The sequence below is a fragment of the Myzus persicae genome, unplaced genomic scaffold, assembly GCF_001856785.1.
Source record: "Myzus persicae strain clone G006 unplaced genomic scaffold, MPER_G0061.0, whole genome shotgun sequence".
Classification (NCBI taxonomy): domain Eukaryota; kingdom Metazoa; phylum Arthropoda; class Insecta; order Hemiptera; family Aphididae; genus Myzus; species Myzus persicae.
The window spans coordinates 771,313-824,799 of NW_019104089.1; the positions used below are offsets into that span (position 1 = coordinate 771,313).

A 53,487-nucleotide genomic window follows, 5' to 3' on the forward strand; every position below is an offset into this window, starting at 1 on the left:
GTGGACAAGGTTTTTCTTCTTGTTAGTGTATATCGGAAGCCTGTGTCAAACTACAAGATGCGCCTGTTAAAAAAAAAAAAAAAAATGTTGTGCAAGGCTATAATTCTCAACCATTTAAAAATAAATAATAAAGTTTAAGAAAATGTACAATTTAATTTTCATATTTCATTGTTAAAGATTATATAAGATTATATCATATAATGCAAATCGTACAAGTAACCAAAAATACTTGTATATAATAGTAATAATATTACACAAATGAATTTTAACATTTTTGACCCCTTCATGAAAAGGCAGAAAAATTGTGAATATATAGTGTAGTAAAACGTTATTTTCACTAAATGAATACTTTTCATGAAGTGGATGTCCACTTAATGAAATGATCGATTTCACTAAGTGGATAATGCGACATAATATACATTATATATAATATTATTACCGATATATTACAATATACTGTACCGAGCATCACAGCCCACAGAGGCACGTCTATAAAATATGCGGCAATAGGTGTATATATACATGAAAACAACGTTTTGTTGAAAAAAAAGTTATTTGAATCATTTTTATTTAATCACAATCACACATTCAATATTATAGGCATACAAAAAAAATCACAATAATTAGAATTATGTTAGTGATGTTTCACGACAAAACACTTTAGTACATTGCCATCTTAGCCCAACCGATTGAATATATTAATCATAAACAAATTAGGTAATAACTAAGTTATCATAAAATCTTAACAGACTCTCTTCATTTTAAGACGAAACACTGCAAATTTCTTAACGTTAATGTACCTTAAACTATTTATATAAATTCACCTCAACGGTATACACTAAAATTAAATTAAAACAATACAGTTTTGTAGATCAACAAATACAACTAGGAGTATTCAATGTATCGTAATCGTGTGCGTTTCTTATATACGTTTATGGGATCTCTCTATAATATTATCGTCAGTGTTCTAATAAACGAACATTTGTTTCAATATTTTGAGGTCGGTAAAAGAGAGTATAAGGGCCGAGCAACATTTCTTAACTACATGAGAATTTGTATGCATAAATTATATATTTTGTTATACATTTATATAATTTTATCATTACAATTATACAAATACAATATAAAAATAATATAACGGCATATTGCTAACGTCGCATAAACTTTATGACCATACTCAATACTTCAATGGGAAATCGATAAATAAAAGATTTAAGAGAATAATATAAAACGAAAGGAAAAAATACAAATGAAAAATAATGTATAAAATGATAATAATTAAATTGCTCGGCTTCTAGCTAAACCTCTTCAAAATATTAAAACCCGAAGATTTTTCTTTTGAGGAGAGAGGCAAGTTACCGGACAATATACACACATCAATATGTAATAATAATAAAATAATATTAATAATAATAATAATATAATAATATTAATAATAATAATAATAAAAATAATAATAATAATAATAATAATAATAATAATAATAATGATAATAATAATAATGATGATTTAATATACAAATCATAAACCATTATAATATTACATTATGCACACGGAAGATAATAAAAAATAGTGTTTATAAATGCAGAGCGATACCACGTCAACAATTACATTATGGAAGATTATTGTTATTTAATATATTTTTAATTTACGTTCGTGCAATTTTGAAATTTAAACCGTTAAGTGTTGTACGTATAGTTCTTTTCGAGAGAATAAAATATTTACGAATATTATATAGTATAACACATATTATGTATAAGGAACTTTTCTGTGATAAATAAGTCTATAACAAAAGATATGTTATATAGGGGGAGGGGAGAAACAATTGTGATAAATTCATAAAATAGAGAATATTATTATATTCATTCGTTTCGTGATTCTGGAAATAAAAAGAACTTGATCGACTAGCGTCTCTACACAATATGTCCTTTTCGTTTGTAATATAGCTTATCATTTCACACCACCAACACCGTGCTAAATGTGAATACGTCAACATTTTTTTTCCATACGTACACATTTCACACAACCGTGGTAAACGTGTTTTTGGTTAAACCTCATTGTCAGACCGATTTATGTATAGCATTATAAATATTATATTATTTGTGCATAATATCTTAATAAATAAAATGGAAGGGACAGGAGGGGGTCACAAACATAATATACATTCAGGATGAATATGCCAAACGTTATAAATACATGGGTTTGAGGTAATATTATTTTCACTTTTTATATTTTTACGTATGCATATCGAATAATTTACATTGTATAGAGGGGTGAGAGAGGGGAGGAATTGTAGGATGTACGTATATCTTAATGCGCGTAAGACAAAGGGTTGTTATAAACCGACTGATGTGTTTGTGAGTGTCTGTTTACACAGCGTAAGTGTAAAAATGTATACAATCTGTTTATGGTAAACGGCTGATACGAGTTAAGAGAAAAAAAAGAGAAGAAGAGCATGATGGGGACCCTGGGAAGAAATTCAGAATTTATGGGGGCGATGAGGCGGGGGTGTTGGGGGTGTGGGTGGGCGGGTGGAGACCTAATGTAGGCCGAGAAATTCCGTAATACTATTTTGAATCCACTGTGAAAACGCCTGTCGCTTGGCCGACGCTCCCGTTTTCTCTAGGCCCAACGCGCAATCGGCCAAATAATCTTCGTTGCGCACGCAGAAGTAGCTCTTGATCGGACTGCGGCACATCGGGCACGTCTCCAGCTTGCCGAAGCACGATGCGCATATGCACGTGTGGCGGCACGGCAACAGGGCTCTGGACAGCGGGTAGTATTGGCACACGACGCACAATTGTTCCTGGCCGGTGTTCAAGCTGCCGCCGCTGTTGTCCAGAACGACAGCCCTCTGTGTCGAGTCGTCGCTGCAGGCATCGTCTTGGTAACTGAGAGCGTTGCCGGTGGCCAAATAAAGTTGCTGTGGGGACAAAAAAAAACCACACACACGTGTTACATGATGATACTATGACAACATTATATGACACCAAAATTACGAGTATAACATACCTAGTACCTATATTATTATGTTAATATTTAAAGGAATTACAATCTAGTTTCTATGGGGAAAATAATAGAATAATTAATGTAGGTAACGTGTTGTAACTAGAATATGCCGAACATTTCGGCCAGGTTGACACTGATCGGTCGTAAGGTTATTGTCGTCTATATAGTTGAATTTATATAGTACAGGGACCTATGCATAAAATTGCAAAATGTTATGTAACTTGCGTATATATTATAGTTATACCATGCACAGTAGTCGTATATACTGTATTAGTATCGATTTTTTTTTCTTTTTTTTTTTTATTATTTAAGAAAATTTACTATCTATATACAATTTATATAATAAGTAAATATGATGAGTACAATATTACAGGACATGAAAAGTTACCTCCCCCCTAAATATCGATTTATTAAATTTTTTCTGCGACTTTTGGTCTGGATATTAAATCAACCACTGAACAAGTAAGAATTGATCAACAATAACACTATCATTAATATTAATATATTTTTATATGTATAGTTAACTGTTTATACTGTAAACATGGTATACAAACAAGTATACACATCGGAAATGTAATAACTTTTTCCTTTACACGTTTCTAAAATTAAGTTATTTTATGTATAACATAATTGAACAATTATTTTTCTTTTGAAAATTGCTTTTCATTACCACACAAACACGACACAATAACGCACAATATGGCATGATACCGGACAAATACATTAGAATATCTCGTAGCCAATGCCGCACACAAAAATAGCACTATACCACACAAATTCATTTAATTGAGTAGCTTATATATTGTAAGTATGGTGTTACATTTAATTTACTACAAAATACGATTATAAATTAATAGAGATTTTTTTGTTAAAATTAGTTGAAAAAAAGTTATGATTAAATAGAGAAGAATTTTTATTCTTTTTAAACATGTATTACTTACATATATAGAGATTTGACGTAAACAATTGAAATTCGTCTATTAGGCATGCAATATTGGCGTTTTATGCTGTGGTATGTTATTGGTAAGCCGATTGTAAACATGTGTAAATAATAGATAGAAAAATTAATTTTTTCAGTACATTAATTTAACCGATAATTCGATAAATTTGAATATTTGATATACATCAGCTATCGGTATAGGTAGGTAATATCAAAATCTGTGCACGGTATTGGCCAATGCGTTTTTCAATAACGTATGTAGTGGTGGATGACGCCCCTTAAAATATGTAACTCACTGTGTAATCTAAATAATTAGCGAATCAAATGATAAGAAACGCTGGTTTACAGACAACTCATAGTTTATATTAATCATACTGAATGGTAAATAGTCCGTCGTGGAGTGGCGCACACTGAATGAATACTGCCATAGTGCCATTGCAGGATGATGACGAGAATAATGTGAAATATTATGGAGTGTCAATCCGGCCAACAAGTTTATTAACTATATAGTAACCACGGAGTAAGATACAATGAACTGGTAACGACATTTTTTAGTGGACCTTAAACTGTGTGAAAAAAATAAGTGCCGATGCTCTTGAATAAAATTACATCTAATTAATTAATTAGATGATAATATTATACGCTAAATGGTAGATAACGCACTGCTCCAGTGTATACTATCCACAGTTACTACGTAACTTATACACAGTGGCGTCATTTTGCGCTGTTCTGTGGCTCACAAACTGCATTAGGATGAAAATACAGTAGACGCCGCTTATAAGACTCACGGATATAAGGTTCAGTCGCTTATTAGACTCAAAATCGTCTGGAACGGACCGGACGTATCAAACTACATTAAAAAAAAATCGGGTATAAGACTCAACGCTTCGGTTATAAGACTCAAATTTCGTGAAATAAATAGTAGAAAATAAACTTTTTTGGTTATAATTTAGAAATAGATTGGTATTGAAAAATTAAATAATATTCGTGTTGATTAATCCTAGTTTCTGTTGTACCTTATAACGTATAATAATTTTTATCGCAGATAAAAGTTCACATTTATCGCAACGATTATCGTTATTATAGTGAGGTATCTGATTATCTGGCGGCTGCACAGTTATCGCAATTACGGGTACATAAATACACATACGTATATGCCATACGTAACCTTTATAATTTTTTATTAAAATATAATTTTTATAATATTTTTATATGTAATATTTACCTATTATAATTTTAGTTTTTTTATCAGGATTATTAAATTTATTCAATAATAAAGTATGCAATATGTAATATGTGTTAAAGTATTAAAATCAAAGCAAAATATGTAGTAAAATAAAATTTATAAATACGTAATTAATTTTTTTTCCACTTCGCCTATAAGATTCATTCGGTTATAAGACTCACTTTGTGCTGGTCCCAAAGTGAGTCTTATAAGCGGCGTCTACTGTACCTTTAATCATTAATTTTATGTAGGTACCAGTTACGACCACATTGCTAGATAAATACTTGTTTTGTTTTACACGTAGATATGCGGTTGTTTCTATCTTGTTGCATCTATTTAATAAGGGACATCATTTAATTAACTAGGCGATACAAATGCATTGCGCCTCGCTGATCCGAAAAATAGTGCAAACCACTGATACATATACAGTGTACGCGTTTTAGCGCGGTGTGTATGTAATATAATTATGTTAAAAGGTTTCAATATTTTTACCTATTAGGCACTATAACAACTAACCTTTAATGATGACAATTGTCCGTTCGCTTGTTTCAGGTATTGCGCCAAAATGTTCGTAGGCAACGTGCACACGTTATCCCGGATATGTACTACATTCACCAATGCCACCTACGGACCCACAACAAATAATTACACATACCGATTTATGAATATTATCCTGCCTATATTTTGTAATGTATACATCGAGAATAGTGAGCACCTCCTGCAGGTGTACTGCTGCAGGTTATGTTACATTTTATTGCAGCCACATGTATAATAACAGTGGAGTCTCGATAACTCGAATTTCAAGAAGAATAAAAATATTATCGACTTATATATTTTTCAAGTTTTATACCTAGGTATTTCAAATATATTTTTAAAATATTTCAAGGACGAGAAAAAAATTCGAGTTATCGAGACTGGAATTTAATAAATAGGTACGAATCAGAAGAAAAAATATAAATTGTATAATATGGACTTACCGTCTCGTCTGGATGTAAAGTGGAATTTTCGGGAATATCACGTATAAGGAATATAACCAAAGGGTAACAATGTCGAGGGGGTGTTCCCAAATCCAATTTTCCTTCTGGCATAAACATCTGAATGGTTTTTTCGGTATGGCTTGTTTCGCTAAACGTTAAATGGTTAAGGATATCTTCAACTAATTTAATTTCAGCTGACAAAAATAATAGATATTTTATTTATATAATTGAAAAGCCGCTTAATCTATCAAATATGTCAGTATTTATATAGATAAATATTGGCGTTAATCAAAGGATACTGCAAAGTTAATCCACAATGTTGGTAATGTCCACGGAGTAATGAATCATCCTTGACAGCTGTCTGAAATGAGCTCCATGCCTTCCATAGGAAATGATGAAGTTCCCGAATAGAAACGCCCCAAAATGCTTGCAATGTATATGGTACTTGGCTTGAGATCGTGCATCGAAGATCTATAAAAAAAAATTAAATAAGGCGATTAAGAAAAGTTATGTATTTAAAACTGTATACATTATAATAGCTATAATTATAAATGATACTTGATTAATGATTATTATTCAAAACGTTTGGTAAATATTTTGGTACACAATTAATTAATGTTTTAAAAGATACCCTTAAGATAACATAATATATACATATATATATATATATATAGGTGTATGTGCACAGATAATTTTTAAAAATTATTCTCACCCGTCATCAGTATTTAATCATATATTAGGTAGGTATACCATCTATTGATGCAATACTAGCTTCACGACAATGGTCTCAAGGGCATGTTTGTTGGGACTATTATTAATGGCATGCACAATACAATAACCTCGAACTAATATATTAACTAGAGTAAGAACACACAAATTTGAATATAAACTCAGCATTTCATATTTTTTTAAATTAAAAAAAAAACTACCTAAGTCAAATAGTAACCTTTAAAATAAAATAATCGTAACATTATTTTACGTTTTTTCTATACACATTTTTTAAGTTTACGGATAAATTGAGGAAATTAATTTGTTTGATATTTTAATATATGTTTATGCATAACCTTCATTAACATTAAAATATGTTTAATAAATATAAACAACAATAGATCCAATCAATATTTATCACAAAAATCGAATAATTTAATTGATAAATTATTTGCATTTACGGAACACAATATATTCATTTATATATATACACAATTTCAAACCAAATGCTAAACAAATCGAGGATCATATTAAAGTATTTAACTAATATTTTTATTCAAATATAATTATGACAACAACAACAAAAACAAATGGGTGGATTATTTTTAAGATGTATATCTTCCAACAATAATTTTACAACAATAGAAGATGAACGTACAATTTATTTGGCAATTTATAGGTGTATAATGTTAAAGTACAAGGTAGGCATACTAAATACTTAGTAATAAAACTATAAAAGTTAGTCTAATGTTGATGTCGTACGATCGACCATTTAAAATTAACATCTGGTTGAGTATTATAATAACGACGATGCCAAGAATAACAACTTAAATAGCGATTATAATTTAACAAAAATAATTTATCACATCGGATATAGGATCTTAAAATCGATTACATTTTATTCTTGTTGAAAGGTTTGGACTTGAGTTCGGCACTCGTCCAGTTGTATTTTTACTACCGGAATACCATTAGGCAAGATCAACGAACGAAAAACATGTCACACTATTATTATTATTGGTGTTCACACTGTCTTCATAATATTATATGATACGTTCTTCTGAGAAATTTGATATTATTGAATGTTTTGGACGATTTCTTCGTAGGCTGAGATTTATAAGTACGATTATTAACTTATTTGATTCATAATAATGGGGACATAAAGTATACATATATATTATCAAATTAATACTATTTAACACATTTCATGCCACCCACGAGGTTATATATAGCATTGTTTGTATTTTGACAAGTGTTTGAACCACAGCCAAAACTTATTGATGAATATTTCTAAAAAACTTCTCTAAACGCATTAAACAGAAATGTCTAATGGATTTTATACAATGCAACCTGTGAAAACTGGGAGTGTACATGTAAGTGTGTGTCAATCAAATAACTTATTTTTGAAAGCAGAAAGACAGGCTGCAAGTTTAAAGTTTCAGTGTATAGTTAGAAAATGTTTAATGCATATTTTATCAATTTAGGTGTAAAATTGTTTTACTATGTTCTTATTATTTCTTGGAAAAAGAATCTGTAAATCTAATACACAATTAATGTATATTAAATTATTGTAATTTTATAAATTTAAAAGAATACGGCTTTTGAAAAAAGTTATTTAAATTTATATTAATATATTAAACTATTATTGCACATAAAATGCAATATTATAGGATTCGGGACTTAATGCACTTACTTTTTTATTTATTGAACAATTATTATGAATAAAAATGTAAGATTTAATACAAAATAATAAATTTAAATAAATAAATGTATCTATTATAAATAATTAGGATTTGCGACTTATTGCACTAGAAATGTTCAAAGTATGCCATTCAAATAACAAAAACTGCACTAAATTATGCAGTTTAGCTACTACGAAAATAAAGGTAACTGCAAATTATATATAAAAATAATATGGCATAAGCATTAATATATTTTAGCAATAATTATTAAAAAATGCTTGCTTTTAGCAAATATGTTTTTAAGTTCGTTAAAATATAACAATATATGCAGGCATATACTAAGCTAAAGTTTGTGTTTAATAATAAATTATAGAAAAATTCTGTTTAACAAAATGTACTTTTGAGATAGATTGCATTAAGCTCTGTGAAAATTTTCAACTTTTTGAAAAATTGGCTCGTATGTGATATTTAGAATTTTCCGGGTATTTTCATTAACACATTTCATTGTTACATTACCTACTCAGATATTTGAATAATGCCTTGAATTTAAATTCATAAATTCAATATTAAAAAAAAGCAATCGTTGTTCCTTATATAAACATTTAACGTACCTATAATAAATGAAATAAAATTGGCTACATTATATAGAAAATTATAACATAGCGGCTTTTTAAAAATCCTAATAAATAATGTAACGAAACATAATATAGAATGTAATTATTTTTAATTTATATCAAACCAAAGGTTAGTGGGTTTTATAGTAAGATATTACAAAGTGACAGCGTACATATTGACTGTTAAGAATATTGATTGTTTTTTTTAACATTTTATCCAAATGACATTTATTAAGGATGAATCGATCACCCAACATTATGTTGCTGAAGTTTATTCAGTTTTTAACAACATTTTTAAAGTACATTTTTTTTTCAAAGATCTCAATGATTATTTAAATTTATTTTCAAAATATGACGATTATTTTTTGTAAAAATAAGTAACGTCTGGCCAAAAAATTTCAAGCCTCAAGGTCACTATGAGTTTTAAGCAAGTGTATTATTTGTATAACTTGTTCATTAATATTCTTTATTATTTTACCCGGAAAAACAAATCTTTCGAGGTTATAATACTTACATAAATTACATAACGAAACTATTTTATCAAAATACTTATATTTGCTGCAACGTATTTAGAATACATTTTAGTGAATATAAAATAAATTAGAAAGCATGCACTCCCAAGTCTCAATATAAAAAAAATACACGATTGAATGATTTTTTATTTTCAAAACTAAAATTTGGAAATATTAGTTGCGTAATTTTGCAAATCTACATCGACAAACCCAAATATTTATAAATAACTAAAGATACTTATTTTGAGCAATATTATTTTAATTTTTATAATCACACATACTTAAACTTGCCGTAGTAAGAGATTGGCGTAGCCTTTTATTTAATTATTTTTAAAAATTCTCACAATATACTTTCTTTCACAAATTAATTGGCTGATACTAAAAAAACATGTCAATAAGCATTTAATTAATGTGTCTTTTAGGCAATTATTTTTCAAAGTAGGTAACTAGATAAGTAACAGTAATAGTTAAAATGAATCAAAACTAATTTAGAGTTTCTGTAGTTATTTTATCCAAGGAAAGGTATTATTTTCAAATTTAATTACCTTTATGATGATGTAAAAGTTGAATACAAATACAAATAAACAAATTCGATATAAGTAGGTGGTGGTAACTAGATAGTGGGAGGTTGATAAATTATCAAAAAAATTCTTTTCAAGAACTCAAATCCTCAGACATCAAAAATCACCAGACTAAACAAAACTGAAATTATATCTATACCTATTTTGTTTAATTCCTAAAGTATACCTAAAAGTAATAATTTTGTTTTCTCTAGATCACTTAAACTTGGTATAAAGTAATTGCAATTATTATGCCACCATCGAGTGCAGAGATATTCAAGAAAGATTCTCAAAAAAAAAAATCCTCCAAGAAACTGGATAGTAATTATAAAATTATCAGAAAGTTGCAATTCTATATAGAAAAAGATACATATTTAGAATATGTCCCAAAATGACAAGTGTAACTGCATGTTAAGTAACTTGAATAACTACTTTTAACTGATATAAAATAAAACGAAAATCTAAAATAAATAATATTTTTTTTTTAAATACACGAGATACAATATTATTCATATTGTTAGAGTAGTTTTTGTTTTTCAAAAGCGAGTGAACGGGGTGTAAATACATTAAAAACTATACATCTATATATTCTATATACTGTATCTGAATAAAAAAATTAATTTTTCAACTATGAAAGCTAAAAACGATATGAAGAGTATAATTATAATGTAGATAGATATCTTGTTTAAAGTATTATAAGTGTTTCAAGTACTTTCAATTAATAAAGTACCTACCTAAAAAATATTACATTAATTTATTCGGGCTTATTTACTATTCATCTTGAAGATATTGTCGAACTGAAACTTTTCTTTAATTTTGTTTAAATAACATTATTAAGAATATAATGTTTATCATAATCATTTTAAAACTTCCCAAAATATCAGGGTTATATTAAAATTATACATCTATAAAGTTAAAATTAAAATTCTTCGACTTCATCGTATTATTATGTAATTTACGTATGATCGGATCTCGTGAGAAATTATTTTTGAAGGAAAAAGTATAAAACTGTGCACAATTTCCGCTTGTCATTAATCAATCTACGTCCGAGACTTGTAAGATTTGTCCAAAGACTCAAGTTTTATCACAGTAATGATTAATGGGAATGTTCAAGACATTTACAAACTATTCATACGTAAATTGTAGATTAGAATCTTTAGAATAATAAAATAAATATATAAAATATCATACGGTAAATTCTGCTATAGTTTTTCATTAAACTACTAGTGCTGAGGTCTAAAATATAAGTATATTACAATATAAGATATACCATTAAGTGTAACATTCTACAAATAAGAATAATGAATTTATACTTCAATTTTCGATTTTATGATTATTTAGGTATTCGTTCTAAATAAATACCAAATTTAATGTTTTAGTAAAATGTACCAAGAAAAAATTCCAAATATACACGTTTAATTAAAAATATTCCTCACCAAAGAAACGAGACGAAATACATTTTTATTCCATAATTTTTAATCCATTTTAAAAAGAGTCGGTCTACCTCAAACCTTGGTCTTGAGGCTTAAGTTACAACTACGATATTGTTCATCACATTATAACACATATATTTTACTTATTACCCACCTAAAATAATACGATCACGCGTAATTTGATAGGGTTTTACTTGGGTTTTCATGAGACTAAAAATAACAAGTTTCACAAACCACATTCATCGCGAATGTGTGATCCAACCAGTCGTATACAAAACTGTTTCTTTCTTTAATAGTTTAATGTGAAGCAAAGGGTCAACATAAAGGAACTTACAGAAATAGGTATATAACACATTTCGAAAGAATATATATAATTTTTTTAATTTATAGAATACCACATTCTACAGCCGTTACATTCTACGGCGGCATATAAGTACAGGAAAAGTACAGTTATTTCATAATATTAGAATAATAATTGTCATGATGACACAACAGAATATACATAAGGACTTGAGGTTAACAATTAAAATAACATAAACAGACTGCTTCTGTAATATGATTTCACACGACACACATACCGATGGTCAAAGGTAAATTAAAAATATAATTCCATTTTCCGGAAGTGTATAAAAATGTTTTCTGAGATCTGGTTTTGAAGAAAGTAAACATTCTTCAAAAGGCTTTAAGTCAACAGCCAAACATTTTTTTAAAGGTCGATTAAAATCAAGTTAAAAAAACTAAATAAGAATATTTTTACATATTATGGACCATAAAAGTTTTAAATTGAAATATACTAAAATAGGGTTAATGTTGTTTTCTAAAATTAAATGTTATTTAATTATATCGACTCTTTGAAATAGGATTATCATTTATAGAATAATATCTTTTTAATGGGTGATGGCTAACCTAACCTGGAATTTCCAGTCTTGCCAAGTTTTAACTTTAAAAGTTAAAACAAAAATTGATTTGCTTAATACATTATCATTAAGTACAAATTATGACTTAATAATACATTTTCAATATAGAGTGTCTCGGCACAAAAATTACAACTGGATTGGACGCCTTAAAACAAAAACTATGTCCGTATTCACTATTTGACATAAGTTACATACATTTTGAACTTTGGTAACACAAAATTAATTAATATTAATTTAGTGCAAATATTCTAGTTCATAAACAGATGAATTCTAAGCCAATATCTGCATATAAGATATTTTTTTCATATACTAATAATATTATTGTGAAAATCTAAAATATATCGTACGGAATTTTTTAGCTTAACAACTATTGTCAATTTGAAAACACGAAATATCCTTTGTTCTAATTGTTAAAAATAAACTATAGTACCTAGGTACCTACTATTTAAATACATCAACTAATCAAATCGTTTGACGTCAATATTTTGTACATACAACACCAACCAACTCACAATAATCTGATTAGACCGCTAAAACCGGTTGAAAAAACCAAATATTCAAGTTTAAATCTTGGTCTCAAAACGAAAAAGTATATTATACACGCCTTCAATCCATTACCACTTTGGATGCATCGTGTACATTTATATTTTCTTTGTTACTTGCAATGAATTACAAGGATGCTAAATTGGTTTACCACTACTAGTTTGCAGTTATCGGTTTCGACAGCTATTTTTAAGGACATTTTTGGTTGTCACAAAAAAATGAAACACTTTCATTGTATTGTACAAGCGAGGTCATTACAAGACGTTTTTCCGTGTCAAATTGTTCTAATGTGTTGGAGGAATTAGGTATCATATTTTTAATTGAACAACTATTTTTACATTTTCCCCCTCACTTTTGATGGTGTGGCTACAAACAACTTTTAATGAAACAAATAAAAGACTGAATAAAATGAATGGGTGTAAGCACTATTCGAACTCAACTTGAAACCAGTGACTATCTATTTTTTTATTGAACTTTAAAAACATTGCACTTAACAAAATGTAGATACTGGAGCAGAGGTCAATATTTTATCCTAAAAGCGGACAGCAATTTTCTAAAAAATGGCTGAGCTTAGTCAATTTTTATTTATTTATTTAATTCGTGAAAAATTAAATAAATTAAACAAAATTATATTCATTTTAAATCATTGGGTTTCAATTTCCAATCAATTGATAAATTAGCTACTTATATGAACTTATACGTGATATAATTTTTTTGTCTAAAAGTGTTTTATGAAAAATACTATGCTGACCGTATCCTAGCCCAGTCCGTCCTTGTTCAGGGTCTAAAAATATCATTTTTAAAGTAACTGTAACTAAAAACATTCATAAAAAAATAAAGTAATAATCTAATAAATTGGCAAAGACATTTTTTTCCAAATATTTTAATTAACATATAATATAAATCGAGTTTACGAATGGGATTTGGCCAAAATTATAATCATTATTTATTTTAATCAAATTTCAAAGCGTAAACAACATTGAGTTTATTTTTGAGAACGAATATACAGTATTCATAAATAAACGAAAAATAAGTACTTAATAGGGATGACGTATACAAATATTTCATAAATAACTATAATGTTTTACCTAGTTGTTTTTACGTACATTAAAAAAAAATTATAATCTATGTAAATATATTCCAAAAACGATGCTCCGTGAAAAAATTTATTTTTCGAATAAAACATAATGTAAATGGATTGTAAAAGGAGCAAAATAATCAAGAACCAATGTCCAATCCAAAGATTTATTCTGTATAATGAAAATAATAATAATCATGAGCTCGGATTGTGAAGTTTTTATTTTGCACGATTAAACGTAGTAGGTAATAATATATTTCGTACGTAGTACGCCAATATAGGTAAATTATTTTACACGTGTAAATAAATAAATATGAATATAATAATAATATAATATAGTAATGTAATAATAATATGTATATTGTATACCCATTGCCCCGTCGGAAAACCCATTCTTATTGGTAATATAGTCTCATTTACGCACGGTATTCACAATCGTTTCGAAATAGCTGTGGGTGAAGCGACACCGTCGATATTATAATATTAATAGAACACACACACAATGCCTTGAGTCTAATGGAAAAGCCACACATGATCCTTCGTTGAACTGTACATACATGCTTGTGTATGAATTATACATGAGTGGGGGGACACACACGTGTACTTTGCGGTGGAAAGTAATCTACATAGCCCAACCTATATTACATTTTAGGCAGGTACATAGAACGTAACACAATTTATTTGAAACATAAATTGACGAAAATGTATAATATTATATTATACCATTATAATACGTATACGAATATATCGTGCACACGTTCGAGTAGGGAAATTCACGAAGGTTCTATTCGGCCTCCGACTATAAATTAGAAGAAGACGAGCGGAGGGATGTTAACATGTCAGCACGCACAGACATAATAACATGTATTTATACTTGGTAAAGACATATGCGTGATCCAAGCCCAAGAAATATAAAATATATAACAAAGCAAATAATTGTGAACTGGTTTTTAGTCTTGGCACATGCAAAACTTAATTTTTACAAATTATTAAAATACATTAGTACGAATCCGAAAATCACTAAAATATAGGTACAATACCTAGGTACTTAAAGTTATTATTTTTTTCAAATGTTGCACGGTTTTGCATTTTTTAATTTAGGGGGAAGCTGAACTTCATAATCTTAGCTTTAACACTTTATTGTCTCATGACATATTATAAATATATAATGCATAAATATATAATATATTATGCTCACAGGTACTATATAAGTACATGATATTATTGTTTATTTCATGCCGCTTAAAAACCTTGAAAGAGAACCATACTGTAAAGCGTAAGTAATTATAACCTGGGACGTGTCGTCATGATGTAACCTTCAGAGTCATCGTGCCGACCCCACCTACTCGGCTTACAAAAGTCCGTCGTCTTATGGCCAAGTCGATAACATATTAACGAGTACGTTATTATGATTGAAGCGGGTTAACAAATAATCAGAAAATTACATTTTTTAAAGAACCTGTATTATAAATTACATAATTTGAATATAATTCGTTGAATTAATAATAAATATTTTAATTATTAACTCTATTTTCAAATTTTTAAAAACCAACCCACTGTTAAAATACCATAGTATCATATAATTATAATACTTAAATAATAAAAGGAATCTATATAAATATTCAACCTCGTATTTAAATCATTTTACAATTAAACATTAAAATGAAAAACACATTTTAACAGCTATTTTAATACGTATGATAATTGATAGAAAAATTAATTAAAATAAATAGATGATAATATCAATAATACAATTATTGAACCAATTATAATTATATGAATGTAACTAATCAAAGATTTTTCTAAAAAAAAATTAATATACACATCACACATTACTCCATATATTTTGTATATGTACGCGTATGATAGACAAGCATAAATAGGCCTTACCGAACAGAGAACTATTTTAAAACCTATACTTACAATATTGTGTACTCGTCTGACGCCCTTCAAATTTCGAGTGTTGACTCTTTATTAGAATTGTTCCGATGAGTGAATGTCGCGCACACAATGACCGTTAATAATTTCAATGTCAAATAATTTCCATAAAAAAATGCACCTACTAACTTCATTTTAAAAATCTCGTCAATAATAAGAAGATTGTGGTGGGCAGATTTTCTAATTTATGCAAATTACTAATCACTTTAAATATAACTAGGTATACTATTTTTATAAACTTGAAAATATTCAGACTATTATAAAATGTATTTGATATTTATTTTTCCGATGCTATTGAAAGGTTTGATGAAAAAAATAAATATTTTATCTATCAGTGTATTGAATTAGTCTTTAAAATCGTTTCACTGTGCATACTAAGGCAAACACAATTTTAATATTTTCTTAAAAAATATTAAGCATTAGCAAATATTACCTCTCTAAGGTACAATTTTTGCAAAATCAATAGAAAGCAGTGGTACACCGTTACATTCAGAAGTGAATTTCAGGTCCCGAGCACTTCCCATTTGAAGAATTGTACTTTGTTAAAAAAATAATTACCAACCTAGGAAATGTATAATAATTTATGTTATGATATTTAAAAGTATTTAAATTAAAAAAATGTATAGGAGTACGTTTTTGATTGAAAAATCACCCTTCTCTTCCCCACCAGAAAAGTCTTTGTTGTTCAACTGATCTTGGGTTTTTATAAAATTGTTTGTGTATTGTATTTACCCCAAAAAGTGTTCATAAACAAACTAAATAAAATACGCTGAAAGAGGCATATATCAATAATATGCAATTTTCTCATAATTAAGGCTCTAATATAAGTACAATACGTTTCAACAATGGATAAAGCAATACAAAGTATACAAAATATTACGTTTAAAGGACAAAAAACTTCCAACTCTTAAAATAATTATATATACATCCATGGATGCAGTCTCACCGTTATTTATAATCTCAATAATTAATTAGTCTAATAAATTATATAAAATCAATAAAAAAAAACATAAATTATAGTCATAATACAGTAATTTAGTATAAATAAAGGAAAAATCATTGATTTTAATTTAATCGTATTTTGACCTAAAGAAAAAAAAAAGTTGTCGATGACTCATTATTAAACACTATCTATATAATTATTTACAATGTTTAGGTGTGAAGAACAATAAATTATTTTAAATTATTTCCGGACTATAAAACATGATATTTTTAAGTGATAAGATATTTATTATTTACACACATATATTATAGCGTTTATACCAACGAATTTTCACACATACTTAACAATGTTTTATACTTACTGATCATTTTAACTACAAACAAAATAAAATACCGAGTTTACTTGCAGGAAATCAATTATTGTGTTTTTATTTCATGGATTTGTTTAGGTTTTTAAATTTTAACAGAATGTTTTCACGGCAATGGAACGTATAAATATAAAATATTGAAGAAACATTTTTCAATTTCAGTATAAGCATGAAAATGGTATATGATAGATCTTTAATGCACATTTATTTATCTGTCAAGAAAACAATAGGCATTGAATAGATTCGTGTAAAAAGCTATTTTAAGTAGGTGGGTACATTCTAAATATATTTTAGATTCTGACCAAAATATCAAGCGATTTTTATTATAATTTTTTTAAATTATTAATTTTGATTATTTATTTAAGCATTCTTGGCTGACTCACCGTCTCCGCTCAGAATCATTTTTTATGTGCAATGATTTATAATTGAATTGAATTTTAAAACATCCATTACAATAACATAATAGACAACTACTACACAGCAGAGTGATACCCACTTATCCACCTTTTATACATTTGCTTTTACGTTTTTAATTTATATAAAGTACCTAAAATTTGTATACTTAACAGATGTAAAAAAGATAAACCAATATCTAAATAGATCATATTTCTCTTTTTTCTATGTATAATATACATATACTTAAATTGAAATGGCAAAAATCATATACTGAATATTGTAAAATAGCTTAGGATATTTCAATTAAAATATGGTATTGGTTAAGCTTACACCGCTATATTAAGTGGTGCAAGAGGGGGAGCTAATAGGCTGAAACCCTCCTCCATTACCCGTATAATTACTATATATTTTTTTTAATTTATCAAGTTTCAACTGAATAATCAACTAGTGTCTAGTAAATACGGATGTAAATTCATCTACGTTTTAACGGATTAGCTAAGCCTACATAAATAAAAGTGGGTACTGCTTGGCTGTACAGTATAGGTGTTATATGGATGTGTTCAATTTAAATTTAATGATGCATATTATATATAACTGCATATGAAAATCTGAGTGAAGACGTGTCAGCCTAGAATATTTTATTATACCTTAATATTGCGTTTAAGTTTTACTAGTGATAAAAATAGGTAGGTATAGAATTCATTTTTGCAATAAACATTTTATTTCCATACCTATTTTCCTAAAATAATGAGTGATTTTTTTGGCTATGTGTGAACTATATGAGGGACCTGTAATAAATGTTCTAGTCTTAGCAATACAAATTGAATATTTTGTAAATTTTTAACTACAAATTAACTGTGACTTTGTCAAAATTTGAACTTTAAATGCTATTAAAAAATAATTGTTAATATGTTTCGTTAGTATTTTTAAATACTTGCATTAAAAACTTACGAAGAACAGGGACCAACCTTGTATTAAATTTGTAAGCTTTTTAACCAAACGAATAATTTTTAATTAACTAAAGTCAATCGCAAAGACAAATATAAAGGAAGACCAAGATTACTAGACGATTGTTTTAATTATATTATGTCAACATTTTTATTTTTTTAACGATTATTTTGGAAAGTACCTACTGAGAATTTTCAATTTCAATCTCCAAAATGAATTAACTGGGTAGATCCAATTTTCTACAGAAACCCTCTATCAAAGTTGATGATCAGAGCTTTATTTCTACAAGAAAGTTTAGAAGTTGAAGTTGAAAAATCATTTAAAATACCTCTCATAAACGTCTCTAATTATTAGACATGACAAAATAAAAATAAAATTGTAATTATTAATTTTCAAGAACCCCTGCCCTCATTAAATCTTGAGTACGCTACTGGCTATATTAATATTTTTATGTATAATATATTTATGATTAACAATAAACATTTCATAAACATGAAATATATAAATGTCATTGTTATTTATTTTTATATACATAATTGTAATATTATAATATACCTCGATTGAAATAAACCAGATTAATTATATAACGTATTGACGATAAATTATCTTACAAGTTCAGCGATAAATACATCGATTGCTCCACTCAAAAACTGAGGCGTAAAATAATTTTATTGTAAACCTTATTAGAAGTGTCCTTTAATATATTCAAGGATATAAAGCAATTCAGCCGTTAGCTGTTGTTGATTTTTTGAACATTTGAATATGCATTTAATCACTTTGAATAAAATTATTGTTGCAATGAATTTTGCTTACTTCCGTTCAAACTATGTCTCTGATTTGTTTTATTGCTAAAACCTACGTTAGTAAGATGTTATTAAATATTGCTTTCTTGCTTTATTTTTTCATATATTTTATATTCCTTTGCATTAATTTATATTTTATACATTTAAATTGTCTATTACCTCTCTTCATTGTATTGGTCTTCATAAATTGATTATGTAAATTCACATGATTCATTTAAAAGTATTATTATTGAATATATTATTCTTCAATTCTTAGATTTTGATTATATGATATATTTTAAGAAGCTTAGTGATAATTATTATTTATTACTTTATAATAAAATTGCATACCAGTTGAATATTTTAAATTTATAATTATCCATCTATACTCCATAATTAATATTTACAGCAATCAATAAAAGTTAATTGAATAGTTTTAATAATTTTGTTTGATAATTATTTAGACCATAACATTTAAATATAGATAGGTATTTAATTTCCTTCACTAATTGTATATAATTGTCTTTAACTAATACGTCATATTAGTAAGTGCTGGGTACGTCGTACGTGACCCAATAACTAACATATTATAAATATAAAATAAATGGATTGTAAATACAACAAAAAAAAAAAATGTATAATAATAGGTAGGTAGGTAGGTACTTTATTTTACGTTTCCACAAATACAATCATAAATATTCAAATGTAGAAGAAATATTAAATAAGAATGGTTAAAATAGTCCTTTTTAAAATGTTTAATATAATATAATTAATAATGTTATTTGTTTTTTATTTTATTACTGATGGTTCATTGTTTGTTTCAATAATATGTTATATTTATGATTGTTATTATTAAGTGATAATGAATTGTACACAACTACACAAGTAGGTATATTTAAGTATGTACATTTTACGTATAGGTGATCTTGAAATTATTCTCACGCTCAATTCCTTTGTTAGCAAATATAATAATAGTGATAAAAAATATGATAAGTATTAAGTACATTATCTGGATCTATAAGCCAATACAATGCCATAGGGCATAAACTATAACCAATTGTGTACTACAATAATATGCAACAGTCGGTGTTACAATGTATAAAATAATAATAGTAATAATTATTTATTTAATTTATTATTGGAAGAAAACTCCATCATACATTATAACTATGGATACAAGAGATTTAAAATTATAAAATATAATTTTTTTCTCTATAATAATTGAACTTCTTTAAATTACTTATCACAACTTACAAAAAAATCATTTATTGGTCGTATTACTAGCTGACTTTAAAACATTTATAAACAAGTAGGCGTGCACTATGTTGCCTCCTAAACTTTTTTTAGGACAGCAGTGGCCGCCAAATATTGAATTATATACCGCAGTAAATGTTACTTCCTTAATTATATTTACACACATTTTATACAATGTAAATAATAATTTAAAACAATTGTAGTATATTTTTTTGGAAAACGTTTCTACAGCCTACTCCCATCATCGACATTTTGGAATTTTATGAGGGCTTTCCTCTCAATAATTAACATGGAAGCTCTTCTCCCCTCCTCCCACAAAAACAATAAAAATTCAAATTTCACATATTTTGTTACATGACAGTAATTAGAATGTAATTATAATAAATTTGCGTGAGCTATTTCGAAAACGTGCAGTCAAACTTTTCTGTATAAATAGGACTATTAAGGAACGGGCCAGATTAATCTCATGCCCTGAAACCATAGTTCTGAGCATGCCTATGCGATAAAGTATGATAATATTTTTTTTATGTATGATTTTATATAAAATACATAATATTTAGCTCACGTATCGATTATGGACAGTTTAAACAATAATTGTAGTATTATTTATTATTTTTTCTTTTTTTTGAGTATAAATTTAAAAAAAAATAATTGTGTGCTTTATTATAACTTGAATGGGATTACCTTTTCACCTGATATTTAAAGGATAAACATCTCAAAAAGTTATTTTGTACCTATAGACTAAGTTATGATTTTCAAAAATAAAATTATTGTACTATATACGATTATGTCTGATGCGCGTTTTCCGTAACACATTCACGCGTATAGTTAAAAATGTAGTAAATTCTTAATTAAAATGATGTTTCATTAGATCGTATAGATTTAGAGAAGGGTCAATGTTTAAAGGTAAATAATCTATATAACTACTTCGTAATATTATATTGAAACAAGTTGCGGTTTTGTTAATAAACCGTGGATTTATGTTATATTGTTATTGGTCACCAATAGTGACTATAATTACTTTTTTGTAACTATTTTTACACATTTTGAATTTTAAATTCTCATTTCAGAAATATCCAAAATGAAAACAATGACTTCTATTGTTTTAATTGTATTACAGGATTATTTGGATTAATATTAAATGCGCGTAGTGCCTTCCTGGATAATTTGTTCATATTTTGTCAATGCCCACTCAGCAGCGAGTGAACTTAACATTAAAATTTCTTAAAGTGATTCATTAAATAAATTACGTGTATTAATTATTTGTGTACAAGTGTGGTCATTGCTTCGAAGTAGCGAATGAAGGTCGGTTGAGAACCAATTATTAAAATTTTTATTGATTTATAGTTTTTCATTAATTATTACTTCCCCTCCCCTCTTAAATGTTTAAAAAAAAAATGTTGAACACAACCATGTAAATTTATCTTGACATTGTTAATTTTATAAAGTATTAGATAATTTCCACATTGCACGTATCCATAAAGTTTTAAATCGTTTAAATTCGGCACAATATAGGTATTACCTATATTCTTTGTAAGAAATAAAATGTAGAGAATGTGTAATAATATGTAAAAAATACTTAACTAACAAAGGTTAAAAATGTTCTATTTTGCTTGAATTTTTTTGGTACCTATCATTGTTCAAGGTTTACTTTTTTTAATAACAACATATTTTTAATTTCATCCTCGGAGCAGAATATTTTTCTAAAAATTTCGATGTATAAAAAATCGAATTTTGAACAAATAGTTAATTAAAGAGTGATGGCTTAATGAGTATTCAATATTTTGATGAAACGTTAAGTGGATTAGACCAGGTACTCCAACAAAATGTTTGTTGACTAGATACTCGTTCACAGTTCTCAGAACAATTTTCTGCTTAGGAACATACAATTAAAAACCGTGTTGCATTTCGTGTCTCTTGTATGTACCTATTAATTTTTAATAATACAAATTAATGAACTTATCACTATAAAATAGTTTAAGGTAGTCAGCTGAAATTAAAGAAGTAATTGGTGTAACTCGATTTACAGCAATTAACTTATTGTATATTAACTATTATTAAGTACATTATACAATATATCAATATTAAGTAAATATTTTATATTACAGGTTTTGTATTGATTTTAACTTTAAATTTATTATTGATTTCAATTACAGTAAACATTAATGTATGGTTTTATTATTGACTATTATGTTGATATTGTATAAAGATTCCTATTTTGTAATAATTTTGAGCCTTGATAGAACCTTGGGATAGGTGCACCATGCACAACAAATAAACTTAAATATTGAATGGCATACGAAGACGGAAGTTGTATTTTTAATCAATAAAAAAAAGGTTTATAAAATGTGCTTTATGTATATATTGTGTTCCTTAACTCCTACAATATTTACATGAATTGGAAATATGAAATAAATAATACCCAATTCAAAAGTTATTGTGTGTAAAGACTGTCACAAACTATATTGGCTGCAGACCTACCCCATATTATATAATATAAAGCATTTTACAAACTCCTCTTTTAAAAATTATTACTTTTTACTTATTATTTATCACTTTATTACATTCTATTTATTATTATCATAATAAAATTAACGTTTCACAATTTATGTGTTTACTTATATTTATCTGTAGGTACAGCACCTTGATTCATTTAGCTTTCCAAAACATATTGATTGCACTCAATTAATTTTCGCAGTGAACCTTTGTTTTGCCTAAAAATACATATAATCGTTCTTGTTTTTTTTCACATTATGATTTATGATCTTATAGTTTTAATTTTTTTGCCAAATTACAATCTACATTCTGTAATACTTATTTTGAAGCACACTATCTTTAATAAAATATTGATATTTTTAGTTATGGTAGGTAACCATTGTATTATAAAATCAATTAAAAAAGGGTAGTCTCACTCAGATGTACAGTTGTAGTTGTCGAGTATGTCATTGTAATATACGAAAAACGATTTTTAGCGGAGACGGGGTGTCAGTCATACTTGTATGAATAATCAAATGTAATAACTTGAAAAAACAATAATGGTACATCGCCACAAATTGTGAACATTTAAGAATCTAAGGCTATATAATTATACGGTGAGTTCCACCAAAAAAATAAAATCGATTTCGGCAAAAATTAGTTTTGGTAAAAACTCCCATTTACCTATCCTAATTTTTTTTTATTTTCTCTATGCTTTTGAAAACTGCTGCACATTTTCAACTTTAACCTTCCTAATAAACTATCTAGATTGACTATTTCTTATCATAAATTATGCTGACGTAGAAAATCGGATCATTTTTACTACCATAAAACTCAAAGTTGATGACAGAAAAAAAACACAGTAAAACACAAATTTTCTTTTGCTATGTTTATAATCTATGTAATAATAAATTAAACTGAAAATTCCTTATTTATTTTCTATTAGCAAAAAAATATTTCAAGTACGTCATGTATATAACTAGATCAAAATTAGATCAAATACCTACATATCAACGTTTAACTCTAACATTAAATGTCTATTAGAGTTTTTCAGTTTTCTTATTATTAAAAGTCAATAATAAAAATAATGTTCATGTAGTTGTACTCAATACATGTTAAATTCTCAATTACTTAGAACAAAATTGGTAAAAACCAAAACATACAAAATATTAAAGTCAATTTTGTACACGTGACTAGCACGAGCGCCTTAAATACAATAACAGTTAAAATTAAAATACCTCTAATTTATGAAACATCAATTGTTTTATTAGAATTAAAAGCTACATATTCAATGTAATATACCTACCCTGATTATTTTATTCAGACATCCGTTTAACACTTTCTAGAATTTGAACAGTAAGGTTTGTATCTACGGGTAACGTAACATACACAGCTAGACTATAATAATATATTACATTAACAAAAACCACTTTCTTTTTACTTTCTTTTCTCGGGTTTCTGTCTGATCATCATCGTCAATTCATATTTCGTTGGGTATGCCATGCATTTTATTTTTAGAATGCTTTTATAATACTATTATACATGGATAATAAAATGATACCTAATACAGAAATGTAATAAATTTAACTACATCAGGTTACATTTAATTTTTTCAATGTAAATTTATTACAGAAAATTTACAATTTTATACTTAAGTTTATTTTTTCATTAAATGATTACATTTATATGATTTAATCTTTTAACAAAAATAAAAATAACTATTCCTTTAAAATTTGTATGAATACCTAGGTCCTAAATATAATAATGGTTTTCTATTGGGAATCAAATATTCACAGTTCATACGTTTTTACTATCTAAAAGAACTTGGTTTAGTGAAAAAAAAAAACAAATACAATTTTATGAATTATGAATTATTATTCAATGAATTAGGTATTTGATTTATTAAAAGAAGAACATTTGTTCCAAGTACCTATTCGATTTTGTTAAATGCTTGAAAAAAATTTTTAAATAAATGTATTTAAACTTTGTTTAACAGTTAGTTATGCTTATGAATTTATGATAGTTAAAATTTAAATATTTTGGTTAAAGTAATTTTGAAAATATAAATTATATTAAAAAAAAAAAAAAATGATTATAGAAAGATGATATGAAAAATATATTTTTTTTGTTGGGTGAGAATATATTTTGGATATCGAAAAGATGTTGGAAGATTTAAAAAGGAGCAATATGTGAGTGTGTCGTGGTAATATTTTAGAGCAGTTTAACTTAAGGTATGCAATGTCACAAATCATTGGTATGTTGTGTAGTGTGCAGAGGATGTAATTTATAGGTTTGGCAAAATCGGAGGCAGGTTAACAATGTTATGTATTAGCATTTCCTAGAGAGATTAAGGTTGAGTAACCAGAGTTGTGGTGGGATGGTGGGGGATATATTTCTATACCAAGGTTACGGTGAAGATTTTATGAGTACTAGTGCATGGCTTCAGACATTTTTATAAGTGGGTGATTGGTAGTAGAGATGGAAATATAGCATCATAAAGTGAAAACTTGTTGATTTTAATAATATAATTAAACAAGTTGCTGTGAGATTATGTAGTTATGGCAAGGACTGGAAGAGTCTTTTGGACAAAACATTAGGACATTAGTAATAGAAACACTTTGAGTAAAGAGTTGAATATGTATAATTCATTAATGGATATATTTTTGAGTAAGATTGTTTTGATAAGCCATTTACATGATATCATGTGAAAAGGTTGATACCAAGTATAAATGACCTACTAATGACGAACCTTTTATAAAATTTTCAAGTTTTTTTTAGCCAAAAACAAAAATTGCATCAACATAAATCGGAAGAAAAATAAAAAATAAAAAATACATATATAAGTACTATACTGGTATTGCGTAAATATATTATAGATTTGTAGGTATTTATTATATTTAGTTTTTCTACTGTTTAAATCTTCTGCTAGAATAGAGACTACCTTTAATGTTGAAAATATTCTGCTCCAAAACAAAGTGACAGATACAACAAAAACACACACATTGTAAATGCTGTAGGTACACACCATTAAAGCGAAACTTGCGCTCCTATGCCATATGTGTGTTAAGACACTATTGATATTTCCGGTCGCCTAAGATTCGTCCTAAATGTATATTGTACTTGTCATACAAATATCAGTACACATTTATATTACACTACGTTACAAACAAATCTTAACATGCTACCCAAAGTTTCAGAATAACGTGATGCATGTTATGTCTTGGACTTATAGTATCGTTCCTGTATCTTTATACAATTACATTAATCTATAGCCAATATTTGTCAACATTGAAGATTTTATAATTAATTGTAAATTCTGATTACAGAATTAATAATACAATGAGGTGTGTTTATAAAGAAAAATCTTTTATAAGTTTATCATTACGTTTTGGAGCTGAAAAAATGCTTAAATCTTTGAGTTAGAGCGTAATTTCTGATATAAAATAGGTTCTAGTTAGTTCTGGTTAAGTTAGGTAAAATGTAGGAAATTCACAGAACTTTTCATAATAGTCAGAAAATAACCAAAATTAAAATTACGAAATAACAGAAATATGTGATAGGTACATATGTAAATATTTACGCAAGATCAGTTTTAAACAGCAATTTTTTTCGATATAATCAAAAAATGAATAAACTTAGGGACTTGAAAATTGTTACCAAATATTCATATGAGATTTCCCTAAACATGAAATAATTTTAAAATATTTCAGATCTTTCTTTTTATTTTTAGCCATTTTATAAGTTTTAACATTTTGTACATTTTTGTTATTATTTTTTTTTTCATCAAAAAGCATGGAGAAATGAAGATTTCCATAACTCATAAATAATTTAGCAATTAATTCTATATTATTAGTTATTACTAGAATAAAAAAACAACTTTGATCTAAAGTCACATTCATACTATCCAGCAGAGCGCCTTCCTTCGATTTTTATGATAGTCAAATAATAAATAATTTAAACAGTACTTTGTAATATGATTAGTAGGTAATTAATACATTTAGGTGTATTGGATACATTTATACCAATAGGATAACATAATATTATATCGGCTTGGTGTGGCGCTAAATCTGGCTTCAGTCACAAATTTGCTCTCAGTGCCAGCACCGGCGGGTGTGACTAGTTCCTAGATGGGTGACCACCCGGATTCTTAGAGAAAAATCCTTGCCGCATATACACGTTTTTCAATCCAACCATACCCTCTCCCACAGTAAAAACCGGCTAATAACCAGGCAGTTGATGCCATAAAAAAATGTATTACATAATAATGTATTTCTCACATAAAAATATGGATACAGGTTTGTAATAGCCTCGGCCGGGCGAGTGAAAATTGTATAGCCCCGCGCTACTCAGGTTAGCTATCTCCCCGTCATACATAATAATCAATATATCAAATAATCAAGTTAATCATAGATAAAATGTCTTGGACTTTAGATCAGGAGCCCTGCATATACAAAATATTGAGAGAATACTTAATATTTTTTTTAATTTAAATTTTAAATTTAATCACTGCTAGTTGAAACAAAAGAAACATCCATAATATGATAAAAAAAACATGTCACAGCATAATCTAATAGATGCAACAAAATACAATAATCCCTAAAACAATTGAAAAATTGATAACATAATACGAAGTTTCAAAAATATAAATACTAAAATGCATAAACACAAGTTAGAAACATTACTTGATAAAAATTTACTTTTATTCTAGGGTTCTTGTGATCGCATTAATAATAAACATCGAGGAAGCATACATCCGTTGTATAGGTACTTAATAAAAAAAAACTGTACGTATAGGTATAACTACCGGTTTTGTGCTGAATAGTTGTCCCGATTATTTTTAAATATTATAGGAAAACAAGTATTTGAATTATCACACATGGGATTTTACAAGCTCTAGACTTAATTGGATTCAGTTAAGACTTGAGAATAATCGTATTCAAAATGTTCTCTGATGCAAATTTAACCATAATATAACGAGGGAGTGGGTTATATTCTAAACATTATTTGTTTGAAGTCCAAGTGCTGATTAGTACAAAAATGTGAGTACCTACTTTAAAATTTAAAATAACTTGATTTTTAAGGTATTGTTGTACTGTGTGTTTATTTTAATAAATTGAAATAAATAAAAAAAAAGATTAAAATTAATACCGGTCGAACTTCACTCAAATTATTAAATTGAATAATAATAAATTTTAATTTTTAAAAGTGCAGTTTTAAACATTTTCTAATAAATTAAAATAACAATTTTTTTATAATTTTGAAATAAAAGCAAGTGTGGAAATTATATTAACAAAATCTCAATCCATTCATTAAATGTTACTTAGCTAAATAAGATCGATATTTTAAGTTAATATACTCGATTTTGTCGTTTAATAATTAAATATTATTAGCTAATGAATAGAATAATAATTTATAAAAATAGCATTGAATAATACGCATGATTTTTGGCGTCCTATATCTTATTCAAGCACTACTATTTCAGTACCTTAGCGAGTTGGCATTAAGGAGATGTTTGATGGGTACATAGAATTCTATGGAAGAAAATCAAATTGGCAATGGTAAAAATAACTATTAATTTCAGCACTTAAAACAAAACAAGAACTTTGAAAAATAATAATTTTCACCACTTATATACTTACTTCAAATATAGGTACACTCTTATGAAAACTGTCTTTAAAAAAAACTGTAGTATTTATCATGAAAAACCAGTTGAGCTTAATGACCTTGGTACTCAGTATTACGGATAAAGAATACTCTTCAAGCACTTTTATTTAAAACAAAATTAACTATAAGTTCTTCCACGATAATAATTTAATATTACAACTTATCTGCGTGCACCATATTACCATAATATTATAGGAATAATACCAACATAAAAAACATGATATTTTATGTTATATAATTAATAAATAATAAATAATATTCACAACAACAAACATATTTTGAACCACTATGCTGCAGTAGGCTTAACGATAAAAAAATCATCCACATTTGCAAAGCGGTTCAAAACATTCATACACCAAAACCATGTTAAGTTATTATTATTATAAAATGATAGATAAGTATTTCTAGAAATTAAAGCATTTATGCTGGATTGCACAAATATCGTGTTTCATCAAGTTAAACGGATCTTTGAGTATTTGTCGGTCACTTGAACATAACATTATATGGACCATTTGTTAACAAAATGTTTGTGCTACCCAGCATTAGAATAACTTTATCATACAATTTTTTTTATATAATTATTGTATGAAGAAAAGTCGAACTTTACCACCAACATTATATATACACAACAGACAATGAACTAGGTAGTAAATAACATACTATCGATTCGATTTAATTTTTAAAAAATACAATTAAAATTACCAATTAGCTCAATGCTTTAAAAGCTCTACGTCATAAATTACTAATTATATTGCTCTTTGGTTTCTAATTAATAAATAAGATCTAATTATAATTATATAATGTTTATTGTATTATAGTATTATAGAAACACATGAAGAAAACGTAGAGTACCTACCTCAATATTATTATGAAATGCGATTATTCAAGGATGTGATTAGATGTGACGAGGGGTCGACAAGTACCTTTGAATGAGTATTAGTTTCGTAATGACAAAGGGTTGTGGCATCCGTAATGTTGTCTTTATCTCACAAATGCACAACATAACAAATTTAACTTTAACAAGAAACCATCTTACTCTGTTGTTTTTATAACTAGAGTGAGTTGACCCATTGTAAAATGTAAAAGTAAGATTAATATTCTATGGCACGACGAAGGCTTGTATTGATATTATTATTTTTAAGTAAGTTATGACCATTGTAAAATGTAAAAATATTGTACAGTTTCAAAGAGGACGTCGTAAAGAGGGTCACTAGTATTGTTGTCACAGTCTCACTAACGATAAATGATAAGTTATCATTGATAACATACGGAACAGTATATTTAGTAATTTAAATTTTGTATAGTTAGCTTAAGACATTAGAGCAAATTAACTTATTATTAAACTTAAATGCAAAACATTATTTGTGTTATCTTATTGTTTTAACGATATTGTAATTTGTAAGTGAATTAGGAGCATATAAATTATTTATATAAAAATTAAAATATATTAAAAATCAACGAGAGAACACAAATAATATTCTTACATTTAAGTTTGAACACAGAATTGGAACAACTGAACACAAATTTACTATGTTGTCCATGTGTAATATAGAGTAAAGACATATTACCAGGTGAAATACCTTTCGAGTAACATGACAAATTTTCAGTTCAGAAGAATCTAGCTAGTTCACTATCATATTAAAAATAACAGGATAAAATGGATTCTTGTAAACTAAAATTTGAAGTGATATGCGTTATTTGGCGGAGACAACACATGCGTGTACGACATATGCTTAGTTGAAATTAAGTAAATGCACGAATTATTTACTAAATCGCTTAGCTTTCTAAAATACAAAAAATGTATATAGTCGGGAATAAGATATGCCTAGGATCGTTCTCGTTATAAATACTGCATTTGTTGAAGTCTAATGGTATAAAAAGGATGTAACAAAAGATGACAAATGAAAAATGAAAAATTGATACTAGTTAAATGGATGAAAAAAATTATGAAAATGATATGGACAGAAAATAATTTAAGATTTACTAAGGTTAGAAAATTCCAGAAAATAATAATTTGAAAAAAGTATTAAGTTTTAAATGAGTTTACAACAAATAAATGTTGATGTTTTAAAATATTGTAATAAAAAAAAAAACTACTTGACTAAATTAAAAGTTTTTACCATTAACATTTCAATAATAAAAGTTATTTCCTCTTAAAAAAATTTTAAACTAGCTTCTGGCCATTGTTAAAAACTGTAAATAATAGTATCCTTTGAGGTTGTATTATTAACCCATTTAAAAATATAATTATGTACTCAACATTATATATTAAAAAAATATGTTGAGTAAATTATAGTCAGATTATTGATAATATGTAACATGTAATAAACTATTTTAATTAAGTATGTGAAATGTAACTTATGTAACTTTTAATAATTAAATATAATTATTAGTTTATATATATACTAATATTTAATGTTAGTATCGATCGTTACTAATTGCATTCCACTCATTAAATTGCTGTTGGTATAAATATTTGTAGTAAAAATCGATTTTTAAATAGATGTTTCTAATTAGTTTATTAAAATAATATATAATTAGACGGTAATCAAACGTTTTAAAAATAAAAATAATTTTATTTATAACAAACGATACATACCTGAGTACGAAGAATTAGATGTCTCATGTAATTTAAATGTGAACGGTATGTGGACTTTCATCATTTTCATCTGTGGTATCCTTTGTTGAACAGGATGTACTGCGTTACCACCAAACATTAGTTCTTCGCCGTGCAGCCAAAATACTGTCATATTCCTAAAATGTTAACAGTACAAAAAAAATTATTGTATGATGACAAATTTAAATAACAAAAACTTTATTAAGATCTTATAAAATATAAATCATAACTTGTGGGTAAGTGTCTCAAGTCAAACGATTAACACAGAACTAAGTTCATTGAACGATTATTTGGTAGCGATGAATGTTAGTTGCTAAAATATAAATTACTAGCGAGGTCAATGGACAGAAATCGAATACAATTTTCCCAAACCATATAATTTACTTTAACATAAAATATAATACGGTTTTTAATTTTAGTAAATTATTAATTAAATCAATATTATAGGTACATTAAAATATGTTAATACAATAATCGGTGTTGTTTAATTTGAAAACTTTAATGAAAAAGAGAATAATTTATTTTTATTTTGTTAAAGATTTAAAAATTAATTCCTGAGAATCATTTATTTTAAAAATATAATCCGGTAAACAGGTTATGGCTCTGGTTACAGAAGTACTCAAAATGTATGACGCATTGTATACTACTAAGTGTAATGTGGGTTACACAAAATTTTAAAATTTCAATGCTTTTTACAATGAAATAACTGATGTTCATGATGTACACGTTACGTGATTCTTTTAATAGCAAGCATATTGTATTACAGAATATTGACATTGTTTTAAATAATTTGAAGTTATAGGTACGAAACAATATTTTTGAAATAAAATTATACTTAGTAGAATGTTTTCCGAGAATTTCCGTTCATAAAAATCAAATTTTGAATGAATAGCTAGTTACTTATGACTATCTAAAGTCTAGCAGAATAAAGAAGTGGACCAACAATTTTCGGATAACTCAGCTCATCAATACATTACAGACTAACTCACTACTCGTTTGAAATTACATTTAAAAAAAAATTAACTTTGGTGTGATTTCAAGTTATGGAATGAAATATTGTATATTATTTTAGGTATACTTAATTTATACACTTATGTATCTATGCTGAATTAATGGAATGAACAAATATTACAGTTTTCATTAATATAGATATACATTTTATACATTTTGGTGGGGGTCACTGCTTGTGGAAATAAATTGGAAATAAATTAGGAGGGGGTCACACGGGTCACAAAAGGTCCCTAACCACTGGTATAAATATGTCTCGTATACGCAAATATGGTCTAGACATGAAAACACTAATGACACTATAATTTCGAAATGTTGTACTTATTTTAGGTACTTTTATTTATAACTAACATAAGAACATGAATACAATAGTAAAATTGTAAATAATAATATACCAAGGTGCTTACTTAAGAATTTCTTATTGTACATTTAAAATTCATAAAACATTTAGCAACTATTATATAAATGATGTATGTGTTAATAAAAATCCAAAAATTATAACAGAAAATATGTGGATGGCAAATTAAGACGTAACTTTGACCCCACTCGTATTGACAATTTAACTTAATTATTGTTATATAACTAAAGTGAATATCACTTTATAAGTTGTCAAAGAAAGCGTTATGAACACCAATGAAAAAAACTTGACAAATAACATCGACCTCAACACGCGATCCAACATATCACAAGCGCTCGACGAAAGTCAAAAACGAAAATTAAATCATACCATTTTTAATTACCACAAACATTATTTAAAAATTATAACCTTTATAACTTCTGTATAATATAACTCCTAATCTTAAGAAACAAAATACCATACAAAATTTAATTTCAGGCTAATAACCTTCGCTGTTGAAACCTTAATTTAAAAATAAAAAAAAATAACTAGGCAATTCGCTCTGCTGTATGTATATAAATATTAAATTGTTTCAAACCTACAATATAAAAATGTTTTGCCTATGTATTTTCAATATTTTTAGAAAATAGTACCTATTACAAACATTTGATGAGCCTTGTATTCACTATATTGAATTTTATCAAAATATAAATATTGAAAAAAAATATTTTACATGTGTATTTTCGATAATTCTTAATTTCAATAAGAACAACTTAGAATAAATCTTGTATTTTAAAGATTTTAGACCGAACATTAAAATGATTGTTACTTGTTAACATATTATATAAAATAAACTAAAATAAGAAGAATATGTTTAATGTCTTTAAATACCTATCAAAAAGAGCTAAAACATTGAGGATATGCTAATATAAGTATTTAGAAAAAATATCATTTCACCTAAGGTTATTCGTATTTGCAGAATTACAACAATAATTAGTGTTTATAACTACTCCTGTTTTTACGATTTCCCTCCTCCCCTTATTATTAATAAAATGATTGAAGTATAGATTTATCGGAGTGATGAAGCGGGGTGATCATTCATAGTCTAAAATTATTTTATAAACTTTCTTTTTCAACACATTATTTATTTAACTAGTATTTTATATTTTCCGTTATTTTGTACCTTAATATTCGTAACCAATACAAATTAAAAAATATATAAATAAAATATTGACCTAAAATATAATTTGATATAAACATATCGATGTCCCGTTATGTTAAAACCAGAAACAATATTACTAATGAAACTGTACAATCTATGCAGTTTTAATAACAAGGTTAACTTGAGGAAAGCCCACAGAAATAGTTTGACATGACAATAAAAACAATGTCTTATCCTAATAAAAAATATATATTTGATTACATTATAACTTCAATTATAATTTATAACTACGGTATAAGTGAATCTAAAAATGTAACCTATTCGTAATTATATCTCCAAAAATATTTTTATATTATCTAAAAACATTTTAAAGAACTTCGGATAAATTTATTTCATAAAAGCAAAAATTATGAGTTTGTGAAAATTTAAAAAAAATCAAAAATTGTATTAGGTAGGTACCAATTTTAATGATCGTATTCTTATATTATAAAATATCTATTGAACGTGCCTTAGATATAATGTCAACAGTAATCTATAGTATCATTCATAATAATCTGCAAACGTGATTTACCTAAAAAATATAAACACCATATTATAGTACGCAATACCTACGTTGTTTTTAAATACGTTTTTTTGTTTAAAGTTTATTTTAATTTCAGTATTAGACTTTTATTAATTGAGTGAATAGACTGTATGATATATATTTATTTTTAATACAGAATAAGTTTGATTTTAAATAAAATTATCAAAAATTTTTCGCTTATAACTAATAATCATCTATTTGAAATGTATAATTTTTAGGTCTGCTTTTATTGATCATTGTATAACATATTAAAACTATAACATAAATGACTAACAGACAGCAAAAGGAATTTAAATGATCTAGGAATTGAATTTAACTCATTTAAGAAACAATTTCGTAAAACTACATTTTAATTCAGTGAAATATCTAATAATTCAAATTTTGAATCAATTGAGGATAATTTAAACTTATAGATCACTATTTAAAAGCATCTTAAAATATACACTACATAAATGGGGTAGGTATGTTACTAAGATATTAAAAACACTTAGTTTCTTTGCCATGCTTATAGAATATAAAATTACACGGATATTTGTAAGTTATCTTTGCCATGGCAATTAAAATTTAAGACTGTGTTATCGGGGGTCATTAAATTAAGATTGATATTTTGATATGATGATGAAAAATAATATTTCTAGTTTGGATTATCACCATTAGCTTAAACTACCCTACTAGGTAACTAATATACTTAATGTTTATAGTGTTAAGTCGTTTACACTGATGGACGTAGATTAACGGATACTGTTACTGTCAGAATTACAGTTAACCGTAATATTTTATTTGAGCCATTTTTTTGAACAAGCATATAATTGATAAGCTGCTTCAGTTAGACAATTTAATTATTTTAAAATAGGTAGCTAAACTGGTAGGTGGCTAAATATTATTTTGATGTTTCAAAAATTATTTATTTTGTATACATATTAGTACTGTACACAAAATAAATATAGCTTATCCAATTAAAACAGTGACTATCAGAAAATAAATTGATAAAGAACATCAATATTTGGTTAGGCTGTTACTTAAGTGTAAATATTTGTATTTAGTCATGACCAGAAGTTTTCATGAAATATCCCAAAAAATTAAACATACATCTTTCATTTTATCATTTAATGCTTTAATGGGATAGGTAAGTCAGTTAGATATTAACAAAAAATTAATTAACTATTAATACCAAAGAGATAGCCTCCACATTTTCCTAGAGGAAAATCATAGAGAAATTAATAACCGTTAAAAGAAAACATAAATATAGTGAAAGATTATAAGAAAACATTAAAATTAAAATTAAACAATAATTAAATAAAGCTGCCTACTTACAAGGTCACCAAAACTAAAAAAAAAAAATATTAGATTCTTTAAAAACTACCTAGTTTTAAAAACTTAGTTGGTACTAAAAGGAACCAAGAATAAAATAACAACGTTCTGCATTACTTCACTGTTTATATTTAAACATAGAGCCACCTATATTCAAGTTTTAAATTAACATTACATAGGGGGAAAAAAATATAGATTTAAAATTAAAAAGCGGTAAAAGTGGGACGCTGTAATGAATGTGTTAAATTTGAATTCAGTGACACAAAATCATTGCATATAAAAAACGATTTTGAGTGAATATCAGCCTATATTACTGAATATATTTTATGATATTATTGTGATGAAAGTAATTTATTTTACTATTAGGATTAATATTTAGTACTACAGTAGGTAAAAGTTAAATTCATTTTTGCCGAAAAAATTGCATTTATATTGCATGCCTATAGATATAATTAGGGTTTTAAAATTTCATGAAATATTTCATTTCAATGAAAAATGAAAAATGAAAATATTAATTGAAATAATTGAAAATAATGAGGTTTAGATTTTGATATTTATTTTTAGACCTATTTTTAAATACACCAGGAGAATTTGACAAAATAAGAAACAAGTAACAGCCCGTCCATATAAGAAATTAATGTTGGGAAATGAACGTCTATATTTATTTAATAATCATATATTCGTACATTGTACCAAGTAAACGCTATACTCTCCCCAGTCCCTAAGTTCATATGATTATAATTTATAATATTATATAAACAAAGAATTTATAATATTTGGTATATTTACATTTTTTTCATAAAATATTGTCAGGACTGTTTTTCACCACTATAAATAAAACATACAAGCATGAAATAATTAATCAACAATATTTATTATACTTTACTAAGTTTATTCTTTAACTCTTTTGAAAATGCAAACATTTACCTCCTAGATAAGATAATTTCGGCCATTTTGTGGGCTTCAAAATCATTTTCAAGTCGGCTATCTAGTATTTTTATATATTTGTATAGTTCGCTTACCATGGTTGATATAAATTATAACCGACAAGTTATTCATTATCAATATTTTCTGTGTATAATCAATATATTATTTTATTTATAATCATTAATCATCTATAATCGAACACGTTTTAAAAAAGAAAAAATATTTTTCAATATTTCAAGGAGAGTGGAATGTTCAATTTTGAAATATTTCAAATTCAGAACCCTAGATATAATGTTTACTAACACTGCTATTGCAACTTCTTATGAGAAACCCTGTATTATGTTCGAACTAACGAAAACAATTTTATTGACATTTATAAGAAAAAAAATTTTAAATTTCAAATCATCAAAAAACAAAATCGATTTTTTCGAAAACTGGTTTTACTTTAAAAAAATTTTAGCATGAAAGACTAGGAAGTATATTCAATTATTTTACCCACTCAATTTTTAAGGCAGTTCAATTGAACTACCCGAATGCTGAAGCACGTGTTCAACGCCACTACCGGGAAGGCAGACCTCAACTTCAAAATTTCCTATACCTACTCCATAACGTGGTATACATAGTCCATACTATAATATAGTTTAATTTGTTCCTATACTAACGATCAGACACAGTTCATATTTGAATTCCATATAGCCACATATGACATAACATACCGTTATTGCGTCTACTGCCCTCAACGTGGGAGTAGAACTCTCCCTAAAACTGCATAAGAATTTCTTTTTTGTTAATTTTACGGAAAACATTTATTTATTAGACTGCAGTGGACAGTTAAAAACGGCAGAAACCTGGCTATAAAATTACTACACCGGCTGTTAGCGATGAGCGAATCAGTTACGTATGTATACCTAAGTATGTATCAGAAATAGAAAGTTCACGGTTAATAACACATATGGGAGGGTCAACGTTCTATACCAGTTTAGTCGGTATTGGTATTGTGCATATCATAGTCATACAGTGTATAGGTTAGCAGTTATGAAAGGAGTTGTTTAACTTGGCTAACAACTATCTCGTCTAATAATAAAATATGTCCGCGATTGTTAAAAAAAGTGCGAATTACGTACCTACTGTATTCGTATATTTGTAAATAATCACATTTCTTTTGACCAGTACAGGGACTTCTGTCTATCAGAAATCCAATTTCATATGATGTACATATAATACTCCTAACATAGAGAATTTGATGAATTTTTAAAAAAAATAAGATAATTTGCAAATTCCCGCAATGTTAACGAATTTTGTCAACATTTACACTACAAATTATTTTTAAAAAAAGTACGAAATGTATTTTCGATATATTTCAATCATTGTATAAAAACAACTTATGAGAAACTTCATATTAAATTGCAATTTACCGAGAAAAAAAGACTAAAAAAATTTAAAATAGGAAATTTTATCAAAAATACTATAATACATATTTGGTATTAATGTAGTCCCTACGTTTATTCATTTCTTAATTTTGAGTAAGTCGGTATTCTCGTTATTCGTAATTTTATATCTGAGTGGAGCGATGAACGTTTTAAATTACCTACATTGATATGGTAACCTAACTTTTGGAGCTGTAAAAACAATTTTTTTAAGCATTTTAAATTTAAATTTAGACAAAATTTGTTAAAATTACGAACTATTATTTTGTTGTTTAAAATATATAAAATGTTCAATTTATAGAACTAAAAGGCTTTACAACTCAATATAAGGGTTACCTCCCCTTTGATGTCCAAATCAAAAATTCTGAAAAAAATAACTACATATCTAAGCATATTTTGTTTATGAAATAAGAAATGTTAACTAAGAAAAACAATTTTAATTAATTTGTTTTAATTCAAAAATAGTATTCATGGGGTCTAGAAACTTTTACGTATATTATTAAATTTTATAAGCTATTGCCCATTTACACCACGAAACCGATTCATGCCATTCTACGGTATGGCGGCGTTGTTCCAAAAGTCAATGACAACATAACAACTTTAAATATATTAGGTATACTATTATAAATTATAATAATTAAATACTATTAATTGGTACAATAAATGCAATATTTTCGGCAAAATCAATCTATGGAGCCTAATACATTCCTACTAATTGTAAAATAAATTACTTTAAGAGCAATATAAAAACATACCATGCAATATACTTAGGAATAGTAAATATAGGCAGACGACCGCCTTCGCTCAGAATCGTTATTGTATATTCGTACCTATATGCAATGATGTACCATTGACTTAAAATTGAATACATATATTACAATGACGAGGCACACTAGACACTTTTGGGCACTGTACTGCAGCAGAGCGGTTACCTACTTTCCCCTTTTTTGTTGTTGTTTAATTCTGATTACTTTAAAAAGTAATCAGAATTTTTTACTTTTGACCCCAAAGCAGAAACCATACAAACATCACAGTAAAACCAATATATTCGTCGCTCCGCTTAGGATTTAAAATGAGCCATGACCGTGTGCCGCCCATGAGATGTAGAAGTTGCAAAATAACATATGATCCAGCCATGTTTTTGTCTATTAAATTCTGGTTATACAATAATATGTTTATTAAAAAATTGATGTGTCTAAAATAATTTGCAAACCAGAAAAAAATGTATTGATCTTCAATAATTAGGGTGGTTTTTGGTAGCGAATTGAAGTCAAAAATATTAACAATTTAATACAATATTTAAGTTTCTAATACAAGCTATATCTTATAGGTTGTTAAAAAAATTTAAAATATAGAAGATATTGCAATGACGAGGTACACCGTAAACAGCAGAACAACTTTCCTGGTTTTTGTTTGTTTGGATATTGCAACTGGTCGACTCAAAAATAATCTCGAAAATAATAGAATATTATGCCGTCCGTTATTTGTTTACAATCGAACCAACAGCGACGGAGACGACAGCATTCGATACCCATGAAAAAAATAAATACATAAACAAAACTCGTAATTCCACCGGTGCGAAACAACTTTCTTTCCGATCCCGTTGCGAAAATCTACGACGTTTAACGGCTGTCTCTCGCGTGCGTCGCAAAAATTATCATGTGACGTGTCGTTTTTCCTCAGAGGGTGATGTCCTCGCCGATTTAAAAAATAAAGACAAAAAAACGTGAACCGTTCCGTTGACGTTACTCGTCAGCATAATACTATATACATAATATATTATTACGCATTATTATAATATTATTACACTCACATGTCGCGACTGTTTAACAATGATATAAATAATATTATAATGACATTTTCGTTTTGAAACTTTACCTCAGCATCATCCGCGCGAATATTATCGTATAATACACGTATCATTATTACACGCACATGCACGCGAATACGTGTCTTTCGTACGAATTACGCAACACAACACACAGATTTTGCATACAAATTTAAGGGGGGCGGACGGCTGCCGATCGGTCGACCGTAGTCGTTGGCGGTATTATTATTGTTGGTTAGTTTTTTTTCCTACATTTCTGTTCACTACTCGTGATTATTATTTTGACCTCGACGACAACGACGAACGAAAATTATTCTTTTTTCTAAACGTGCGTCGTCGTTGTCGATTCATTGGACCATTGCCGCCGTGCATCGCGATGTATAATATTGTATATACGATATAATAATAAATAATAATAATAATAATAATAATAATAATAATATCATAGTGTATTAAGCATGAACACGGTCAGCCACACGATATAAAATTCGTGACGATACAATAGCGTAAAATATTTCTGTTATTGTTACCACCGATAGATATTTTTTCGGTTCAATCCCGCAGAGCCGTAAGGCATGAATCCTCATATTATATTTTATCCTTTATAAATGGTACCAAATTATCCATGCGAAGAAATGCTTGTACACTGTATCGTCGCCCGCCGAGAAATAATAATAATAACAACAATAAAAATAATATAATACAATATAATGGCAAGGTAATGGCAGACTAAGACTACATAGCATATTAGGTATATATATAATGTATATACCCAATACCTGCAAATGGAAATAACTCTTCCTCCCTTTTTCTTTGTACATTTATACGATCAGATTTTTGTAAGTGCTCCATGGGCATTGAGCACCTACATTTATTTCCCTCTACGTTCGAATTCGCACAATAATCGAAACTAACTAATTCTTTATCGTAATGTATTGTGTTCGTTATTATAAACTCAACAAAAAATAAACAAAAAAATACCCCACAGGCCATAGTACAAAAGAAAAATAATACTTTTTGGGAATTTTTGATTCTATATGTTAATCTACATAAGTATTAACACAGGAAAAAACACTGAAATGTGTTCGGCATAAATTATTCCGATTCATTTATCGGACGCCATAAAATATGAATAAATCTACCTATATCACAGACAATAACGACGTTTGCTTGGTAAATTTTTGACGCAAAAAATATGTATACCTATTTTATACAGCATTTTTGATTCTATTTCTTAATTTGGATGAAATATGAGATTTTCAAATAAAACATATTAATGACATAATATCATATTAGAGAGCCTACTAAAATATTCTGATGGACATGTTTTACGTAGGTACTTAGGTATAAACCATTAAATCAGCTATCAAAAAACGAATTAGCCTATACTTGTTGCTGCCCACGGGATTTTCTTAGTAGGTCGCCGGTCGTTGTCAATTAGCGTTGGTAATTGCCAACTAATTGCCTCTCCTCCTTCTAAAGACTTTTATTTTTATGTAACAGCAATTTCTATTTGTATATTATGTATTTAATATCTATAGTTTTTTAAACTTAAATGAGTAATTAAAATGTTGTCTAACTCTGTATTCCTCACCGACTATTCGCCTGACTCCTATTAGTCCTATTACTATTATAGTCAAATATAATTTCGATATGTTTGAAAACTTAACAAGTATTATATCTTCAATGATCGTTGTTCGTATACAATAATAAGTAAATTCAATGCGAAGCTTGTTGCCATTGGTACCTAACCAATTGTAGGTCTTGAGTTTAGACAGTTTAGAGTGATAGCTTTTAAGTACTTGGAGAATACACTTATGCATATTTATATGTATATAAATAAGTGCATATATTATATATTATATATTGAAGTCTAGCCAAAATGCATAGATCTAAATAGAAAAAAGAGGTAATTATTGTCAATCGACTAAGATTTGGCCGCACAAAATTCACATATGGACAACCTTATGGCAAAGACAGATCCGCCCTTATGCCTAAAACATGCAATACACACAACTCCACCAAGCACTTCATCGTCCACTGCCCAAACTTCGGCAAAGCCAGAAATAAATTTAACATTCCGGAAAATTTATATGAAGCAATTGGTTCATTTTCAAACCCCCTCAACATAATTTCTTATCTTAATAACAAAGAAATGTGATATATAGGTAATGTAAAAATGTAATATTTATGTAAGCTAATAACCACTGCAGTTGATGCTAAAAAATATGTATTATATCAGTTATCATTATCGCCCTATCTCAGCAGCACGGTACTCATTTATTTAGTCTTTTTTATTATTGTTATTATTTTTACTTGGCTTGCATCGAGAACGTTCGATAGCATACTTTTTTTCCCAATTCTATAAAATCCCATAACATTCAACTTACAAAAGGATCGATTTAGATTGTTGCACAACGCATTGTGCCAGACAACTAATACTGTTATAATACATCAAGAAAATACCGTTAGAATTCACAATGCTAAACAGAATCTTGTTTTATTTTACCGTATGAACACCACTATAACACTAGTCTCGAAAAATTAGCATTCTAACCCGTTTGACGAAAACTCGACCGGTGGTTCACAAAATAAATATAAACCTCGTCCACTAGTCCACTAATATCACGAATGACAATAAACTCGAGTTTATTCAACAATACATTCTAGTCTTCTTTTACCGTGTGTCTTAAATTCGGTTAGTGGGTTAGCTGTGAACATTTTTGGTTTACCTACGCCTGCCTATTCCAAATCCAATTTTTATCAAAATCATGGAAATCCTTAAGGTAATTTTGCACGATTCGGTTATCCCTACTAAAAATAAACCGTTATTTATTTAGGTATTTATAAACAAGTATCTAATTCATTTTATACACTATACCTTACAACATTATATTATATTTGCATATTGCAGAAGTATTTTATTTAGTTACTCACGTTTTTATTTCTTTTTTTTTAATGGGTATGAAATAGTTATTACTCATGCATTTATATAAAGTTGAACACGTTTATTATAATCCTCTGTCTGTTTATTACTATTACTAGTAAACAATTTAATTTTCAAATGCGATTATTTATTACCGATCATAAAATAAGCGTTGATTAAATAAAAACGGGACTACCTATATTTTATACTGATCTTCTAATACCACCTATCTACCATGGAGATTATTCTTATCGCGGCTACGTCAGCACCGGTATTGTAACCACATAATACTATCAGAATATAACATTATTCAAGACCTACTACAAATACGATCACTGTGTTACTATTTACAATGTTATCGTTATGTACACGGTAACTAAACAACAGATAATTTTATCTTGTATTTTGAAATATCGTATCACAGAGGTGCATCGTTCACACGTTTATGCTGGCTATAAATTAAAACGAACGGAATAAAAAAATATTCAAAAACACGGTCGCTCGAAATATTAATATAATAACATAGGTATGCATAGCCACATGTAGGTGTTAAACGACAACGTATTTTTTTATCAAAATCACACCAAACGCAGTGCGGAGTGTTACACTGAAACACATACACTGTGTGAACGTCGTAAAGTCAGGTCTGTCCATGAAAAGTGAATGCAACCAGAGAGTGTAGGTAGATATTATTATACTTAATGTGGTGTTATTGAAAGTTTAGAGCTACGTTATCATCTTGACATAATTTATGCCGTGGAAAACATTGTGGCTGATCGATTGTAGGTACTATCTTTTCCCGACAATACAATGTCGGTACGCGGTACTCGGGTACTCATTTTGCGCGCCTTATTGCATCTGCACGGGTATGCAATATACATACACAACACCTAACCGTGAACACGACAATTGGGCCAAAACATTGACCAACAACCGTGCCAAGCGTGCATACAATATTATCGAGATCGCCTGATCACACCTGCTTTAATAAATAATAACGCGACCGGTAGCGGACTTACCTCATGATTAGCAGGAACATGGCGCAGAAGCACATGAGCACGGCCAAGACGGACAGAATATTAGAGAACTCCGCCACGGACACGAGCATCGCAGTCATGGCGACCAACATAGCGCGGCCGATGAGCGTACTAACGATTGACGATGATGGTGTGCTGTGCTGTGCCGACCTGTGGTCGGGGCAAGACAAAAACGAAAAATCCCAAAAAAAAAATTTTAACCAAAAAAACGCACCTGGTGCCTCGTCGGCCGTTTGCTATGCGATTGTAATAATATTATCTCGTGTGCCTATTTGCGATTAGACGGATGAGGTGGGAAAAAGCCGTTCGGGGGTACGGGGGAACCCCGTGTTCCGATCAGTTCAACTCATAAAAAACGCGATAAACGGTGAGCAAAATCACTTATGACGACGGGACGCGCACCGGTTTCTATGGAGGTTAAGTCGGGACGAACGGGACGGACACGAACGATCGAGAGAAAAAAAACAAAATACCACAGTTTTTGTAATGCGGAAAAACGTCTATTTTCGATCGGTTCTCGATGTCTGTCTATCTGTCGGTCGGTCGGTCGGTCGGTCGGTCGGTAGCGAACAACTCACGCGCGCGATGTGCTGTAGTGGCCGTACACCGTCTCGTCCGGACTGCGGTAGTGCGGTCTGGTGTAGCGCTGCACGCACGCTCACTCGGACGCACGCGCAGACACACGCGCGCGCAGAAACACTACCACAAAGAACGGTGGCGGTGGCGGCGCGCGTCGGTTACGGCGATAACATAATATTAAGTCATATTATAACACTCGCGCGGACGCGACGGAACGCAACGGAACGCAACGGTAACGAAAAACGGGATGTGACCCGTCCGCGTGCGTTCGGCGCTGGTAGTCTCGATCGCGGGTGTCACGGAGCGGCGGCGCGGGGAAATGCGAACACTGTCGCCATCGATGGAGGAGAGTGCATGCCGCACGGCGATATTCACGTCCGTACGTTCCCGGACGGCCGGCGAGTGGTGGCAACCGGTGAATGTGAAAGCATAGCGCCGCCGCGGCCGATGCGTCGACGACGGCAGCAAACGTCCCACCGTCACCGAACAGTCGTCACCCGTCGAACCGTCCGCATCACCGGCCGGGTAGAACGTGTGGCGGTCGTCCGTCCCACCACGCGAGGCTGCGATAACGCGCGCCGCCGGCATATACTACTATTATAATACACCGCGTACCGACACGTGACGCACGTGATTCGTATAATATAATTATTATTGTAAATGCACTCGGCGTGTGTTTGTCCATGACGAATCATGAGGGGGGAACGAAGGGGGCATTCACCTAATCTCCTGGATCCTTTATTTTTATTTTTTCATCCTGCAGAGTAAATAATAAATGTGCAGGGAACGTATATCACACGAACCCTTCTAACACTCCCTCGCATCATTAGAAATTGATCAAGGAATGTGAGCAGCTGCAGCACTCACTTAAAAATTAAAATATCGTAAACGATTGAAGTACATACCCTCTGTAAGGTAAACGGACAGTAAGTACTCATTCCCGTCGTATAAATTATAATTGAGTTTTTTCCGTCCAGCTTTCGCGCCATCCTATAAATGCCTTTTTAATGAATGTCTGTTTATTCAAATTTGACGACATTGGTTATTTGGGCGTAAAATAACGATTTTTTTATTTTGCTGTAATTCAAAAAAGAATTTCGTAGATATTTTAAATTACAAAAATGTCTGTATTAGCATTTTTATTCGTGGTATAATTCAAAATGGTGTTTATAGTAATTGGTAATATTATAAAATATTTTAATTCTTTTTAAGCTATTCGTTGGTATTTGCATTTTCAACTTTTTTTTAAATTTTCTATAAAATATGTCGATAAAAAATTGTTTGCTTTGTCAAATGCTTAAAATTTAATAAAAGATTCCACTTGTTAAATTGTTCTTATAGCAATTTAAAAAATATCAAAAATAAATAGGCACTATATATATATCTTAAATAGTTAAATCACAAAATTTGCAAATTATTTTTTAGTTTAAAATGTTAAATTTTTATTTTTTGTAACTATAAAGTTATAACTACCTATAAGGTTTGAATATTTAATTCAAATATCGTCATAAGTTGTTCTCTATACTACATGGTATTATAATAGATACTTGCATACAACTAAAAGTTTTAATAATTTACATAAAATGTCAAACAGTTTAATACGGTCCGTGTTGGAAATGAAAAAAATATATTATAAAATGTATTGAACTCGCAGTTGTTAATACTAAACTAACAATACAAGATATTATAACCTCTGATTTCATTTATTTAGAATCATCCCTTAATTTTTAAGAAATATTGCCGTATAAAGCAATGTGATAGTAAAATTATATCTCACACTGTCACATATTAGACTTTTAGAGGAGAACACTGCTAATAATATAAACGAAAACGAAACTTAAATGGAGTATCTGATGATGATCGATAATGAAGAAGATTCATTACACCTACTCATTCCTCCGTTATCTGACAACTTTAAGATAAATACTATAAAAAATATAGCAACAATCGAAATATCTAGTAAGAAGAAAATTAAACCTGAAAAAAAAAATTATCTAGTAAAGAATTATTGAAATCAAAAAGGATGGCTGGGCAACAGTAGGTATATGAGTTGTAGCAGACACGTAAACAATTTTAACCCTGATAAATTTGTAGAAAAAAAAAGTTATGAAAGAAACTTTCAAAACTTATACTTGAGTATATTATATTCTAATATTATGTTAATAAATAATGTTTGATTTTCAGTCGTTTCATAATTAAATTTACAGTTTATGGCAAGTAAAAATTGTATTTAAAAAAATTTACCTTGCATAAAGTACTTAAGACATCAGATATAAGTATGACAAAAGCTCTTTCTTATACCCATGAAAAATTCCTCGTATCTCCAAAATATTTAACCAATAAGCAATAACATGTAAGTACTAGATAAATTTGAGCATTTACAAAAATCGAATTTTTTTTCCCATTGAGTATAGTATAGCCAATATAGGAACTTATAGTCAATACTCAATAGTCATATAACACCAGCCAATAGGTATAGACTATAGGTAGTAACGATATATATATATAAATCAATCGTATATAAAAAGTTTAGTTAAAATTGGACAGTTTTTTTTTAACTTTTCTTACGTAGAGATACGTGATGTCTACGGGGACGTAAAAATATGCACAATTTGTGCATAATTGGAATTTAAATTTATTACGGAATTAGAATAATTAGATATTTAAAAATTAAATAACGATTTAGTTATTTGGTTGTAGTTAGGTAGGCAAACTACTTTAAAAAAATAGGTATTAACTATTATTTATACTATTCACAGGAACTTAGACTTTTCACCATTACGTATATTATTATTTACTCCACATTATACAGTGTAGAGAATAAGTAAATTATTAAAAAACATTTAGATTAATACAATTAAAAAGAAAAAAATATATATTAACACGAACACGGGACATTGGTACCCATATAATATCAATATATCAGTAGGTATTATATTAACATTATCAACTTATACGGTAATAACAACTTAGTTGTAATCTATACCTATAGGTATTATATAAAAATTATAAGTGGAAAATATTAAATTAATCATTGCAATTACTATGTTTGTATTTTAATTATATTTCAACTAAAGCAAATCGCTAAATGATAGAAAGATAGATTCATTTTAATACGAGGTGAATAATTCGGGTAATATGTACATTGTACAGCCATACAGCTAATCTTATATATAAAATAATAATTATTACTATTATTATTACGTAATATGCCAGCATACCTATAGCTTATATGTATTCGGTATGTGGCAGAAGCAATGCCAACACTAGTTCCTCCCCCGGTTCTCGATAACACAATAAAAAAAAATATGCGGTATGAGATATTTTATTTCTGTCAAAAATTAATCCAACTTATTATATTATTTTTATGTTAACCGCATTTGTGTATATTACAAATAGAAAAATAAATTACTAAAAGCAATATAAATAGGTAGATTATCTATTTAGGCTTACTATATAGGCTGCATGTCGTCTTTGTTCAGAATTGTTTTTCATCGTATTCTTAGAATATTATTTATCATTGAATTCAAATTTAAAATATCCACTATAGTGACCTACTCAGTAGGTACACATTACACACACACACATACCATACGTCCACTCATCTACTACCTATAAAGAAGAACGACTTGTCGACTTCCACGGTTTTTTATTTGACCATCACATCCACACATATAACGTGGTGCGTACCTACCTAACGGAAAACAGATTCCTTACATATTGATTATTGTCTAATGTAGATTGTTGGCATAAAGGTGCCATATATATATATGTATATTATAAATGCCAACTTATTTAGTACCTATAGGTACTAAAATGTATTACGAGTATGTTAAAATATTGTGTCCTACTTACTTACACAAAAAATTAATGTTGAAAGTATCTATTCCAACATTGACCATTGACATTTGATAATATAATATATATACGAGTACATACTCTATAGCTAGATGATATTATTCTACAATTTTAATTGTATAATTTGTTGAGAGGACATTATACCCGCATTGGTCTCATTATATCCGTATTGTCTCCGTCTTACTAACTAATGTATAACATATAGATAGCAATTAATCGTGTGTTCAGAATATCACATTTTACTCTATTATTTTTAGTGTACTTATTGAGATGAATATAATGAATATTTGAAAAACTTATTATCATACTAAAATTTAAGAATATTACCTATGACCCCATTTTTTTTAAGATACTCGATATATTTTAATTTTAAAGCAAGTTATGAGCATTTTAAAATTGTAAATAATAATACTTTCTATACATATTACCATGCGTCTATAACTATACGTCCCATCTATAAATCATTTGTATACAAATTATTTTTTTATCATACTAAATTTGAATGGTAGGTATGAAAACGCTTTGTAACATCTGACCTAAAATTCCTCCTTTAGTAGTAGGATCCTAATTATTGGACTTGAAATAATGGTCAAAAATAATTTAACCCCAAAATATGTCACCGAGGGTGATTCCGACTTTATAATATTAATGAAATCATCTCAAAGAATAAGCTGTGTGGCGACGTGGTAACCAGTATCATATTAGTTTGTTGGACAAAATGCGGAGAATTTTTAAGTTCGTACTTCACTGCACATATTTTATAAACATAGACACAATAATACAATATAAACTGCTTATCTCAATGTAGGCCACTGCCAAAAATCACAATCAACATTTTTTTTTTAGTTTTTTAGTAAGTATTAGTAAATAACAGTAGGACGCATTATCTAATAGGTGACTTGCTGAGTGCATTGTAGTAGGTACCTATACATTCAACGAAAGAAGCCACTCACCTACTGGTTTATTTAGGTAGGTTTGGTTTATTTGTGTTATTTGATATTAATAGGGTTGGGCAGTATCTTCGATACAAGTTTCTAGGATACAATTGTATCTTGTACCTCGATACAATTATAAGAAGTATCGAGTATCTCGTATCGCGATACATTTTTAGACAATGTATCGAGTATTTCACAAGATAATTTTGTCAAAAAATACTGAATACTTTAAAAAATTAATTTTATCTTAGTGTTACCAGGAATAAATAAAATAAATTATCCGACAATACTTTTGAAAAATTAGTATTTTTAAAAAGAAATAAAAATATGACATGATACCTATCAATATACGTATACTATTATACTTAATTAATGTTTGAAATTTTAAAGTTAAATTCATTTAACGTTTATTGTCGTGTCATATGCTACTCGATATGATATCTATAATTTATTTTTATTATTATTTGTTCATGTAATTTAACAATTGACTTATTATAATATATTTATACTTAATTAATATTTAGAGTATTTAGACATTTTAGATATTTAAGATTTAATGCATATTTGTCTAGATTCATAACCAACATAATTGTGTATAAATAAATTTTTTAAAAATCCTATGCGTCGTAGGCTATGACTAATTTTTTCAAATGCATCGAGTATCTAAATATTTAAAATGTAAGTAACGAGTATCAAGTATCGAGTACTTAAGATGTAAGTTACATCGAGTATCTAGTATCTCGGTACTCCAAATCCAAATATCTAGTATCGCCATACTCATTTTTGAGTATCTTGCCCATCCCTGGATATTAAGAGGACGCTACACTGACATTTGTTGTCTCAACTCTCCATTTTACAAGTGAGTAAAATAGTAAATTTTACGTGCAATAAATCACGTTTATCTCTGTAGCTCAAAAATTAAAGTGGATTGACCTCTCATAAAATTTAAAGTTAAGATTATTATCCAAAACATCCTTCAGGCTTCTTATTATATTTTAATTTTAAAGTTAGTTAAGAGTATTTTAAGATGTATAAACAATTTACAACTTAAAATATTCATTACTCGATTTAAAATTAAAATATGATAAAAACCCATTAGATACCCTAGATAGTAGATACTAATCTTAACTTTAAATTTTATAGGAGGTCAATTCTCTATAATTTTTAAACTATGGCGGAGATAAACGTGTTCTGCTGAACGTAAAATTTGATATGTTTAATGTTCCGCATTTGTAAGACGGAGATATAACAAAATAAGTCAGTCTAGCGTCCTCTTAACAAGTCACTACACCATTTTCGCTTCAAGCGTTTTGGTCCTTTGGAGGATTACCTACCAAGAATTTCAATACATATTTGATAAGCTATGGATCAAGGAGTTGGAGTAAGAACCAAGGGGATCGTGGAATCTTTCATTTATATAGGAAAAGTGGAAGTTTACCATTTGCGTTTAAAATTACATTTCCATTTACCAATATTTCACTCACTCAAATCAATAAGATCAATTGACTAAATAGCATGACTTCAGCCATTTGTAATTATTATAACTGATTACTAAATACATAGGTACCTACATTAAGGAAAACCTATTAGTAAGTTATAATTGGAAACACTCATCGATATCTATACTTAAATGTATTATTTTTATACATATATACTTACAGTATACACCATAATATGTTCGTATTATTGTATTATTGTATTCCAATATCTAACGAAATAATCTAGGTAATTTATATAATATGTATACATACACAATTGTATGATTAAAATGATATAAATCACCATTACATTATTATATTGTTGTGCATTACAATAAATTATTATAAAATGTGTATTGTAAAATCAAAATGATAGTTTGCCTATTAGGTTATAGAACTTGTACTGAAACTATTCAAAGTATATAAATGTATAGTTTTTTTCACATTCAATGAATATTGTTGGTGTGACATTTATTTACAAACAATATAACGGTTTACAACACATTATTGCAATTCAAAGTTATTTACAATAATATGATAACAATAATCAACTAAAATTAAATTTAAAGGAATTAGAGCGAACAACAATATTTTTATATCTGAAAATAAAACAATAATTTGAATGCAAGCGCACTTGGTATACTGACCTTAAATATAAGGTGTGCAATCAGTACTCCGATTCTTAACCGAAATTGCGTTTTATAGACGTGAGTGGTCCATGAACTTAAAAACTTTTGAGTTTGCTTCTCCCTAAACAGTTCCTAGATGCAAATTGATGTAAAGAATTTGATTAGAAGTATCGATGTATAACATATGTGTATGTGTATAGAAGAGAATTTATTACTTTTCTTAGTGTTGTTATTTTAAACTTTCTTAAACGTAAATAAAATTATTTTTTTATAATTATAAAATAAGCACAATAGCTAATAAGGTAATACTTTTAGGTAACTTTGAGTTGCTGTTTAATAGAAATAATACATTTGTATAATGGTATAATACACAATATAAATGGTAATACTTTTAGGTAACTATATGGGTACATTTAAACATTTTAAATACATTATAGTTAGTGATCCTACATACCTAGTTTTATATTTTTAGTGCTAAAAATAGTATTTGAAAATTTGATATTTTATTTTTATTGTTATGACCTGAAAAGAAAATATAATACAAGGTTAAGTTATACTTAGCTACTAAGCTATTACTAATACAACTATAAAATACCAAAAATCGTTAGTCACATTTGTTTTAAAGTATTTTTGCGAAATTAAATATTTTTACGAACAATAAAACTTTTTGTTTTTAAATAAGACCTTAAATTTTTACTTATAAGACATAAAACTGTCAATATTTAGCATATTATATGACTGGCATTCATTTGATTCGAAATTTGGTTACGTTATCGGTCCTTCCTTATATGGTCAAGGTGAAGGTCGTAATTAGATAGGTACTATAATATCTATAGTTACGAATTTTGAGATGTTTTTTCAGAATGAGTAAGGTACACCTACTGCTTTACCATGATTATAATTTTAGACTTGGATATCATACTGACTCTTTTAATCATTTCAATCTTGTAAAAATAATTGTGTCCACCATTTGTGTCTTAGGAGTTATAGTGTTTATATACTTTATACTCTGACATTTACTATTAATTAAGGAAAAGTAAACAGTTTATTTCATATTATTATAGGAACAATAGTTACAATATTTACGTTGTACTGTAACCTTTACAGTGGCGTAATTACGGGGGGGGATTTGGGTGTCGAATCCCCCCCCATGACCCTGTTTTTTTTTTTTTTTTTTTTTTTTTTCTTTGGCGTCCGAATAAATCGATTTACACCAGAACCAGTGGTCGTCGTTCTTTTTTTTTTGTTGTTCGTGGGTTACACCTCAAGACCGGCTCACCGCGATCTATATCCACCGCCGTAGCCGTGTCAAATTGGCTCCCCGCAGAGGAATCACCTCCAATTAGCAGTCAGCGCAAAGGTAAGAATTTTATTCACGCTGACACATAGGTACCTCGGATAAAGGCTTATTATATTAGTATTAAGGTAGTTTTAGCCAGGTCTGTGTTTTCCGGTTAGCTAGGATCCCCGAGTCCGAATTACGTAAGAAGTATTCTGGTACAAAAGGGGAATTCCATCGCGACCGCGAATAACCGTGAAACGGCCGTGGGAAGTAATTAAGATAGCGCGATAGCGTTATATAACACAACCCCTCCGAACTCTTGCCTTGCGTCCTGCGACATTACCACAGTACCGCAGATAACAGCGCAGCGTACGGGTAAGAATACTCAAACCGGTATCGCTGTCGTCGTCGTAAGCCGTCGCCGCACGCCACCGTTGTCAACCGCCGCCGCACGCCGCCGAGACAAACAGGTTCACCACCGCCGCCGAGTACGTTGACCCAGTTACGCTATATTTAGACCGTACCGGCGACACCACAATCAGCTGCACAGCCGATTATCATTCGCGCGAGCGACATCAAAACATCGCGCAAATTTACGTTT

General features: G+C 28.4%; 2 protein-coding genes across 2 annotated transcripts in view; one reads left to right on the plus strand and one right to left on the minus strand.

The window, feature by feature from the left end:
* Positions 1-2,504: 2,504 nt before the first annotated feature.
* On the minus strand, positions 2,505-44,775 carry LOC111038571 (cell growth regulator with RING finger domain protein 1-like). Its single transcript, XM_022321727.1, has 6 exons — positions 44,108-44,775; positions 31,562-31,716; positions 6,451-6,622; positions 6,152-6,299; positions 5,691-5,798; positions 2,505-2,923 (listed from the first exon to the last, which is right to left on the minus strand). Exons 1-6 carry the CDS (start codon positions 44,215-44,217, stop codon positions 2,540-2,542), a joined length of 1,077 nt encoding a protein of 358 aa, XP_022177419.1. The 5' UTR covers positions 44,218-44,775; the 3' UTR covers positions 2,505-2,539.
* A 6,569-nt stretch (positions 44,776-51,344) lies between these two features.
* The window catches only part of LOC111038577, a 3,032-nt gene continuing 889 nt past the window's right edge, over positions 51,345-53,487 (plus strand). The window contains exon 1 of the mRNA XM_022321731.1: positions 51,345-51,393. Within this exon, the coding sequence (XP_022177423.1) occupies positions 51,345-51,393 (49 nt within the window). The remainder of the gene's footprint in view (positions 51,394-53,487) is intronic.

Coding starts and splice junctions, on each gene's coding strand:
- LOC111038571 (XM_022321727.1), bottom strand. CDS start 44,217: ATGTTGGTCGCCATGACTGCGATGCTCGTGTCCGTGGCGGAGTTCTCT. Junction 31,717..44,107: donor ATGTTCCTGCTAATCATGAG/GTAAGTCCGCTA, acceptor TTAACATTTTAG/GAATATGACAGTATTTTGGC. Junction 5,799..6,151: donor CTTTACATCCAGACGAGACG/GTAAGTCCATAT, acceptor GTGGGTCCGTAG/GTGGCATTGGTGAATGTAGT.